The sequence below is a fragment of the Thermobia domestica genome, chromosome 3 (genome assembly GCF_964235325.1).
Source record: "Thermobia domestica chromosome 3, izTheDome1.hap1.1, whole genome shotgun sequence".
Taxonomy (NCBI): domain Eukaryota; kingdom Metazoa; phylum Arthropoda; class Insecta; order Zygentoma; family Lepismatidae; genus Thermobia; species Thermobia domestica.
Genome location: NC_137456.1, coordinates 85,569,995 through 85,642,083, shown reverse-complemented (window position 1 = coordinate 85,642,083; position 72,089 = coordinate 85,569,995). Strand labels below are relative to the sequence as shown.

Sequence of the window (72,089 nt, the reverse complement as noted above, 5' to 3'; positions counted from 1 at the left end):
TAATGGGTGCCCACCTTCACTACTTGTAAGATATGCATAAATAACAACGTTTCGTAATCTGTTTATATTTTTTAACAGATCCAACACCACTGGTTCCCAAACTGGGGAAGCTACCCCTGAGACGCATGAAAGAAAATCAAGACGGCACAGATTATTGAAATACTATGAATTGCAAAATTGTTTTTACATTATAAAGGCGTCAGATTTTTCTTTTCAAGCACGATTAGCTAATCCTTGTATTAATCAAACTTCCAGTTAAATATTGAGATTTTGTTTTACTGATTCCAATATGTACTCTATGGGCAGAAACATTGACATTACGCAAAAGTGATTTAAAAAATTGCAGGCTTTCGATACATGGGCATGGAGAAAAAAAGAAGAGAATTAGCTATATTGAACGGACAACGAATGAAAAGGTGTTAAAAAAATAGCAGTATGGAAAAAAGGAAGAATTTTAGATATTGTTAAGAAGAGGAAGAGGAACTGGTTATTACATTGGCTGAGGAGAAACTGTATTACGAGGGAATTGCTGGAGGGTATTGTGGAAGGAAAGAGAGAGAGGGAGCGAAGGAGACTAGTTGAAGGAAGGTATTAAAACAGAAAATTGCTACGTCAAGACGTAGAAACTAGCTGAGGACCACCGAACGTCGAAGCTTCTCAGTTGCAGCAAGTAACCTGCCAATAATGGCAAAATAGCTATTATGAAGATGATGATATATTTAGCAATATTGACTAAAAAAGAGAGAGAAAATTAAAGTAATAATTATTATAATCAAACCTCTTAATATTTTAGAATAATTTGAGTGAAAACTGAAAATGATTCAACTGTCTGTGTCTTTTGTGTAAATTCAATCTATATAAATACTTTTGACCTGTATTGGAAATACAAAATAACGGCATCCAACTCCAAGTTATTTGAAGTCTCACTTTTGAATATGGATTACTAGCATCAATTACCAACTTCGTTGGGTTAAACTTTAAAATAATAATAATAATAATATATTTCGTTAGTCAGTCACTTTTTACTATTAGTAAAGCGCTCTCTTCGGTCATCGGTCATTTTCGATTATTTTTATATTTCTCTCCCCTCCTCCTCCCTAAGTTGCGGGGCTGAATTTGAATTTAAACGGTATCAGGAGTGTCACTGTTCATCTCAGAGACCCCAAAAACTATGGATTCGGCACTAATATCGGTCATTTTCAATAAACTTATATATCTTCTTCACCCCTATGTTTGCGAACTACTGCATCGGAAGTGTCATTGTTCATCTCAATGACCTCGAAAACCATGACTTCGACATGGATAATGGTAATTTTTGATAATTTTATATACTGTATCTTATTCCTCCCCCAGGTTGCGGTGCTGAATTTGCATTTAAACGGGATCGGAAGTACAACTGTTTACCTTAGCGACGCCGAAAACTATGGCTTCGACACTAATATTTGGTCATTTTTGATCATTATGTATCTCTCTCTCTCTAAGTTACGAGGCTGAATTTGGTCGTAAACGGTATTGGAAGTATCAGTATTCAACTCAGCGAACTGAAAAACTATGGATTCGACAATAATATGTGTCATTTTCGATCGTTTTTATATATCTTCTCTTAGCTCCGCCAAGCTACGGGGCTGAACTAGGTTTAAATAGCATTGAAAGTGTTGTTTATCTCAGCGACCCCTAAAACTATAGACTCCATTTGAATATCGGTCATTTTCGATCATTTTTAAAGATCTTTCATTCCCCCACCCCTAAATTGCACCGTCAAAGTGATATGACAGAAACCACCTCGGGTACGATCCTCCTCTATGTTGAAAATTTGATCAAGATCGGTCGGGTGTTTCAAAAGTTATTAAGTTTTATTTATATATCCCCCTCCCTTCCTCCTCCCCTAGGTTCTACCATCAAAGTGAAACAAACTCTAAAAAACTTTCCAGAACCGAACCTCATACATGTTAAAAATTTGATTGAGATCGGTTCAAGAGTTATTAAGTCACAAACTTAGTCATTTTTATTTTTATTTATATTGATTTTTGTACATTTCCCCCTCCTCCTCCTCCCCTACATTGTTCCGTCAAAGTGAACTGACAGATAACATTCCAGGCTTAAACCTCATCTATGTTAAAAATTTGATCGAGATTGGTCGTTTGGTTCAAGAGTTATTAAGTTTTATTTATTATTTTATAACTCCCCCTCTTCCTTTCCCTAATTTTTACCGTCAAAGGGAAATGATGAAAACTCTCCCAGGCCCAAACCCCATCTATGTTGAAAATTTGATCGAGATCGGTTGGCTGGCTCAAGAGATTAGGATTCACAAAAGTAGTCACTTTCAATTTTATAATATAAATGTATTGTTATATAATGTTATATCGTTCAGTCCTCGATGTGCCGTATACCTAAGGAAGCTAAAAGTTATATTAATAAACAATTATTCAATGTATAAGCATCCACCCATGAAATCAAACTTGTGGTCACATGGACTACGTTTTTGTCAATATCATGAAAATGTTATTTCGATATTAGTTTTAAGAGCACAAATTGAAAATTTCCAACGGATGCTTGAGTCTCGGAACCAGGCCATACCCATGTAGTCGACACCTATGGTGTACGGTATTACCGATGTTCAATACTACATTTCTCTTTAGTTTTGGAAGAAGAACACCACTAATATGCTTTGGAATGAAATGAAATATCTAGTTTAACGTCCCACGATTGTGCACCAAGGCTAAGAGAGCCAGTGATGATGAGAAATGACTGAAATGGTGGAATGAAGAAAGTAGGAAGAAACGAAAAAATACCTAGAAAACCCACGTACACGGTGTTTATCCACCAAAAAAAGCTCACAAGGTTCTTGATGACACCTGTGTGGCTTGAAAACGAATAATATCTACAGAAAACGCGAACAACCAATTCAGAAAACGACATATTGTTGCTATAAGCTACAGGGGCAGATCGACTCACACGGATTGCATAAACTACTGGGAACACATTCACTCCAGCAGCATTTTTACTGAAGCCAAGAAATCCATCTCCTTCTTTTTTACATTATATAAAAAAAATCAAGTAGTGCCGGTACTTGTGCAAGACGCTTGCGCAAGAGTCTTGGTCTTGGTCTTGGTCTTGCACCCCTTGGTCTTGGTCTTGGTCTTGCATTGGAACTTCTGGTCTTGGTCTTGGTCTTGGTCTTGCATGCAAGACTCTTGCAAAAACTGCAAGACCAAGACTCTTGCGCTCATCACTAGTTCTTACGAAAAATGAGGCGCATAAACAGTTCCTTTTGCTTATAGTAAAGGCCCATAGACAATCTTTTCCTAGATGTGACAAAAGTGAGCTGTGTAGCAATACCATTGAAATCTTATTGAAAACTTACCATAAAGCTACTACGTAAATAAGGGATATTTCAATTTCTTTCAAGTTATAATTTTTCTTTTCCCTCATAATGATCTATGAATCATCTTGATGGGAAACCTTATTTGTAGTTTATGGGGAAACAAAGAATTAAACTTTCTCTAGTAGTTTGTTTCCAATTTATGTAAAATACTTTCAAAATGCTTAGAAATCAGTGGTCCATAACTACAATAAAATAACATTACATGGAAGGATTTCGTTTTTCACACGTAATAACTCTTACATGATTATAGGCAACGTGAAAATAATACCAGATTTGTGCTTCTGGGAAAATGCTACCTCAAAACGATATGTCACATGACCCTCTTCGTATTTAAAAATTTTCACCTGAATTTAAGATGGCGGACTTCAATATGGCCGCCATGATAATGCTATACAGGATTAGGCTGGTCTCTTCCTTTAGTTCCATTATCCACGGTATCATCCCATTCCCCTAAGCCGTTTCTAAATTACAAGGCTTTATTCCAGATTTTCCGCATATACTATGCATTGTAAACGAATTCAAAACTTTGGGTCGCTTGAGGCACCATTTAAAATTATTCAATCGTTCTAATTTTTCTCCTGGCTTAATTTGGTCCCATATGGAACCATTTTAGGGGGTTCGTCCAAGGAAATTCCTAAATTTATTTTTTCACATATAAATAAGGAATATCCTAATATATATACACATTGAGAAAAGCACTTTTGTACGGATTGAACATAAGTTTATATAAAATCTTCAAAATATTACCGTCGCTCTTGCTGTATGATAAAATATTTACTTTAACGACTCCAATTTCTAACTTGAAAGCTTGATTATTGCAGACTATGGGGGCCGCAGTGGCTCAGTAGTAGAGCGTTCACTTGTGGTCATGTGGTCTTTGGTTCGATGCCAGCTCGCGCGAAGTTAGCTTTGTAGTGGACAAACACCGTGTGCATGGGGTTTCTCGGGGTTCTCCCGTTTCCTCCCACTTTCTTCATTCCACCATTTCATCCATATCTAATCATCACCGCCTCCTTTAGCTTAGCCGTTATAATCGTGGGACGTAAAACTTAAAGATTTTATTGCAGCCTAGGAGATCCAATAGTGGTGGTGGCACTACTTCCGAACTGTTCAAATATGATTCTGACTGTGACAAAACAATCAAGAGATTTCAAATACTGTTCATTATTCTCTGCAAATCTCTCTTTAGTTTCTAATATTGTATGGTCAAATGCCTCATTAAAAATTTGGTTTAGGTGAATTATTGCTTCAGATTCTTCAACAACAAAATCTTTTAAGGACAGCAAAATTTTCAAAATTTGTTTGAACGAAGAAAATTTAGGATCTGACACTTTAGTGCAAATCTTCTTTGTCTTTGGCTGTAGAAAGTACATTGTCAAATCCAGACTGTCTTTTCTGTTTCAAAACTGACAGACAAGACCTCACAACAACTTTGTCTGCTTTTCCGAGATGCATTTCTCTGTCTTGCAATGCTTTGTTAGTTGGTTCAAAATGTTGATAGAATTTGAAACATTAAAGCGGTAATGAAACAAAAATTTCGTGTGCAACACTTCCTTAAAAGCCCTGTAGCTTTAATAGTAACTCAGTGTATACATGACCCAATTCCCCTTGAGAAAAACTTTAGAACAGACGTATCATGAAAATTCTCTTGAATAGTCCTTACTGTTTCCAAGTAGCCAGTCCACCGTTGAACCTTCAACTTAAGCGTTTACTTTTGTACATCTGTGACACTCGATGTTTTATGAGCAACCTGTACAGCAACTTGGCTAATTCAACTTGGCCCAATACTGTTTCACAATAGGGATCTCTGAATAAGTATGAATTATTACAATATGAAGTTGATGATTATAGCAATGAACAGGAAGGAACTGGCCTTTGAAGTTCTTCTTGTAATTGTTTTTGAACACCTCCCTTGCATCCTGCCATCTAACACTCTCATAATAATGACAAATAATTTCTTCTTTTCGAAATTATGCTTTGGAAAGAGCTTCAAAGATTATTTCTGTTGTCTTTAGATTATAAATCCGATAATTAAAAAAGACCCACTGAATGTTCATGCACTTTTCCTTTTTGGATCAAAAAGATCCAGTATATTTCAATCAAAAATTTAATTGTAGGCCTTATATCTGGAGAACTACACATAGTGTAGCCAAACCCAAACTATCACTTAACTCAGTTTGATGTGCTTATTCCGTACAAAATACGAAAACTCGATTTAGGGGCTATTCAAAAATCTTGTGATCCCTAATCCAAAAACTACTGTAATTATTGTCCAAGATCGCAATCTTTTGATTTTTTTTGAACATTCCTAAAATTCTTGTTTCATAAATCTCACAACCACTGCCAAATTTTTCACACTAGAAGAGTCTCGTATTCATATTCATTTTTATCATATTCTGTTCCTATTTTGTCCAATTCAATCGCTGCCAAACAGTTATTTCGTTTCGAACTTCAGCTGACATATATTGAACATTCTGAGGAATATGGATAACTATGGACTTCAGTTTCGAATATTTTTTTCTATTCTGTACTTGAACAGAGCTGTAAAAAGTCCAGTAGAACTTGATTCATAAGGAATTAATTCGTCCACATCCTCAATTTCCACGATATTGTGACTCATTCACTACGAGAAACTGCACTATCTCAGCTACACACTTAGCATAGTACCTGTTTCATGCTATGTGTTTCACCTAGAATTATATTAACATCTTTCCCCCTGAACTGTCTTAATTTAAGTTTTTCCCAAATTTGAATTGCTTCTATATGGCTTTTCGAGGAAGTCAATCCAATCCTTTCCCCGCTCCAATATTGACTTCCAATCTCAAAATCGTATCACAGTAAAAGTCTGGTCCCGTGGACTGTTCCTTAAAAAGTTTCAAAGATAGGAGAATGCGTGGTCCCTTAAACTGGAATATTCTAACCACGGTCTTGTGTGATACTCTGACTTTAAAACTACGTTTTTTTTTTGTTTTTTTTTTTTAAATACCGAACTTTGTTTAGAGGTATTCACGTAAATTGGAGCAAGTCTTTTGTTTTCAAAATCTGTTGCTTGTGTAATGCAATTCGAGATTATAGGATTTGCATTTGACTACTTGCTTTAAAATATTATCTACTGAATCTTCAACGCCAGGTAGACCTATTTCACTATGATTGTTTATGCACTTGTGGATCGTTGATTTGAGCATTTGGTTTTCTCGCTCAGCGAATAACAAACTTATCCCATACTATCTTGAACAGATGTTTACTAGAATCACCACTAGTTCCAAGTCACAATATTTTATTTTTTTATAACATGCACACTCTCGATGAGCAACATAAACACCGATATAAAATAATATACAGTACCTTAAGAATTTGAAAGAATTATTTTTTAGACAAGGTTAGTTTGTTCGAAATTAAAAACTTTCTACATTGAATCACAAGTCTATTGTGAGTAATATTTCTTAATTAAAAAGAAAAGAATGTTTTAAAGTTTTATAATCCCCTTACTTTTGAATTCAAAGTTCAAATATACTGTTTCCCCTAAGTTTCTCCAATGAAATTATTTAACAGAAACTCTTTATAATATGATGTTAATCACATTACTTTTACGCAGAAACAAATGTGGAGTATCGATTTAAAAATGAAAAAAAAAAAAAAAAGTTGTAAGCATGAATCCAAGTATAGTTTTAAGGGTGGTTATGAAACGTATTTTGTTAATTAGTATGATCGCTTTCACCAAAATAATGTTTTTACATGTTCAGAGTAACATACTAAGATTTGAACGGACAGTTGAAAAAATATATTATGATTTAATTTAGAAAATATACTATTGAGATATAATACATCATATAATTTATTCTAAAAGCTTTTATCAGTCAAACCACGCCTAGTGTAAATCCCAGTGAATACAGTTGAAATTAGGATAAAATTACTTATTATTTAGGTTTTGGTCCTTTTGTGCCTTCTACTACCCCGTTTCTTCAACTTTTGCGCTATTTGAGCCCCGAAATCACAAAAACTAACACCGATCGATGAACGATAATTATTTCTACACTAGTAAATTGATATAAAATACATCAGGTAATTTATGTTGATCTTTTACTTCTTTGCTACAGGTATGTCCCAGATGTGTTGTAATATAGATTAAGTAATATAAACCTATGCATTATTTTCGGTATACAAAAAATAGCTGCTCCCCAAAAATGTCTATGCCCTTCCGCTTGAACCCCCTTATCCAAGAAATTAAAGCAGTGTCGTCACTGTTTCGTAGTATTTTCTTGATCTCATGATAGCAAGTTGAATCATTCAGCGCAGGTAATATAAGAAGGAGAAGAATCAACAAATTATATGTTCCGAACCTTGGTCAACTATAAATCTTCCTCAACTAATGATCTAATTTTTATGTTCTTTTGGGACACTGAAGCTGCATGAAATTCAAACATGGAATTACTCCTGACCTCTCTTAGCAACGGTAACAACTAAGTTGTTCTTCCTTCTTTTAGTTGCCGCTGGCATCTGGTGGCAAACGTATGAACTAACTGAACAGTGTTACTGTTTTAAGGAGTAACTTTTTCACGAGGAGAGCCAGATTTACATGCTTTTCAACCACACTCTTCTCAAAGTAAATAAACAAAAAATTACATAAAGTAACTAAAGTATATGTGTTTTTAAAAGATAAAAGGTACAAAAGCATTTTTATATGTAAGATGTGAAGGAACATTCAAAATGTTAGAATTTAAATTTCTTTGGTCAGTTTCACTTGGTTTATTCATAATGATCATCATCAGTAGAGGCTTTTAAATAGGGCGTGCCGGGCAATCGTCTTGACTGGAACCCACACTTCAGAGTTCTACTCTTGATTTTTCAAAAACATATATGGACAAGAATTATGAGTCGTTCAATAAAATTCTGAAGATTAAAAAAAAAAATCTCAAAACAGTCAAGCCAATTACAGTTGGGAGTTCCGTTGTCCTCAGGGGTGTGCCCAAGGATCTTATAAAATAGACGATATGCCCTTACAACAAAATCTTGAAGCCATACATCACAGTTTCGCCACCCCTACTCTGCCCACTCCGCCCAATAGGATCACAATGTTTTGAGCCAACAATCGATGGCGGAAACGAAAGTAGCCAATCAGACGATGGCAGAAACGAAAGTAGCCAATCAGACGATGGCAGAAACGAAAGTAGCCAATCACACGTGCCGATGCTCGGTTGTTTTTTTGGCTTCATCGATTTAATAGGATAAAGATACATATGGGCAGATCCTCTATTTATAACATCCTTGGGTGTGCCCAGGAAGCTCTTCTTGGTGGGCCCAAAGTTTTTTCAGGGGGTCTGTAATTTTACATCTTAAAAGCGAATCGGAACTCTTGCTTCAGAACGTAAAAGCATTAATAACTCACCATGAACAAACTATACACATATTTATTATTATTATTATTATTATTATTATTATTATTATTATTATTATTATTATTATTATTATTATTATTATTATTATTATTATTATTATTATTATTATTATTATTATTGGCAGTTGAAACATGGGTTCTGACACAGAGCATAATTAGAATCACAAATTGTGGGGAATGTGCCAATAAACTACTCATAAGAAAAAAACTATTTTACGAACCCCATCTGTTTGATTTCGCCTTTATTTGTGTAAATAAGAGATACAAACCACTACGCTGAACTTTTCTTTTAATTTCTTAAACTAAATCAAGCTATGCTGCAGTCATTACTGAAACATTTATTTATGAAATACGAACTGAATTATGTTTTCGAAAAGCTTCGTTGGAAGGAAACTCGCCCTCAAAAGTAAACTGTCGTTTGTGGACTTCTTAAATGACAAATGACTATCATGTATTAGCGTTATTTATGAAACATTTGTTTATGAGATATCAACAAAATCGCATGACTCGTATTTGAGAATATATTGAAAGTATTAATAAACATTTTCGTTACATGTGATTCGCGCAACATGAACAAAATCGTCTCAATCATTTTTGCGAGGAGAAACTTACCTCTAGGAATGCGCACAAGACAAGATTTGATGCTGTCTCGTCTTGAAAATGTGCTGTAAAAGTCATGTTTCGACTCGAAAAATGTATATTTCTCTATTGAAAGGGCTATGTCTCAATTTCTACTCGTATTTTGTCAGGAAAATGCTGTCTTGTGTCTCGTCTCGTGTGCATCTCTACCCAATAATAAGCTACTCCTTGCATTTTTTTTTCAGGGCAAATGAGTTATGATATATTGTTAGGTTATTAATAAAACACCTATCAATGAAATATGAACAAAGTCATCTCAGTCATTTTTGAGAAAATTGTCTGGGAAAAATTGACTCTCAAGAAAAACTACCCATTGTGGATTTTTTTAAAGAAATGAGTTATACCATATTCTTTGGTTATTAAATAAACATTTGTTTACGAAATATGAACAAAATCACCTCTGTCGTTTTCGAGAAAATAGTCCGCAAAACTTACCCCCAAGAATAGACTACCCCTTCTGGGTTTTTCCTAGAAAATCTACTGGAGCATTTTTTTTTTTTTTTTTATGAAATATGAACGAAATCGTTAGTGCAGTTCTTGAGAAATTCGCAAATTTTTATTTTTATCCTTGAGTAAACCACCATTATTTTTAAGGAGTAGAAAGAAAATTCCAAAAACGCCAGTAGGGAATCTTATAAAAATTTTGTTTTAAATTTGGTGTCGATACTTTGACTAGTATGGCCTCTAAGTAAACGAATATCTTTACATCGGTATGAACGTACAGGCATTCAAAATACGTTTTTCGACACGTAGAGACTATGAAATGAATCAACAGAAATATAGAATTAGATTTTTTTGTAATCACTATAGTTTCCTCCCCCTATCGTGATTCGAAAGTAAAAATTGTAAAAATACAGAAAAATCGAAGTGAAAAAGAGATTACTATCAGCCAGTAGTTATGAAATAGTAATCACGAGCGCTCGAAGAAAATTGTCTAGGGGGGCTCAAATCCTGGTATCTATATTACGTTTGGTATTTTTTTTTTATTTGTATTAAGAAAATCTTAAGAAATTTGATACATTTTTGTGAGCCAGGGGGAAGCTCGACCCCCTGCTTCCCCTTCGGGCGTCTATGATAGTAATTATAGTAAACTAATAAAATAATTACTGTGTACATCCAGTTAGGTAAATGAGAGTAACAAATTGGTGACTAATCAATATCAATGCTTCATGTAGTATGTTCCATTTGATTCTTTTACATAGACATATTACGACTCTATTATGTAATTAAGTCACGAAAAACAAACTTTACAAAGACATATTAAAAGATAAACAAACTTCCCATAAGCTCTATTCTTAACTTCGTACAGAAGATTTTAGCAGATTAGTTATATTGTATTCTTAATCTTCATCAACTCTGTTTCGCTAAATTATGCATCAAAATTTATCATCTGTGGGTGCCAGTGGCGTATTTACGATTTTGTTTCGGGGAGGGCTTTGCTAACTTTCGGGTGGGGGAAGCTTTGCCTGAAAATGTGAAAATTCTGCAAGATATTTCATATACTTTACTATAGTAAGTAAGATTTCGGGGGGAGCTTAATTCGGGAATCCCCCCTAAATACGCCACTGGTGGGTGCAAATACACCCTTAAAAATATCCTTGCTCAGAAATGAGAAAAATGCATGTTCAAAACAAATTAGTAATTTTTACTCATATTTGAGAGGAAAAAAAAAGTCTCATTATTTTGCAATGTGTTTTTATTTGTGAGCTCAAGACAAATTTTCAGGTTCCCATTTAAGAGATTTGCTCGTTTCTTAAAAATGAGAATGGAATAGTGCGTGATTTGCAATATCATAGACTATTAAAAAGTAACAGTAACAATCTTATCGAAATAATATTACTATGCACCCTCAGCAATGAGACATAATCCCTCGCATTTGAGTCATTAATTCCCAAAATGATTTGAGAAAATCGAAATAGGGGCCACGGTGGCTCAGTGGTTGAGCGTTCACCTCTGGTGCTAGGGGTCTCGGGTTCAAACCCTCCCCCCGCCAAGTGAACTTTGTGGTGGACAAACATCGTGTGCGTGGGTTTTCTCGGGGTTCTCCCGTTTCCTCCCACTTTCTTCATTCCACCATTTCATTCATTTCTCATAATCACCGTCTCCTTTAGCCTAACCGGCATAACCGTGGGACGTTAAACTCAAAGATTTCATTTTGAGAAAATCGAAATCTCACTTTTAAGAATGAATACTCGGTGTACAGGTAAGAAACGGATGTTCTCACCGAATATATCCCGGGTGATTCAATAAGAACGTACCAGGCCTATATCGCAGCTAATACTGCACGTAGAGCCTTCAAACAAAAAAATGCATTACCAAATCTATGTGTAGAATGCAATAAAAATAGTAGCGAGACCAGTGGCGTCTCGTGAATACCTCCAATGGGGAGCAACTTCAAAATTTGCAATGAAAGGGGTATTACTGTTGGAATATTTCGAAAGGACATTAAAGGTCATGCAACTTTTAGAGGACAAACTTTGTCATATCCTTTCCCATTTAGCCGCTAGAGGTGTTGTTACAAACTTGTATCTGACTACCCGTAGCAAGCCGTTATCTCAGGTAATAATGCACATAGAGCCGTCAAACAAACAATTGAACTACCAAATCGTATGTGTAGAATGCAATAAAAATAGTAGCGACACCAATCGCGTATCGTGAATATCTCCAACGGGGTCATGTGCAAAATTTGACACAGAAATAGGGGTTGGTTGTGCCTCCATTGAAACAAGAGCACAATGGGAGAAATGTCGAGAGGAAGCACCCTCGAACCATGGTGTCAACGAGGAAGAAATATGCCAAGGTGTTTCCTCTCGACGTTTCTCCTATTGTGCGCTTGTTTCAATGCAGGCACAACCAACCCCTGTTTTCATCAAATTTTGCAGATGACCCCCGTTGGAGATGTTCACGATACGCCACTGGTGTCGCTACTATTTTTATTGCATTCCACATATACGATTTGGTAGTTCAATTGTTTGTTTGACGGCTTTATGTGCATTATAGAGGCCTGCTATGGGTAGTCAGATACAAGTCTGCAACAATGCCTCAAGCGGCTAAACGGGAAAGGATATGACAAAGTTTGTACTCTAAAAGTTGCATGACATTTAATGTCCTTTCGAAATATTCCAACAGTTATACCACTTTCCATTACAAATTTTGAAGTTGTCCCCCATTGGAGGTATTCACGAGACGCCACTGGTTTCCCTACTATTTTTATTGCATTCTACACATAGATTTGGTAATGCAATTTTTTTGTTCGAAGGCTCTTCGTGCAACATTAGCTGCGATATAGGCCTGGTACGTTCTTATTGAATCACCCGGTATACACAGGGTGTTAATAAACTAGGAATGCAATGGATGTACCCGATTGCAATGAAATGAGCTGAGCGAGCTTAAACTACGTAATCATTCCTGGCCATTATGCAATAATAAATGTCATTTTTAATTATTGACAAAAAAATCGCGTGAAAACTTTTTCCCCATGTTAAGTCTATGCAAGCGTTTTTCGGTGATTATTCCTCGATGGTACATCGGATTTTTGATTTCGACCTATGTTGTCACTCAGCACGACATACTCTATCAGCGTGCTAAGTTTTCTTGAGATCGGCCAAACGGTCTAGGAGGAAGCGTTTTTCGGTCATTATTCCTCGATGGTACATCGGATTTTTGATTTCGACCTATGTTGTCACTCAGCACGACATACTCTATCAGCGTGCTAAGTTTGGTTGAGATCGGCCAAACGGTCTAGGAGGAGTTCGCGGACAACCAAACGGCTAACCCGAGTATAAGAGCTTCGCTTCGCTCAGCTCAACTATACTGACAAATGGTGAGAGGTGATTCCTCACATCAAAATAAGAGAAAATGTTTATATGGACTTATGTCGAAAAGTGCATAGTTTCAGAACTAGGGCTATCCAAAATCGCGAAAAAGCGAAATTTCAACATGCCCTATTTCGAATTCCAGAAACTGTCTATGGTGGTCCTTATCAGCGTATAGGAAGCCACGCATACACAATCCAAAAGTGCATATTTCATCAATTTTCAATAAATGTACAGGATGTAATTCTCAGATATGCTCTCAATAGAATTTTCAGATATACTCTGATTTCAAGAAGGATTCAAAGCAGGCAGGATATAAGCCTTGACAACAATGGACAACCAATGCTTCGGAGGGGAGTCGGAAGTGTTAAGAACCGGCAGCTATATTTGTGTGTGTGTGTGTGTATTTATGTTCGGAATTACGTGTAATGCGATGTATTTCGTCATGGTATAATTTACGTTTTCTCCACCTATAAGCGGAAAAGGAAACATCGCAGCATGCGTTTTCCCAAGTACGAGAGACCGTGCTGCTGACGATCCTCAACACTTCCAACATTGCGCCAAATGATTTCGGGTTCACTGCTATCAAAGTTTATCATTTGCCTACTTTACACCAATCATAAAGTCAGAGCATATCTCAAAATTCGGTTGATGGCATATCTGGGAATTTCAGACTGCAGAGAATACTCTGTGCACACATTGAACATTAATGAAATATGCATTTTTGGATTGCGTATGCGTGACTTCTTTTACGTTGATAAGGACCACCATCCACAGTCTCCCAAATTCGAAATAGGGTCTCTTGAAATTTTGCTTTTTTGCGCTTTTGGACAGCCCTAACTCTGAAACTATGCACTTTTCCCCATAGGTCCAAAAGAACTACTTATGCCTTAAAACACTCTTCACCTCTTGGCCTTCTGTTTGCCTGTGTGCGAAGCTTGTGCATAGTAGTTCGTATGCTGGACGAGAGAGAGAAAATTATAAATTCCTCTACTATACAACTAAACTTTTAAAATACCGAGTACATACATATACGTATTACAGATCTTAAAGCAGTTGTCTGTAACCTAAGATCAAGATATTTCCGCATTTTCTTTTCTGTCCTGAACAGTTTTAGGGCCCGAAAAGTAGGACACGTCTGGTAAAATAGGATGTCTGGTAGATCTAACCCTAGGTTTCAATATTGATCAACATATTTTAAAACGAAGACGACAAAAACGTAGCGAGAAACGTTTCTTAAAAATCACGTTAGTATTCTAAAAATAGATGCCAACTTCTCTCTTAACCCTCCATTCAAACCTTAAATGACAGAAATCAACAACTTTTGGTTTTAACGTTGATCGCTATAGACTGAAAACGGTAATAGATGTGAAGAAGCTTCTTTTTTTTTCTCAATTAATTAAGCATCCCAAGAACATATTCTATCTTCACTGTAATGTCTCTACAAACCCAATTTCCAGTTTCAATATTAATTGAGAAAATATCACGCCATACAAACCAAACTCCTTCAAGTGGTGTACACGTGACACTTATTTTTATGGTTTTGGAAAGGTGTAGCTTAGACACACGAACGATAAGAACTTGTGCATCAAGAACACACACAAGAAGCACTTACTGGGATACATGTGTACTTGAAGTATTAGTCATTATTGTTGTTGAGTTAACATTGCTTGGGATTTAACTACGAAATAAATAGTTCATATGATTGTTATTCCTTTTAAGGAGGACCTGTTTGTGCTGAAAGTACATTTAGTGCAAGGAAAGAAACAGTGCTTTCATTTTCAGCTGTTTTTACGTAGTTAAGATTTAAAATTAATTTACGAGGACTGTTCAATAAGTTTTGCCACAACCTTTAATTTTTTTTAAAATGTATTAATTGTTATAAGTGAATAATTTTACCTTCAAACAAAAGCTTGAATCTTCTGCTTTCTGCTTGATCATTGTTTCTCTGTTCAACATGGTCCCCACCAGCGTCGACGCACTTGGTCCAGATGGTGCACTACCGATTGCATGACGCCGATGGCTGATGACACCAAAAAATACACTGCCTTGATGACCTTCATGTCGTGTGCGAAATGCTGGTCTTTCAGGTGTTATTTAAGTGCAACAACCAAAAGTCACAGGGGTTCAGGTCAGGGCAGTAAGATGGGTGCGGCAAAACATCCCCGCATTGGAGCTCATGCAATGCGGTGGTGATCTCCTGATTTGTGTGCGGTCTTGTGATGTTATGTTGAAGGATGGCATTTTTGTGAGGACGAACTCTACGCAAGCGTGCATGTAACTTCATTAAGTGCTTGCATGTAGCGCCTGGGATTGACAGTGAAGCCACGTTTCAAAATAATAATAATAATAATAATAATAATAATAATAATAATAATAATAATAATAATAATACACCATATGCTTACTATCCCAAAGATGTTGGCCGTGACTTTCACTGCTATATATATCCGCGTTTTAACTTTTTTAGGATGAGGAGAGAATGAACATCTGTACTCCATGCACTGGCGTTTAGTCTCGGGTTCGAGTGATGAGCCCAGCACTCGTTTCCAAATACGAGACGCAGGGAAAAGACATCTGCTTCGCTGTTGAAATGCACCGCGTTTTCGCAGTCTCCTTTTATTTCTACTGTAACTCTACGCTACTCTTCAGTTGATATGCCAGTGATGTCTGCATCACCCTTTGCTAAATACACAAATCACAGCGAACCATTGCATTAATCTGTCCCACTTTCTTTGAAGCAGGTGCAGTAATTGGGCATCCAATACAACCCTTATCACGTAGATGCGATGTGACTGGGTTCTCTGAGCGCACAGTTCGAATCCACCTTCTTCCTGTGCTAATGTTCACACATGCTTGCCCATACACAGCACACATACGACTGTGGATGTTGATAAGTGTCACACCTTCCACAGTCAGGAATTCGACGACCGCATGCTAATTTAACCGGATATTCATGTAGAACATCGCAATCCTGCAACTGCATCGTTGTCAGTGGAGTGACCTGAAGAAAACAAAACACATTTGTAAAGCAGAAGAGGGTACAGTTATGCACGTACAACAATTAATAAAATAAAGAGGCCTGAACACAAAACTTGTTGAAGAATCCTCGCACATGTTAGTTGTAGGTTATTTAGGAAATGTTTCCGAAATTGTAGAAGACGTTAAAATCTCGGCAAGAATACCGAGCACTTAAAAGCTTGAATCTGTGATGTTGTTATTTTCTATCAATGTTTATTGTTATTCTTTCAATGGAATAACCATATTATAAAAATAAATGATTATCGACAGATAACAAATTCTTGACTTGATACGAAGGGATAAGGAGTGGTCTAGGAAATTTCCTCATATAAGAGGAGTGACCAACCGGTTTAGAAATCACTGCGGATGTACTTTTCTGTTTACTAACCCGCTAGAGATAATAATAAAACAAGGGCGTAGTTTGGGAATGGCAGGAGGACAATCTCGCCTTGATTTGAGGAAACTTGCTTTTTAATAAATTGTGTACTGATATACTAATAAAAACAAGTAGAACTCGTGTCGGTGGACAATCTTGCTCCCCTGGAAAAATCTAAAATGAAGCTATTGTAAAAAAAAAAATAATAAAATAAATAAAATAAATAAATAAAAATAAAAATAAAAAACATTAGGTTTGCTAGACACTAAAAAAATCACTTCTAGAAGTTTCAATGTCGTCCGGTAGATGTCAACCGCTGGAGAATGTTCGCTGCTGACTTCTAGCATTCTATAATTATGCACCTTTGTTTCAATAGTAGCAAATGGGATATTTACAGTCAACGTTAAAATAACCGATACTTTCAGGCCCGTATCCAGGGGAGTCTAGTGGGGCCGGGCCTTTCCTAAATTTTTGCTGCCCCCTAAAATTTTTATGGTAGGCTTGCAAATAAACTATAATATGATGATGAACTATAATATGGTTGGATCGGGCCCCCCTAACTTCAGCCGCCCCCCTACATTTTTGGGCTCGCTACCGGCCTGGTAACTTGTGAAGATGTTATCAAATTGACTCCATTAACAAACTGCCGAAAAAATTGCTCTAGTTATCTATAGCAAAAAAAAAAAAAAAGAATCGCTTTCGTTCCAGAGTTATCGTCTGAAGTAACGGACGTACGTACTACTATTACATATCACACTAGAGTGATAGTAATAATAATGATCGATACATACAGTTATGGCATAGGCCAATGAAGGAGAGGGGCTATCTCTCGTTACTTGCCAGCCGACTGGTAAAGTTGACAACGATAATAGAGTGCTGCCTTAGAGCACCACTTTTAAACTCTGGAGTAAGTAACTGAGGTTATGTGCATTATACAAGTGGATGGTGGTTGTAGATAGGTACTGCGGTCTGGATTATATCGGTCTATGACATCATAGCCTTTATATATAGCTAGAAGATGATCGAATGGTGGGTAGTAGAACATGGTAAAGCTGGAACTTGGCCGAGGAGCTCATGTACAATTGGATGTGCCAGATGGATACATGTTGTGACATAGCGTTGGCGTAGATGGCAAAGGTGCATCAAAAGGGCTGGAAATCGCGCACGATGATATATTTCAGCAGTGGTGGGAGAATCAAAAACAAGTGAGTACATCAGACGTAAGGTATGTCTTTCGAAAACTTTTAGGCGCTCATAGAAATTCGGGGCTGCTGATATCCAGGGGAGATGACCGAATGCGATTACTGGGCACACGAAGACTTTATTGGTATTTAGACCTCACGGCTCTTATGCAGAATCATTCTGACGCGTAATTAATGCCATACTAAAGAGTTCGACTAACATATGTTTCCTGCAGTAGTCAGACCTTTAGTACGACGCTAATCATACGTCGAAACGACTCTGCATAAGGCGGCACGTGTTTTCGGAAAAGATTCAAATAGCAGCAGATATTAGCTTCCAGTTGTGTGAGGTGAGGTTTCCAGGTAAGATGTTTATCAAAGGTTAAACCCACGTATTTGAAGCTATTGTAAAGTGGTATTGAAGAGTAAAAAAGAGTGAAATGTAAACGTTCCGAATTGCGACTGTTACAGTATTTGTGGCGTTTATCCAGGCCCGTATCCAGGGGGTGTCTAGGGGGGCCGGGCCCCCCTAAATTTTCGCTGGCCCCCGTAAAATTTTCACGGTAGGCTTGCAAATGCACTATAATATGGTGATGAACTATAAATGGTTGGATCGGCCCCCCCTAACTTCAGCCGGCCCCCCCTACATTTTTGGGCTGGCTACCGGCCTGCGTTTAGGCCTATCTCAAAGGGAGTCAATTGAGTCTTGTTTGAATTTAGCTTGAGCTTTCATTTCAGACGCCATGTAATAAGTTTGTGCAAAGCTGGTTGTAGGATTTGATTAATGCGGTCAACAGAAGAACCCAACGCTAGGTAAGCAATATCAACGAAGTCAAATTGTGTGTGTGTGTTTTTTACGATCGTTTTATGGCTACTTTTTGGTGAGTTTTTTTTTTTAAATATATATATTTATTTGTACATTTTCCTGGTCGGAAAACAAGCTGATGCATTCCGTAATCATTTCTAACCTTATAATCATTATAATATTTTCTATTAGGATAGATTACTTGTGTATTTACATCTCTGTATTTATTTAAACCAATATATTTTTTTAAACATTTTAAACATCCAAAGTATGCATATGTATCGGTTATCGACATATCAGAGCAAAAGCAGTGAGCAGTGACAGCAACCTGGAACATTATAAAATCCCATCTCGAGAGGCAGAAATTCTCATTTTGCTCTTGAATTTCTCACATTCATTGTTTTTTTCTCTCAGACGCGCCTCTTTAAGTTTTGACACCTAAAGACTTTATACCGAGACGGGCTATCATCATCGCAAAATTTATTTTCTTGTAGCCTATTCATCATTCTTTATTTCCCACATTATACTAATTAAAAAGAAAGAAAAGAAAGAAAGAAAGAAAGAAATATGAAAGTACTAACCATATTGTACGCTACACATTTTCTTCAATATATGAATAAGCTACCCGTAATTTTTCATCATATAGGTTTATCAAGTAGTTAATGAATATTTCTTCTTAATTGAAAGAGGTAGTTGAAAATGTTAGCTAAAAAAAAAAAAAATACATTTTGTCCTCAGGACTTAGCATTTATATTCTTTTGTGTAATCATATTGAAATAAACGTAAACATAGTAGAAGAACTTAATTCTCTAGTGGTTTTGTGTAGAACGTTTTCGAAGTTGGTTGCTTTGTCATTAAGCTTTTACTTTTTCCCGTTAATTATACAATAGTATTTATATTTTAAAAATACCAGAACATAGTTTACACTTTTTGGAGCATGTGTTTTGAGAATCACAAGTTACTTCTGCGCTGGCATGTAGTTTCTAGTATCAAAATTTGACAATTAACATTGAATTCAAAAATTATTGAAGAGTCATTGATCATCTTTCCGCCCATATCTTGTTGCTGTCGATGAAAAATCCCATATTTGCTGTCAGTTGTGATAAAAATCCCTTTATCCCTTTTCAATCCCTTTATCCCTGTTAAAATATCTTACAAAATGGGATTTTTCCCAAGGATCGGCATCACTGGCAGCAGGCACGTAGCCAAGGGGTGGGTCCGGGGGGTCCGGACCCCCCCTTCGAGACCAGAAATAAAAAAAAATAAGGAAGAACGAAACAAAAAGAAACAAGAAATAGGAAGAATCAACGTTAAAAATAAAGTATAGAGATAAAAATATAAAGATAAAATATAAAGATAAAAAAGTTAAAAATAAAAATTTTTCGTCATCGCATCCTTGCAGTATCAAAGATGTTATTTCAGAAAAGGTTTTCTACTGCTCCTTATTCTTTTATTCGAGATTTCTTCATAGTTTGTTACTAAAATACTTACTAACATGCATGGGCGCCGATCCTGGGGGCCAAGGGGGCCCGTCCTCCCAAAGGTTATGTGGGACCCCTTGTTGTATTTATGAATATACAATATATTGACATAATTTGAATGCAATTTGTCTTAAAATCCTCATATACGCCTTCTGCATCTCAATGGACCCCCCAAATTTACAGAGAAATCGTCGCCCTTAGTAACAAGTCATAATTTTAAAGTCTTAACATACCAATATATGTTGCTAGTAAAATGTTTAAATTGATCAGGCCCTTGGTGTGATAACCACAATATTTCATATCATCCTCCCTCCCCCGAACCAATATATATTACTAGTAAATTAGTTTAGTTTAATCGAACTCTGGTGTGATAACCATAGTATTTCATGTCTCGGACCCCCCCCCCCCTATTACGAAATCCTGGCTACGTGCCTGCTGGCAGTGAGACATAGTTAGCGCAAAGCAGTTCTTTGATGTGGATTCAGTGCTGCAAGAATAACTTCGATCTCTGACCTCTTCCCTCAATTGAAAACGAAAGTCATAGATTACTACTCCCTGTTTTAATATTAGTTAATGTAGTTACCGTAGCTCCACAATGTGCAACGGTATCTACTTGTTCTTAGCTACTTCGATATCTATTACTTTTTATGTATGTGTTTGTTGAACTTATATTGTAATATTTATTAAAGGTTACGAAGCTCTTATTCATTTACTCTGATTACGATCACTACATCATTTGATTACCACTGACACATGGATTGTCACATTTTTACGTATAGGCCATCATGCCGTACACGAAAGTTCTGTTGGATTGCATAACAGGGTGAGAAAAATGATACCAATGCTTCTTAAGTACTCTGTTAGCGAAAGTACTGCTCGTGAAGTTAACTCGCCCACTACCCATCAAGAAGCGTGTAGGTACAGTACATGCAGTCTTGTTTAAAAAAAAATCCTCCTACCCACCTCTATTTAAAAAGCCCTGTACCCTTATCTACAGTATATTTGGAATACAATCAAACGAACTTGGACTTTCTTCGGCCAATTAGGATCTTGATTTAGAGCCAAAAAATTAGAATTTCCTACGTACGGCTGCCACAATATGATGTTCTAAAACAAGGTTGGTGGCCAAGATTTTTTTTGAACAAAACTCTACGTACAGCTTCGATAGTTTTACAACCATTCTGGTATGAAACTTGCTTGTTTCCTTTCTCTGCTCAGTTCAATATTGCATCTCAGCTTTCATTATACCTAACTTTTATTGCTGTGATTTGTTCTTTTGGAAATATACGTGAAGGTACACTGAGAGACAGGGGTACCTACAGGCGGGTTTTAAGCACAGGTCGCGTCTATGAGACTATTTGGATACGACATAATTTTTCATTGAAAAATGTACAATCTAACTGAAGATTGGTAAATTTGGAGGGAAGAATCGTAATGTTGTGGGGCAAAATGATAAATTTTATGGAGAATAATGGTAAATTTGTGGGCAGAATGGTAAATTTGAGGAGCAGAATGGTAATTTTGTGGGGCAGAATGGCAAATTTTATGGAAAAAAATGGTAATTTTGTGGTGCAGAATGGTAAATTTTGTGAAGAAGGATGGTATTTTTGTGGACCAGAATGGTAAATTTAGGAAAGAATAGTAGATTTGGGAAAAGATTGGGGGATTGTGTCCAAGCTCTTGGTGGGATGGGTACCGCTGTTGAGAAAGTCAATGTGCCTGTAAGTAATGCGTAAACTTAAATCGTTTTCCATACAAAAGTCTATCAGCGATTTAGGAATTAGTACGGAAAAAATAAAGCTAACTTCAGTTTTGTTAGCCGATGATTTATCCTCTTTTCAAAATAAATTATTCAATTCAGGGCTTCCCATTCCTGATTTTTTTTCTTCTTCTGAATTTGCTAATATAATCAAGCCCTCAGAATCATCCGAACACGAGCAAAGGCTTTAACTACATGGTTATTAACACATAAACGTGACACTTGTTAAGTAATAATGAATTTATTTTCTAGTAACAGTTATAAAAAATTATGTGAAATAATTATTTGTAGAAGAGAAATATGAGCACTATTTACATAATGTAATTTTGTTTCTGAAGTAAACCTCCTATACTCAGTTCTTCGCTTTTCGAATACAGAATATATATTTCCCAACATTTCTAAAAATATTTCCCACCCTGCCTGTGCTATTACTCTCTTTGGTGTTGGCTTCTTTGTGGAATTCAGGAGCCGCATTCGTTTGTCGAACTCTTTTCATGGTTCTTGGAAGACGCCACGATAGCGTCTTACGTCGCTTTTCAGATTGTAGAGTATCAGCATTTGAGGAGGCAAATTGTTTTTTCTCAACCGTGGAAGGTGCACAGATATTTAGTTCGTTTCTAGTAGAAATGGTTTCGTAGAACTTTTGACTGACCAATTGTTCTTCAACGGGCGTTTGAGATGGGGAAACAACATTGGAATCTCCACTACTTAATGTGTCAATGGAATTACCCGATTCCACGCTTTCCTCTTCTTCGTCTCCTGCGTCTTGTTCCATGTCAAAGCACTCTTCTTGCTGCTGATCTTCTACCTCAACTTGATCAGAAGACATTGAGCAAAGCGTATCTTCACTTGGACCTTTACTCTCCTCACTGTCATTTAAATCGCTATTTGATTCTGATGTTACATTGTTAAGATCAAGATCTGAATTTCGTACCGTATCCCCACCTTGTAAATATTCTTTAACACATTCTGGTCTTGTAAATTCTTCTGTCTTCCTTTCTGGTGCAAGTACATTCTTGTCGCTTAGCACAATCTCTTCAGCACTAACAGTGCGTGTACCCTTGCATTTTTCTGCTTCATGAATAACTTCACAGTACGTGCCGGCGACAGCTGATAAAACTTTTGAATTCGTGTGTACTTTTGTGATTCCTTCGTCAGTTAGGTTAACAGAACTCATCTTGTTGCTGGCGAGACTCGTATCAGAGCTTCGTATAGAACACTGAGGGCTTGCGTTCAAACACAAGTCATGTTCGCATTTGGGATGTAAATTCACGTTTCCTCGCGCTGCATTAGATTTTATTAGTTCCTGAGATATACTTCTTCCGAAACACTTACAAGTGAACTCCACCTCGGTATTTTGAACAATTACGTTTGGTTCCGTGTGGTAAATATATTCACTGTCGATAATGCAACTTCCTTTTTCGTTTTCTAGCATATCTTTGTTTGAATTTTTGACAGGTACAACTACATGTTCCGGAAATGATCCAGATAGTGGGACCGAGATATTTTGAGAACTTTCTGCATCTACATTGTCTACTGATCTTGAACGAGTGCGATTCACAGCACTCTTTGGCTCATTAAAATTGTGACGATGTGTAGTAAGCTGCCTGGAGATATGATCTGACGCACTTTTTGGGGCTGCATTAGTATTACATGTTAGGCATTCTTTAGTAGTACTGTCCACTAGCGTACCACTTCCCGCCCAAGAGCGAAGGTCTTCGAGATCGCTGTCTGTCTCCTGATATTCTTCGGTTTCTGATTGAGTATTGGCTTCACAATTGCAATCACATAAACTAGCAACAGGAAGTTCATCGCTTGTCAAAGGTGATAAATGTTCTAATTGTTGAACATCAGCTTCACTGCCTCTTACGCTTATGGAGGAAGAAATACTTTCAGTTACTTTACCAGCATTCAAATTCATTGATGGAGACTCACTTTCGTCCATGGATAATTCACTTGGTGGTTCTGAATGTGCACTAACACATTGCATGCTACAATTTCTAATCTGCTTTTCGATTTCTGCTGAGGTAAAAATTTTGTTTCTTTCTTCTTCTAGAATGTCTTGAGTAATGTTAGAAGGTGTTTCAATAACGGAGGATGTATTGTCTTCAAGTGACATCTCACTTATTTTAAAATCATTGTCGTCAATAATCTCCTCTGTACTTTTATTATTTATTTCAGGTATGTTTTCTTCTATGACAGAATGTGTATCCGGCGAATAAGCTTCAATATTTTTAGTCGTCTTCCCCTGTTCAATGACTAATGTCTCACAAGATACTTTCCTCTCTGCAGGACGTTCTTCTACTATACATGAGGAACTAAAAGGTTCTGTCGCATCATTCAAGAAGGGATTTTCACGAGAACGTTTAGCTTGTTCATACACAATATCCAATGTTTCGTAATCTAATTTCTTTTCTGTATTCAAAGTACTGAGAAGGGCATCAACAAACGATGTGTCAATAGTAGTTGTCTGTGTTTCATTTATCTTATTTTCTTTCGGTTCACCCAATGTGGATGCAATTTCAGCTTCATTTGAATTTCCTGATTCTTGGATCTGGTTGACAATATCTTGTTTGCTATTTTCTGTTTCCTTCTTACTTTGTGATGGTTTGTTACAAACATTATGTTCACTGCTTGTATCAGCAAACTGGGCTTGCCCAGAACCTATCTCATCAAGTAGCCCGTAAATAGTACCTTGCTCCAGTGTATGTATTTCTTTAAGTTTACTTTCTTGGAGAAAACGCTCAAAAATTCCTAATTGTTTATCATCTGCACTTGTGTCACTTGGTAACTGCTTTCCTTCTGTTGGAACAGATTCCCCTTCGCACTCAGATTCAAGCCCTTCGTCACCATATTCTTTAACTTTCTCTCCATGCTGGTGGAATTTTCCACTTTTCTGACTTTTATCAGTTCCACAATCTCCGCTCTTCAGTTCATACTCTTTCATCGACTCATACACTTTGTAAACTATGCTCTCTATTTTGCAAGTCAACTTAGCTGCCTCTGATTCCATAGCAACTACTTCTTCATCCGTTTCATCTTCCTTCTCATAAGTTTCAGTAAATGTGTCTGGAATATTATGCAACAATTCCGTTGAGTTAGATTCTGTTCCGTCATCCGAACTGCCTTCTACAGATTCTTTCTTGGTGTTCTCGTATTCTAAACTTTCTTCTCCAGAAAAATTTTGCAAAGAGCAGTCAGTTTCATCATTTACCAACCCCAACTTCGTACTAGTTTCCTCAATTACCTCTTTGGTATTCATGTTTACTTGTTGGTCATTGAAGCCTAGATTTTCATTAATTTGGAGTTTGTCTGCATTTTCAGTAAATGAATTATCCTTAGTAATTTTTTCATTATTTGTAACTTCGTCTTTTACACTATCTGCTCCACTATTATTGTCATTCACAATATCTAGATCTTTTTCCATTTCAAATTCTAGAAGATTTGAAAAATCGTTTAGTGACTCTGTTGCTGTACTTTGTTCAACATTCCCAAGATTTTCATTTTCTATTATTGGAAGTTGTGATGTAGTTTTAGTGTGTTCATCTGCTTCTGCGTTACTTCCTTCCTTATATATCATTTCAGATTTCCCTTGCTCCCGTAACTTTTCATTCTGGATTCCTTTGCACACTTTACATTCAAGTGCTTCATCTCGGCTGATCACTTCAAGCACACAGATTGGTTTCTGTTCCTGTAATTTTGATTTTAGCATTTGGATAGTTTCATTATCGCCTACATCTTCTGATTTTTTATTTTCGGCACACGTGTTTTCTTCATGACTATTGTTACCTTCCGAATGCTCTTGATAAAATTGGTTTGATTCCCTCTTATTTGCCTTGGGTTCTCGATTTTCCTCTTCAATTTTCTCCATCGTTGTACAAGGCAATGCATCGATTTGTTTTCTTTCTTCCTCATTCAATTCATAATAATCCATTTCTGAGTTACTTCTTATATTTTTGTCGGAAACGGAATTTTCATCTAGTTTTACTTGCTTCTTTAGGGATATCTCATTAATTAAATCTTTATCCTCTTCAGTTTGGTCGAACCTTTCATCATTACTTGAATCCTCTGCATAAGCCTTTGTACTTGCTTTCTCGTTTTCAACAATTACATCTCTATTGCAAGCATACACTTCGTTAGTTCTTTCAAATATTTTATCCAATGCCAAATCTTTACCTAAGTTCTCCTGAGCAAGAAATTCTTTATACTTTTCGCTTTCCTTTGTACTATGAATGCTATTTTGTATACTTTCAATTTCAGATTGATTATCACAAAATACCTGTGAAGGATATACATTACCTATATCCAGTAAGCCTAATATTTCTTTGTGAGGCATAATTTCTCCCGAAGAGCTCTCACGTAAGTCAACAGGAATAGTATTCGGATACACATGTGGAAAAAATGTGTTACTCTCTGCATTTTCAGTCTCTACTTCACACGTGTTGTTTTCATTTTCTTCTGAAGTGTGTTTTTCCACATCATATTTTAGGAGACGTTCTTGATTGGCATTCTGCAGTAATTCCTCCTCCGGGATGTCTTCTTTGACTAATTGCTTATCACAAATTACTTTCGCAGGATACACATTCGATTCCTTTAGGAACTGTAGTATTTCAATGTGTGGAATGATTTCACCCGATAAACTTTCACGTATTCTCAAAGATTCAATTACGTCTAGTCCTTCAGAAATATTTTCTTGTAGTGAATTTTCCATTACATACTCTTTTTCAGATTCTGCAAATATGCCATGGATATTCTTCTGTTGTAAAAAACATTCTTCTTCTTTTATTGAATTTAGTTTATTGTTTATTTGTTCATTGGAATTTATCTTTGATGGATATATATTCCTTTCTTCTAAATTATGCAATATTTCTTTCTGTGGCATAAACTCACCTTGAAAGCTACCATATATTTCCAAAGGAACAACATTTAGACCCTCATGTGGAACATAATCGAATTCTCCCTCTTCTTTTTCAGTTCTGTAATCTGTACTGCGATTGTGCACTGGTTTAGATATATTATCTGTTGCAGATAGAGAACGTTCTGTGTCTAGAGTGCAATTCTGCATCACATCTACTTCTGATGGTGTGTTTGGAAGAAACTGTGATGGATATGTATTTCCTTCCTTCAATAAGAGCATTATGTCTGCATATGCCAGGTGTTCACCAGAAATATTTTCACGTAAACCCAATCCCTTTAGACAATCAGTCTGTAAATCATCTTCACAACTGGTAGTGGTACATTCTTTGTCTGTCGTTGCATCTTTCATTTGTTGATCATTGGGTACATTTTCTGCCAATTGTATTGAGTGTTCACTTTCTAATGTTACCTCTGAAGGCTTTGCTTCATTGTGATTATTATACATTGTACTTCCATTTTCAAACATATAATCACTGTTGTCTTTGTCTTCAAGTTTACTTTTTCTCAAGAATTGCAAAGCTTCCGTGCAAGGTACACCTACACTTCTTGAACTGCTGTTGTCAATTATATTTAATTCCTCTTCGTCTGATGTATCATTTTGCAAATGTTCCTGTTTCAATTTCGGGTCAAGTATCCTTTCTTTCATACACTGCTCAAAAGTCTGATCTTCATCTATATCTTCAGTAGAAAAATTGGCAGCAAAAATCTGCGACGGATACATGCTCTGACTTTCTAATATTTCGAATATTTCGATCTGAGGTATTCCAATTCCTGAGGAGCTTTCACGTATCTCTACAGGAACAGTATTAGGATAAAAACCATATTGCCAGCTACCCTTTTCATGTTCACTCTCGTTTGAAATGCTTAAATTTTCTTCCAAATGATGGTTTTCAGAGTTATCGAACTCCTGGATGCTATTTTTCGTGTCAGCAGCTGAAGCCGTTGGCTGCTGGATTACCTTTTGACATTCGTCAACATTTAAATCACACTTCTTTATTTGATTTTGTTGACAATTATTAAATGATTGACATAATTTATTTCCATCCATGAGTTCTTTTTCTGATGAATTGACGATATTTACAGGCTCAGAGCAATAGTTCTCAACTTTCTCCATGTCATTTTGATCATTGTGTTGCACTTTCCTAGAATTAATTGTATAACTTAAACTGAATTGTATTCTATTCACGATTTCATTATAGTCTGAGAATCTATTCCTTTGAACTGACTCCTCGGCATTTTCTATAAGATTTTTCAACTTTTCTTCCACTGCACTAATCTGAATTCCTCTTGAGCTTGTTATGTGTGTAGCTGGATATCTGGATCTAGATTCGTATGTATCATCTGACGATTCTTTTGTTTTCATGATATTTTCTAGCATTCGTTCCATACAGTTGGTAAAATCTTTTTTCCTGCCTTCCCCGAATTTGGTAGGGGATGGCGGCCTTGAATTTGGCGCTGAGTTGCTTTCCCTACGAGCAGAAAGACCATTGAATTTATCTGTAACATTCTTGACTATCGAGTTCCTACTCATCTGCTGAAGGAGCTCGTCCATCTGATTGCAGATGGAATCTCTGCTGTGAGCTCTGCGGCCTTCGTCTAAATATGAAGCCGAAGATCTTGGTCTTTTGATTGGAGAACCAGAATCATTTATTGTTATCTGATCTTTAGATGCCCATTTCCCCATTGATTCAGAGCACACGGGTGAAACTGGTCTTGATTTTGACTTTCTGTTCCATATTGTTGATCTATGATTTATTGTCTCGCCAAGTATTTCTTTACCGCATGCAGCAACGCCTTCGTTTTGAAACGATGTGGCATAATTAGTGAAGGAGCCTGATCTTGATTGTTCTTTATTGAAAGTGCTATTACTTAGTGACTGCTGTGTAATTCTTGTGTGCATCAAAACTGGTTCCTGAACACTGTCGATATTCACTGGTACATTATCCTTAGGACTACTGTTCTGTGTGTTTTTTCTGGTCTCCTCTTCTTTCTGTGCGGGTGACCTTAACTTCAAGACAGGTAGATTATTATATCTATACATATCAAATTTATCTGTTCTCAAACTTGGACCTGAATCTTCATATAGATTATGGTTTCTAATAAAATTGTTCGTAATTTTCCCTGATTTATCCATCTCCCTGTAATTAAGTTCATCCATACTAGACGTATCAACTTCAGTTCTATTTCTTTCCTGACTTTCATTATCCGGAGTTCTAGGTCTTAACACGGAAGGTACACTGTTGCGTGGTGAACATTCTCTTGAATTCTTGACCACCGTATGTCCATTTTCTATGTTAATCTTATCAGTCGATGTGTCATGAATTCCAAACGAACTTCTAGCCATAATGCCACTTTCACAACGAGAAGAAGAAGGTCTTGGTGACTTTGGGAGTTCAGTAGTAGATTTCTGTTGATTGCTCGTTAAGTTCTCTATCATCAATTTCACACGCCCCTTCGGAGCACCGAGAATAGTATCTTCACTATTTATTTGTTTATTATTCACTGAGTCTAGGAAATTTTGGTTCTCTGAGAATTCAATTTGTACGTTATCATCGCTTTTGGACTCTCTAGATGTTTTCTCGTCAATGCTCTTTGATGAATACAAATACTGAGTAATATCTTCGTCTCCAAATTCTTCAATATCTATTAACTTTTGCATGCTACCTGAAGCTAGGTTTGCATTATCTTCTCCACCACCTATCATGACTGGTGTACTGTCTGTTCGAACATGACTCAATGATCTTGATCTGGATGGCACAACACCAAGAATTTCGTCGCTAACCACTGCCGTTGGGAAGTTTTCATTATGTGTTGGTATTGGCCAAGCTACAATAAATAGAATAGTAAAAATATTGCATACATAGAAATAGAATACGTATACGTTACGAGTTCTAGTTAATTACAAAAGTAACATGAAATAATGTGCATGATTTCTTAACTACATTTGAACTTCAAATAGTTTTACAAATAATTGATTTTCTGGTACCCTTAAAATTGTAACAAAAATGTAAGTGAATAAAATTAAAGTATAAAAATTTGTGTATGTTTTAAAAAAAAATACAAAAGCATAATATTTTAGCAGCGAAAATTCAGCGAGATGCTTTCACTACATCTTTCCACAACGTGCTATACGACAAAGCATATGGTGAGTGGGTTAATGTTCGGAAAACTTCATGTTTATGGTCCTCCATCTTAGACTTCCATATTTTAAAATTAAATAAGTAGAAAAGAAAGACCTAAAATAATAGAACAGTGGTTCCCAATAAGTTCAGAGTTGTGGACTATTGTTTTATTTTTAAGGGTCGTACGTGCTTTACTTCCTTAAATTTTAATATCTGCATAGTAATAGTAGTTGAGAAGTACGTAGCAATCTTAACAATCATTAAATTACAAACCTTTATTTATGTTATAAACACAAACTGGGAGGCTGTGACATATTTATATCTTTTTATAAATTACGAGATGTAAGTAATCCCACGGACCACTTAGCTTTGTTCATGAACCCCTAAGAGTCCGCGGACCACAAATTGGGAAATACTGTAACAGAACATAAAGATGTTAAAAGTCTCAATCAAACGTTAGGAGTGAAAGTCCCACGATATTTTCTATCCGTTTTAAAATATTCCCATCTTTTACAAGAAAACTTTAGACTTACATTTAAAGCTGCTCTTTGTATCCTGATTATCTTAAGACTCATAGTTTATAAATTAGTGTTTTTAGAATAAACTAGGCTTTCGAATAATGCCATATACATAACTCCCGGGTAAAATTCGCGAATTTTCAAGAAAATATTTTCCTCGTAATTTTATTTGTTCACATTAATTAATCTGTCAGTGAGGACTTCTTTTAAATAGAGAGAAGATTGCCTCTAAAATCCGAACGCCCCAGAAGTTTTCCCCCAGCTCTTAGGCCACTCACCATACGCTTTGTCGTATAGCACGTTGTGGAAAGATGTAGTGAAAGCATCTCGCTGAATTTTCGCTGCTAAAATATTATGCTTTTGTATTCTTTTTTAAAACATACACAAATTTTTATACTTTTAATTTTATTCACTTACATTTTTGTTACAATTTTAAGGGTACCAGAAAATCAATTATTTGTAAAACTATTTGAAGTTCAAATGTAGTTAAGAAATCATGCACATTATTTCATATGACATGATCGTCATCGTTAATTAGAACCTCCTTCCAATGATCTACTTATTTAGATTGCCTTGTTTAAAGAAAAAAATGTTCTTCGGAGGAAAATATGAACTAACCGCCTTTGGACATCATCTTGCGGACGGAAGGTTTTATGTCTTCTGTTGAGTAAAGGACCTTAATCTACATGTATAAAAATGAAAGTCACTACGTTTGTGACTTAACTCTTGAATCACCCGACCAATCTCGATCAAAATTTTCAACATAAATGTGGTTCGGGCCTGGGGTGGCTTTTATCATTTCATTTTGACGGTGCAACTTAGGAGAGAGGGTGGGATATATATATATATATATATATATATATATATATATATATATATATATATATATATATATATATATATATATATATTCGAAAATGACCGATATTAGTGCCGAAACCATAGTTCTCGGGGTCGCTGAGATAAACAGTGACACGATGCCGTTTAAATCCAAATTCAGACCCGTAACTTGGGGAAATGGAAGGGGGAGATATATAAAAATGATCGAAAATGACCGATATTAATGTCGAATCCATAGTTTTCAGGATCGCTGAAACAAACAATGACACTTCCGATGTCCTTTAAATCAAATTCAGCCCGCATTAGTACTCTTAGGGGGCGGGTGACGTAAAAATAATTGGAAATGACCGATATTAGTGTTGAATTCATAATTTTTGGAATCTCTAAGTTGATTGGTGACAGTTCTGGTGCCCTTTATGTTCAAAATGAAACTTATTGTCCCCATGCGAAGAACGGGTATTCTGCTAGTAAGTGATGGTAGAACAACATCCAGCGAATATGGAAGATGTGGTAGATCTTCCCATCCTAACTGCATATTTTTTCCCTAGGCCAGTCTTGCAGAAAATGGTTTTGCATTATTGTGCTCCACCATTACCCCTTTTCTTTGACAAGCGCAGGACGTTTGCGTAACAATGCTTAATGACTCGCTCTAACTGTTCACATTAGATGGCTGTTATGGTAGCCACTAGATCTTCTTCCACTAGTTTGTAATGATGAATCCCATAAATATCCCATCAAATGCACAACAGACAGTTTATGGATGAAGTATATTTTCAGATAGGAATTGGACGTTGATTAGACGAAACAAAACATTGCTTGCATTTAATATTGTTCTACAGCACTCATTTTTCGTCACTAGTCACGACACGTTCTAAAAATAGATCATTTTGTTGTCTGGTCAACAGTGAATTTCAAATTGCCCACTATTGTGTTTTGTTGTTTTTTGGCAGTTCGTGCAGTACCCATACACCCTGTTTTTGACTTTACCAAGCTTCGGTTAAGTGCTGTTGAACAGTTGACCATTGAATTCTGCCAATTGTATGGTTTGTGTTGGATCTGATTCAACAAGTCTTGAGAGCATCGTGAAGTAGGTTTGAAGTTTCAAGATCGAGGACAAACCGAGAGAACAAAATTTTTTACTGTAAGCCTAAATCATTACTGACATTCGTTAACCATTAAATACGTCATTTTGATATCCTAATAGCATCTTTTTTTTTTTTTTTTTTTTTTTGACGATGAAACAAAAACACTTTGGAACCAATAGTCCGAACTTAAAACCAAAGAATTTTCCAAGTGCAACAGGATGCTTGCATGTTAAAGAACAATCATACTGAGTCATGTCTGTTTATGCACATATGCAATAATAAAAATATATTATTATTTGTTAATAATTTACCTTAAATTCCGGTATATTTACTGTCAAACTCATTTTGAAAATTCAAGTTTGTGGGACACAAGATTGGCAAAACTGAATTAATCTGGTTTCTATCATTTTAAAGAATAAAATTTATATTGGTACTCGAATAGGATTCTGAAACGGTTTCAAGGTATCGTTGTATTTTTTTTAAAAAAGCCTGAGAAGTACGCTCGGCACAGTATGAACCTGCGTTCATGAACTCCGAAAGTAAGCATTCAGTCATGACCTACAGGATAAACCATACCATATCATAATTGTACATTAAACGTACCCAGCGGTGACGTGGCCATAAAAGGGTCCACTGAATATTGTAGTGATAGATACAGGATTTAAGAGAGCCAAGCAATGACATGTATGTTATGCTAACAAATATTCATGAATATTCAAGGTATGCCTATTCATATGTCACTAGGCTTATTATTGTATGTATATTACTGATGTTAGCGGCGATTGGTGTGCAAAATTAAGAAATTTCGTTCTAAATATTTGGGGGAGTGTTTTGGTTTGGTTGGTCAGGACGGCGTTAAGTCGAGTTCTTACCCCAGCGACAACTAACGTATTTACGCCGCTGTGCAGACATTGTAAAAATCCATCTACTGTGAAGCTTACGAGACATGTCAGATCTGTGACAGCAGCGAACTCGGAATCCAGTTGACATACAGATAAGGTATTTTGGTACTTGATAGTTATGGTTAGAAATGGGACATCTTGTGGATTTGTGTCCCTTACACGATCTTGTCTACACCTCCGTGACACATCACTTGTTAGTTGAAATTTACTTCACAAGCAAGATCCAATAATTTTCAGAATATTTATGGTTCTGGATACTTTTTAACTTACGCCCATTTGATCAATCGTTCTATTTCAGAGAAAGCTCTAAATATCGTGACTGCGTCAAACGAGAACTACTCATACAGACAATACAAGACCACAACTCATAAACACTTTCCCTCTTGTCATACAGATCAAGATATATTTTGACAACATTACATTATCATTGTGGTTTCACTCGTTTTGCACTGACGTTCGTGTGTCCCTAGCATCAAGTTACACCCTTCCAGGAATTGTACTTTTTGGAAAACAAAAATCTGTGTCCCTTTAATTTGCACACACGAATGTACCCTAAAACCGTTACTGTTTAACGCTTAACACACGATTAGTTAAATTTTCAAATCTATTATATATTCAAGAAACTATACGCAATATTCAAAGTGATACAATAAAATGGGATGTTAAACCACAAACCTTTACGGTCCGCCATGCTTCTGATGTTTGCGCAGTGAATCTTTCCTCGGCAGGCAGGCAGAAGATCTTCAAATGGATTTACATGTTTGTTCTAATAAAGAGTGTTTTTGTTTAAAGAAAGATTTAAAAAAAAAAATGTATACTACAATCAAACCTTGGAAACCAAAATAACAATGGATTTTCTCTAATTCTTTCACACACAAGGATGATGTGACATCAGTAAATATTGAAGTAAATGGTTTATAAAAAATGTAGTGATCATTCTATGACTGATCTTGCTTGGTATTTTAAGTAATGAACTATACAACTGGTAAAGCAAGTTAAGCATAGCTGCAGTTTGTTTAAGGCACATAGAACTGTCTTAGGTTTCCACTTTCACCCAAGTAAGCTAAATGTTTGCGAAAGACATGATCATCCAGTTTTAAAGTTCTCTGCATGCTTCAGATAATATCAAGATAATACAAATTATGTGCGAGATCTGTCCGGAAAGAGAACTTTCTAAATATATTGCCAAACGTGTTTGGTACACTGGTATATGGCATATATAGTGATGGGCAGTGGGAATATTCCCGGTGGGAAGGAAAATAAAAAATGTGAATATTCCCGGGTTTTTTCCCTGGCATATAAATTCCCGGGAAGGAATTTATTTCCATTTCTTTATTTTATCTTCCAAATTATAAGAACCGTATGACTAATTACTTTATTTTCATTTATTATGATTTACTTCTAGGCTTTAAAGAATTTGGAGAATTAAAAAAATAAAATTCGTTGACTACTTTATATAACTAATCATATGATTTATTAGTTCCATTTCCATTTGGACTAAAAAGTAGCAAAGTACTAATTTACAAATGATGAAAAGGAACCAGTTTGTACAGTAATGTAGAAATTATGTAGAAATAGAGATGAAATACTGGTAATACACCACGAATTACCGTTAATAATAGTCGTTGGCCTGTCTCCTGTCTCTGAAGAGGTGCTCGGGCTTCTTTTACATGTGAATTACGCATGAAATTTCGAGAAATAGGTAGCAAGAAAGGTCGTGTATGGCAATGTTACGTGGTAAATTATAAAGATAAGTCAGTATCTTGCAAATTTTGTGAACATAAATAATTATGCGCAAATGTTGATAAATTGGTGAGACATGTAGCTTCTGGAGTTACCCAATCTAATTTGTTTATAACATTTAACAATTTAATATGTTTATAATATCAGTATTAGAGTGAAGTTTAGAAAATCCACTTACTTAAATTTAAACTGTTTAGCGGTGTAAACATATGTGGACTTACTATACCATTTTTTCAACGTATTTACTTTCATAGAACATATTGTAAGTAAATAGACATTTATGCGTACTCTCTAAATAAAATAAAATATTAATAAAGTAACATAGTACCGTTCAGAATATACATTTTAAAGAATCCTCTGGAGACAGCTGTAATAATATACTGTGATAAAAAACGAATTTAACTTTGAAATCATAATATAGTAATATAATGCAATTTTCTTTGTGATTGTACATAAATTCCCGGAAAAAATCCTATTTTGGGAATCTTCCCGGGAATATTCCCAGGGAATATTCCCGAAAAATATCTTCCCGGGAGTTTATCCATCACTAGGCATGTAGCATTATATAAAAGTATTTTGAAAAGGCGTGAATGCAAACTTTAACACACTGAGGAAGGATAGAATCACACACACACAGATCACAAGAAGATGATATGTGACAAAGAACGTCCCTTACATAAGAGTGACATATAATACCAATTTATCGTTGATCCGAAAGGGAGAGGGGACAGGGGGCAATTTCTCCCGAAAGTATGCCTGGAAGAAATAGTGAAACACTGCCACCAACGAGAGCTACTATAAGTTCATTACGATCAGAAAACCGCTCTCAGTTTTGCAGAATGGTTCCATCTACATAACTTGTAAGATAAACCTATATTTCAGAAACTAAGAGAAAGTAAAAGATTGATTATAGGAATTTACATACACACATATATTTAAAAGCAAGACCTTCAATGGTCACAAAAATTATAGAGGAACACGGGTACAGATACAACTTTTGTTTTTCTTTTCCTGAAAATTGCTTTGACCCTTTTCCCATACGACACAGTTCGCGAACTGGAATAAGTAAATTGAACAGAAAAGAAAGATAAATTTAAAATTGCTAAGACATTTTACGCCAGATAGAAAGTAGACCTAAACCGAAACTGACAGTCTAACCTACAGACTAAAATTAATATTTGCCTTTCCAGGAACTGAACTTTTCGCTACACTGATTTATTATTCATGACCTGTTTTTCCGGTTGTATTGTATTCTTTACTTTGTCGTAAGATACAACAAGAAAGTTTACTAACGCTTCGTTGTGGAGTCTACGCATCATGTTAGCCAAGTGCTATAGCAGTGGTGACACCATTGCTATAATATATTTAAAACCAGCCATTTGTCACTCAATGTTTATATACAGTGGGATCTCGATAACTCGAAGCTGATAGGAATACATAAAATCTCGAGTTTTTCGAGTAATCAAGGTTCGAGTTATCAACGTGGCTACAACAAAAATTTGAGGTACCAACGTTCTGCGTTCTTAATGAAAAGTGACTATATAATCTCTATAACTCGAAGGTTTATTCGTTCAGCCTCTATAATTCAAAGTTGTGAAAGTTCCCAGGAAGAAGAGTAATTAACCAAGAAATAGGTGGAGGGGGGACTTTCATGTCAAGACATGGCCAAAACACAACCACATTACACATTAGCAACAATAAAAATTACGTAAAAGCATAGAATTATAGCTTCGCGTTATCGAGGTCATACGAACAGAAATTCGACTTATAGAGGTAAACTTCAACTTGTAGAAGTTTGCAGATAAAAAGTTCGAGTTCCCAAGGTTTAAAATATGATTATGGAACCATTAAAATTCGACTTATACAGGCTGTAGTATTTAAACATTCAAGTTACATAGGTTATTTTAACTTTGAGTGTCACTGAGGTTCAAGGGAATGTGAAAAAAATTCGAGATATCACGGAATTCGAGTTATCGGGGTACAACTCTATAGTTTGTTTATCTCGCTAGAGCAGACGCAGAGACACATGAAATAGACGAGAAACCTGATGTTGGTAAAAGCAGTCTTTACAGGAAGACAAGAACTTGTCTGATGAAGTCGGTGGATTTGCAACAGCAGACCCGGTCTCGATTCCCGGCTGGAGCGCAAGTAGTTCAGATCCCACGTTACGTTATGGATCAACGTTCCATGTAATCAAACTGCTAAAAAGGGCGCTAAATTCAAATTCTTAATCCTCGATAGATTTGCAGATACACCACTCGTCGATCCATAACTACTCGTATACTGTTACTGCAAACACTTCTCTACACTGTCCTTCCCCCTTGATTCCTAGCGGGAGCTCACGTGGTTCGGATTCCACGTTAATCAGTAGGTCCACGTATCATATAGCCTCGCTGCTGAAAGGAACGCTAAACTAAAATCCACTCCACTCCTTCCCCCTTGATCCCTTCCCCCTTTGTATTTTGCTGTTGTGTTGCTGTTCAATGCCTAGAGGCGTATAGTGTGTCTAGTCCAATGAACGATGGCCATACTAAATCAAGCTTCACGTTAATAATCTCAATAGGCCTCGCCTTTTTCGGGCCCACTATCATCAACAGGGATGCAAATTGAGGGACGGAGGGAGATGGCGTCTGCTCAGTAAAATTACAAGAAAGAAGCAAAAGAAAGAAGGAAGGAAAAAAGATGGGCCGAAGTGGTTCAGTGGTAGAGCGTTCACCTCTGGTTCATGGGGTCCTTGGTTCGATTCCAGCTCGCGCCAAGTGAGCTTTGTGGTGGACAAACATAAGGTGCGTGGGTTTCTCGCGGTTCTCCCGTTTCCTCCCACTTTCTTCATTTCTCATCATCACCGTCTCCTTTAGCCTAACCGGCACAATCGTGGGACGTAAAACTTAAAAAGATTTCATTTCATTTCATTTCAGAAAGGAAAAAAAGATGAGAAGATCGCATTTTGTCGACCTTTACTCTAGATCTTCATATTGGGGTTTGATAGAAAGAATTTATGTTTTTTCTATCTTAGGTTTTTCTCAACGTACTTATATTAAAGAATGTTTCAGATGTTGTATTGCAATAAAGAGTGATCATGATTTTGATTGTTCCTTGTCTTGTACGGAACGCTAGCACTTTATTCGCTCCCCCACGAAAGTCTTCTTGCGACCCCGCCACCTGGAATCGTGTGCTGGCGGCGTAGCTCGATCAAACTTTTATCTATTAAACCCTTTGCTAAGCTCACCCATATTTTCTAAAATTTTTGATGAAACATAAGGAAATATATAGAAAGTAAGGCAGGGTAGTTTTTACAAAATGCTATTATATAAACTAATAACCGTTTCAAGATTTTTTTTGATAAACCAGAAATTTGGGTGCCCAGTTTATGACGTCATAATTGTTGGACATCTAATTTTAGATTAGGGATGGCAAATTTCGGAATTTTTACTTTCCGTAATCCGGAAAGGTCCAGTATTCGGAAAAATTTTGCAATTTGGAGAATTCAAGAATTCACAAAATTTCCGGAATTCGGAAGAAATCCAGATTTCGGATTTAGACACTATAAGGAGGCCTTGATTATTAGCCTAGTTCATGCGCGCCGACTACGTGGGTGTTCCGGGGCTCCAGCACCTACACAAATGATCTTGTGGGTGCGCCGCACATACAAGACTTTTAGTTCTATAGAAACAAAATGAAACAAGTATTTCTTACTTACCATTATCAAAAAATAATAAGCAATTAAAACATTGGAATGAGAATTAAAATTTCTAACCTCTAAAACATAATTGTTTGTCTCAAATGTGTTTGTGCAAAGGCAACTAAGCAACACAATTAAGTTAACCATTTTGTAGTTTATGCTCAAAACAAACTACTTGCAAATTCTTTCTGCAATACCATTAAAATGATTTGCTTTTATGAAGACTTTTTCATTTTAATTTGTATGAATGTAGTATTTTGTTTTAGTAACGTGTTGATAATATCATTGCCTCTTGCAATCATTGTACATCGTGTAAGTTGCTTAAAGTGTACACGATTACATGTTACGATCACATGTTGAGAATATTCATTACAGTAACTTATCCCTAACATTGGACCCGGGTTTGAACCCATTTCTCTTGCGTTTAAGTCAGCCGTGTTACCAACTGAGCTAGGGCAGCCTCAACTCATCCTTATAGTACCGGTATATTTAACTTTATCACAGCACAACCGGGTGTTCATAAAAGATTTTTAACTAAAATGAAATCAATCAAAAAATATCGAGACTCCCCTGTAAACATATAGCACGTCCCGCCATTGATATGCACCCACATAAATTTTGGAAATTCGGCGCCATTGGCCTAGTCCATATAATAGCCTTTTGTAGTTGCTACCTTGCTCAATTTCTACATTTTTCATATTCTTCATTGTCCGTAAGTTATTCACTAAAATTCAAAAAATTCGGGTTTGCTATTCTCAATGGAAATCAAGCTCAAGCTCATGAACATAATTGGCACTTACCCTCTTGTTCGGGTTCAACACAGATATGTCCAAACTCACTCTCAAGCTCACGAGGAAATCGATTCAAGTGTGACACGAAATTGTGGATGAGGTTATGCGCAAATGAAGTGTTTTTTGCGTACAATTAAACCCATTAAAGGGAAAAACCCTCGATCTCAACCGTTCCGCAGATATAGAGGAATAAGGGTAAGGCTGATGCTCCTATATTTTGCGAATTTTTTGAATATATTGCAATAATACAAACAAAAGAGACTTTTTAAAATGAAAAATTTCTTAATCCACGAAACTTTAATAATACATCGCCTTAGACATGAGGGTTCAAAACCAAAGAATCCATAAAAAATACTAGAGGAAGAAGGTTTTGGAGGGGGGAGGCGAAATTAACGGAGTTCATTGTTGCCTGAAATAGGCGTGTAAGGTGTCTATGTATAGGTTTATTGATACGCTGAATCGAATAAGAACATCATCAGGTCAAATAAGATGAAAAATATAAAAATAGTGGCTGTCTGAACTTTCCATTGATCTAGCGTTTACAAATTTGTATCGTTTCACAAGGTATGTTCTTACGTAGGACGGTATGAGAATACTTACTCAGCAGTGGCGGATCCAAGGGGGGGCTATAGTCCCCCCTTGACGCTCAGGTATACACTGGATGAAATGGGCTTCAATTCTACTTTACACTGGATAAAACGGCAAAATATGGTTTAGCCCCTCCCTTGATCATATCTTGGATCCGCTCCTGTTACTCATATCCTGGCTTATATGCAACAACTTTATGTGATATACAGTATATCAGGCGTAAAGGTCTTAGTTTTTTAAGTGGGGGATACTACTTTTGTTTATTGATTCATACTTTGCGTTTTAATATATGTCTCACAACTACACACTGCCATACTTACGTTTGCAACGATATGTGTTTATGTTTCATATTATTTGATTTGTTTATCTAAAGTGCTTTTGCACAGAATATGACCTTGTATTTTTGTTCGTATAATAACGTCTCAGATCCTTTGGCAATATAATTAATCTATTTTGATATCACTTTTTTCATTTTCTACGAACTAAAGACATGATATATTAGCAAGAAATACCATACAACTTGGTTCTTCGTGTTAATGGCGTTTGCCATTTCTCATAGCCCCTTCTTTTTCCCGGCCCCGGGTGAAAGCTATACCACTCACCTCAACATTCAACACCACTTTTATTCGCTCTGGTGCATCTTTCTTAACGTTTAAATATAATTTTCAAACATATTCACTCGAACACAGCAAAATCCACAAAATATCAGAGCACCAGCTTTTCTCTCACCCCCTATATCTCCGGAATGGTTGAGATCAAGGGTTTCTCCCTCTAATGGAAATCATTGTGTACAGAAACACTTCGATTGCGCATAAACTCGTCCACAATTTCGTGTCACACTTGAATCGGTTTCCTCGTCAGTAATTGAGCCTGAATTTGAGTTAGCGTGAAGTAGATAGCGAACCTGAGCCCATAACGACACGTAACTGGCTGTTACAGATTCTCTCTCTCTCTCTCTCTCTCTCGTTGCAATTCTTTCCTTGTTCGTTGGCTTGTTTGTGCACAGCGTCCGTGTAATATAACCGTATTTTGTTTTGCTTATTCTTAATAATCATACCGTTGTTTGTGTTTATTCTTATGTTTATTTAATAGTAATGGTATTTTTGATGTTGAAATTAGTTGGCGCTATGGACATGAATTTTAATATTTTACTCTTTCTTTTTGATATATCATACACAGAGCCGGATCCAGGATTCTCTGAGGGGGTGCACCAATAACTAACAGTACATTTTAATTAAATTTGTTTTTTTTTTTTTTTAAATGCCTTTAGGCATCTGTGAAGTGAATGAGGAATTCCTTTGGAAATGCTAAGTGTTTGCTGTCGATGAACTCTTTTTCTTCAACCTTCAGAAAATTAACTTAAACTATTGATTTTGCAAAACTCACTGCTAGCTTCTCAGCTTAAGTAGTGTATATTTACAACGAAGGGCGGGGGTGCACGTGAACCTTTGCACTCCCCTAAATCCGGCCCTGATCATACATATTACTAATGTGCTGTAATAGAATAGGAAAAAGGTGTTTTTCAGTCCAAAACAGCGGAATTTTCCAATTGCAGCAACCATTTGAGCTTTACATACTCCGTGTCAGCGGAATTAGCGTTCAGCATCAGCCAATAAGCTCGCAATGCGCTGTTTCTACACCTCCAGAAAGGAATCTAATCATTCATAATTGATTTTGTTCGTATTTGTGGACAATTATGAATCATTAGATTCCTTCCTGAAGGTTTAGTAACAGCGCACTGCGAGCTTATTGCCTGACTCCATACGCTAATTCGGGTGACGCGGAGTATAGTAAGGTGCCCTATATTAAATGAAAAAGTATCGTTTTTAATTCAACAGGCTGTTCGAACGGAATTTGAGTACACACGAAAATGAAACTGTGAACCTCTACGCTGTTATGCGAGGTAACCTAGAGCATCTGAAAAATGTTTCCGGACAATGCTGTATTGTTGGTATGGTGAGGGTTCAAGGGAAGAACTGCCTGTTGAACTGACAACATTGCCTTTTCATTTAACATAAGGTGCCTTATGAATGTAGAACCAAAACAAGTAGGGCAATTGGAAAAATTCCATTATTTCAGATTGAAAACCACCAATTTCCAACAACTTTCCTCTCTTTCCATTTATTCGTATCTACACTAATAACGCAGTTAATCTATAGCCCTGGACTTTTGATACACCATGTATATGGTACCATTCTGCTTTCATGTGTGGTTTACGTAGAAATTGACGTGATGTTAGTAAATAGAGCATGTCAAAGTCAGAGACATCTTTCAAGCCCAAGCTTTTAGCAAGGGCGAACGCAAGAAGCTTATTGAGCGCGAGCCTCGTTCAGACTAGCAAACTTGAGCTCAGTTAGTTCAAGCCTGAAATAGCGTGAGCCCCACTGAGACAACTGAGCACAAGTGAGCCACCTAGCACAAGTTGATTTGTGTATTTGTCATATCTGCACACGCTGTAGTTATACATATTTAGCCCTCTTAAAAACAATCTGCACCCATTAATGCAACTCTTCCATTAAGAAACACTTTCTAAGCAGAAAGAGTGGATTTCCTGCTGAGCAAAGTTCATATTTCATGAATATAAATATCCCCTTGTGTGTCAACCTAATACAGGATAGAATTATTTTCGTATGCGTTTTGTAATTTTTCATGTACTTGATAGGGGGCTTTGCCCCTAATCCCCATTCTAAATATTTATTTATATAATGTGTGGTAGGTTGTTATTTAAAGTGCTAGTTGGAAACATAAGAACGTAAGGACTTATTGTTTTCGTTATTTCTGAATAGTGCGTAGCAGACCCGCAACTAGAGGGGGGCTAGGGAAGCCGGGTCCCCCTAAAGTTTTCGTGGCCCCCGGACTTCAATCCAAAATGACATCATTAATAGACCCTACAAAAAACCATAATTCAGACATTTCTAAGAGATTTTTTAATGACTTAACCACCCCTAACTTATTCATGCCCCCCCTCAAACCTCTGTGGCGGGTTGCGGGCCTGGTGCGTAGTTCGCAACTCTTAGAGTTGGAAGGTACTAACAGTGATGCCAACCTGTGGGGAAAATCCCATATCATTTGGAGTTTTTGACCGTATTTTCTAGGAAAGGGATAATACGCAGTATATATGGGATTTTTCGAGATCGAAATTTAAGGCTTATTCATTTAGATATTGCAAAAAGTGACTAACACAAAGAAATTTAATTTTTAATAATACAGCATACTTTTAATTAGTATAATGTGGGAAATTCACACGTAAAATGGATTTTTTGCCTCTCGACATGGGATTTCATATTATTTCAGGTTGACATCACTGAGTACTAATTTTGCGCAGTAATGCAATACAGATGAATGGGTATCTAGTAAAGGATAAAGAAACCATGAAAATAAGAAATATTTTTGATTAGCAGTTAAGGGTGAACGACGGAAATGAAAGAGATTGTAATTATAGGAAAGATATAATAAAATAACAACAAGCAATACAACGTTGGAAACAGGTTGATGTGGGTCTAATTGGGCACAGCCATCTGCGGAAGATTAGCCCATCCAGGCACGTAGCCAAGGGGGGGGTCCGGACCCCCCTTCGAGACCAGAAATAAAAAAAATAAGAAAGGATAAAACAAAATGAAATGACAAAAAGAAGGATCAGCGTTAAAAATTAAAAAGAAAACTACATGAAGCTTTTTCTTACTCTTTCTTATGAGAAGATTTGTATTACTTGCAATATGATGGCGAGGTAAGCGAGGTATTCTGGAAGAGTCAGGGAATTTGAAATTTCAAGAAAAGTTATGGAATTCTCAGAATTCCTGCTACTAGTCAGGGAGATTTCAAGCTTTCGAAAGCATAAGTGCCGTTGTGTAACAGCGTGGACGTTTTTAATCATAACTTTTCGTCATCGCATCCTTGCAGTATCAAACATGTTATTTCAAGGACAATTTTCTGTTGCTCCTTTAACCTGTCATTTGGAACCGACAGTAGTTGACGGAATAATAAAAACAAAAAAATATGTTGAAAGAAAGTTCTGTTAGCATTTGATTCAACAGAGAAAGGAACGCATATATTGTAAAACTAGTTGAATATACACATGCTTCGCACATGGGCTGTATTTGAAAGTCAACGCCTGTGGGAGTATCACCATTGATCTCAGCGACCGCGAAAACTATGGATTTGATACTAATATCGGTCATTTTGGGTTATTTTTTTACATGTCTCGGTATCCACCCCCGCTGACTCCCGGCCCGCATTCTTGCAAGTCATCGCTAATGGAAGTGTCACAATTGATTTCAGCGACCGCAAAACTATGGATTTGACACTAATATCGGTCATTTTGGATTACTTTTATATGTCTTGGTATCTCACCCCCCCCCCTCCGGTGACTCGCGGCCCGAAGCCGAATAGCGTGAATTTGGAAGTTAATGCGATTAGAGTTTCACCATTGATTTCAGCGACCGCGAAAATATGAATTCGACACTACTAGCTCAAGTGATAGAGCGTTGGCTTCGCATTCGGGAGGTCGTGGCTTCGAATCCCGCTGCCTACCATCCTGACTGCGGTTTTCCAGGGTTTCCCTCAGTCCTACCAGGCAAATGCCTGGATGATACCTACTAAACAGGCCCTGGCCGATGCCTTCTCAAATTCTTTCCATTGTTAATGTTTAGGGATGCGCACGGGACGAGTCGAGACAGGATTTTCCTGGCAAAATACGAGTCGAGACACGGCTCTTCCAATAGAGAAATATACATTTTTCGAGTCGAGACATCACTTTTACAGCACATTTTCGAGACGAGACAGCCACAAATCTTGTCTCGTGCTCATCCCTAATAATGTTGTTGGATATCCAATGTAAAATGGCGTCTGAGCCGTATCTGGTGATGGTTAAATAAATAAATAAATAAATATCGGTCATTTTCTACTACTTTTACATGTCCCGGTAAATGCTCCCCTGAGACCCCCCTGGTTCGGATTTCGACAAAAACGTTTAACTCTGGTCTGGAGCCTGGACCAAGGTATTCGTGACTAAAATTTGGTAACTCTCGGTCAATTTGTCTGGTTCCCAAGCCGGTTCCAGTAAACACCCCCCTGAGACCCCACTGTTTCGAATTTAAAAAGAAAACGCTTCGTCTTGACTGGGGCCTGAGCCAAGGTACCCCTGACCAAATTTGGTAACTCTCGGTCCACTCATCTGGTCCCCAGGCCGCATACAGACAGACAGACAGACAAACACACAAACAAACTCTTTATTTTATTTATATTAGAAGATAGTTTCCAAGACAGTATTCAGTATGTACTTTTTAGAATAATTGAGGTCATAACGAAAGGAAAATTGTTATATTTGAATAAACAGGAGAAGGACGTAAATATTGCAAAATCTTTTTTAATACTTTTTTTATTATTTTGCTCGAAATTTCTTCATAGTTTATTAAAATACTTGCCAGCATATCCTCATTTTATTGTCCTGTTGATAGTGAAGTAGTTTAGATTGATCGAGCTCCTGTGCCTTCAGAATTTCATGTCACTCCCCCCTCCCCGTTACGAAATACTGGCTAAACAAACTAATATATGTTCCAGTGATCGAGACCCTTTTGTGATGACCACAGAAGTTCATGTCACAGACCCCCCCCTTCACGAAATCCTGGCTACGTGCCTGTCCCATCGTTCTTCTTCCCGAAACACTAGTGTTCATTTCCGACTCATTTCAGTTATACATTTTCCAAATTTGAGACTCCTGCTGTAAATTGTTATATTCAATTTTACTGATACGTCTATTATATTTTTTTTAACACATGATAGTTAGTAAGGGAAAGTATTCGCAGTATCCTCCCTTTCCATTTCTGTGCCAGCACTACGCATTATTGGCAAATAAACTTTATAGCAATATGTAACCTAGTACTAGATACCACAGTTAAAAAAAAAAATAAATAAAGAATACCTTGCAGAGAGTCATTTTTCCTTAATCAAACTTTTTCTAGTATTAAGTTACATTTCAAATATGAGCATAATTAATTTCTTTTGGATATTTGCAAATTTAACCTACCTCACATCTACAAAAGAATGAAATATGTTATCGTAAAATTACGTATGCATTGTAGCCAGTTATCTTTTTTTTCTTCCACTTCATTTGTAGTAGAATTCATCAGGCGCAGACTATAATTCTTATCACCTACATACAATACGTTCTTCATTCTTCTTCTTCTTCTTCTTCTTCTTCTTCTTATTATTATTATTATTATTATTATTATTATTATTATTATTATTATTATTATTATTGTTGTTGTTGTTGTTGTGTTACATATTGTCAAATGAAATTGTGTCAAATTTGATATCGAAGTTGAGCAGTGTTGCCACACTTGGTACAATTGTACCAATTCAGCCCTTTTTGTCACTTATTGGCCCGTTGGTACCACATTGGCATTTGCAGCCCCTTTTGTGAAAAAGTTGGTATAATTCTACGCAATTCAGTACTATGTAACAAATACTTGTCACATTTTCAAAAGTGTCAATAAGGCTTTTCCTACATCAAACGTTACTCATACTGTGTGTTGAACTCTTAAAACATGCTGTTAAACATTCATTCTATGACGTTGTACCGCATAAAAAATTCGTAATTCAAACTATGCCGGGAAACAAATGACGCTAGATAAGCTCAATAATTTATATTTTAATATTTTAGTATAACGTACTGTTTACACACAAACTCGGAGATGATCGATTTGTTCCCTGTTTTATACACATTTTTTTTTTCAGACATGGCCATAATACCGTTTTAGTTTATTGGTCATTTTGAAATAGAGGCGCGTTTGGTTTTCTTACTGATAACTGTTTTCCTTTTTAAGTTGCGACCTCTGTCATACTTCCTACGTGCAAGAAAAGTTTCATCTACTTCCAAAGTTCTTCGGAGCCCTATTTGGATGTTTCTAAAAAGTAATTTTTAAATAGAGCACTTTCTTGATTTGGACTCTTGGAAGAGGGGGGAGGAGTGTTGTAGAACTTTATCTCTTTTAGTTTCGTGTTATATAGCCATGTATCACACCGGTATAAAATAACGAATTCAGCCCTTTTTGTTGCAATTGGGTACTATTTTTCACCCCACTCCAGATCTAGGACTGTGGCAACACTGAAGTTGAGTTAACTCTAGACAGTTAGTGCACTATATAATGATGCTTCAATGTGTTTTCGTTTCAAAAATACAGCAGTGCATGCTTGCTTAATACACTTCAAAAAAGAACTGTTAACCACACGTAAGATATGAACTATTCTATTAATTGAATGTTTACTGTGTAACACATGCAAACAAGAAAAAAAAGTCTAAAAATGAAAACGAGAACGCATACAAATTTCAAGTATCTAAGGAGAAAGAAACATTTATCTAAAATACAACTTCCGCTATAATTCATGACTTATCCTTAAATGGTTTTCGAGTGATCGATAGCAAATTTGGTCCAGTTGGTGCAGATTTACTTCAGTGGAGCATAATTATAGCGACTTTAGTGACAATAGAATATGTCGTTTCTTTAGGTAAAAATCATTTCCCAATGCCTAAAGAACTCTTAAAGGTAGTTTTATTAGGTATTCTTGCACAAGGAGATAGTTTTCGTAAAGTGTATAGCTCATTGGGTTATGGGTGGGAATTAACTAATGACATTGATGAATGCAGGATTATACAAATTGCAGGATTATTGTATTTGCCAAATTCCTGTTCCATGTTTCCAATATCCACCTTAATCGTTCCTGTCTACTCGTGATATGTTCTCAATATATCCTCCACCAAGTCGCTCACGAGCATGAGCACGACGCAGCAATGACTGACGAACATTATCGAGTACTTCGGGTGTATCACGAATCGGCTGGAAAGTAGCCTGGATACGTAGTTTCAGATCGTCTATATCATGAATTTCCCTTGCGTAAACTACTTCCTTAACATGTTCCCACAAATGAAAATCCAATGGATTTAAATCGGAAGAATGAGTAGGGTATGCATATCGACTACCCCTTCTTATCCATCTGTTTGGAAATGCAACATCAAGATGTTCGCGAACTTGCCTTTGAAAATGAGGAGGAGCCCCATCGTGCATGAACCACATGGAATGTCTTACTTCCAGAGGTACATCCCCTAGAAGTTGTAGAAATTCCTGCTATAGAAAATTGAGATACAGCTCGCCAGTTAAACACCCTGGAAAGAAATATGGCCCTAAACGTTGGTTTTCGATTATGCCTGCCCACACGTTTACGCTAAATTCTCTGGTGGCGGCCTACGACAATTTGATGCGGATTTTCCTCGGCGAGGCTTACGACGGCATCTCTCGTAAAGCCAGCTTCATCTGTGAAAAGAATGAAGGTTGGAAACATTGGGTTGCGTGTGCACTTCCTCAGTATTCACCGACAAAACTTTCGTCGTGGGGAATAGTTTCTCATTTCAAGAGTATGTACACGTTGTAAGTGTCATGGATATAACAGCTGTTCACGAAAGAAACGCCAAATAATATTGTGGGATACGCCTTGTGTTGTAGCTGTTTGACGTGTGCTGATTTCTGTCCGCCATGCTACTTGGTTAAGAATCCTTTCCTCGTCGGCAGGTCGAAGCACTTCACGTGGTCTTCCACGATCCGCGTTTCCACGGAAACTACGTGTTTCCCTGAGACGTCTATCAATGGAAACAAATGGAAATGTATGTTGTTTTGGGAACGTCTCACGGTATAAGCGTTGTGCTGCCAACGAATTACCTTCAGCACGTCCATAAATTAGGTGCATATCGGCTAGCTCACTAAACGAGTACTCATTCATCTTGTAGCACTGAATACGTCAGTACCCTTTTGTTCGAGTCACAAAATTTAAATAGTACACCACTCACGCAATGAAAACCACAGCACTGCACTGTAAATGTTACTTATTATAGGAGCACATGATTTAATTAGTGTCAGACACATTTTGTGTTTCGTGTCGTTAAAGATAACCTATTTCACTAATGTCTTGCAGACACACAGAGCTTCTGTTTGGGCGCGTGTAACAACAGTATACGGCGATTGCAATCTGTTTCTTTCAGAACAAATTCTGCCACCTCGGTGTTCTTGTAAGTTGCACGTCACAGGTTAACTGCTTGTGTACTTGAATCCAACAAAAGTGAAAAGAGGTTTAAGACACTACCCCAATTAAACACAACTACACATTTGTGAGACTCCCAACTGGTTGAGTATTAGTCTGTGTGACTGGAAGGTTTACGTCACTAGACTTCTAATCACATAGGCCCGTATTGGAATCTTGGCTGGAACAGACACTCTCTCTGTGTGTATAAGGTTGTGTGTAATGGTAGTAAGCAAAAAGAAGCTGGAATTATTATTATTATTATTATTATTATTATTATTATTATTATTATTATTATTATTATTATTATTAATATTATTTCACGATTTCGTTAGTTTCGTTGCCTTTTCCAGCAAGTTTTTTTTTCAGAACCACCTATAACTACATTCTGAGCAAATGAGTGTTTTAGGAACGGTGTTGTCATATCAATGCTTGCTTTCCTTGCTTTTTTTTCTTCGAATGAAATCAATTGGTATTTCGGTGCCACTATCTTCTGGGTTGCCTGGACGAGTTCTCTCTCCCCATACAAAGAAAGCAAGCTTCCTTTTTATTTACATCCACACATTAGTCACATTAACCACAATTTAACGTTATTTTGGTTCATCTGTACAACAACCATATGCGACCCGCCTAACTCTGTCTTCTGGTCAGTTATTGAAAACAATAACACTAGTCAACAAAGTTTTTGCCACATGAAAGAAGAATGCTGATCTTTAAGGAACTTTGGCCGTTGAATTCGAATCTGCAATTCGTTTTTCTCTATCACGCACAGTTTTCCCGTGACAGAGGGATTTTCGGGAAATTTCCCCCAAAATTTCCCTTTTTCTTCATTTTTGTGCCTCTAGCTCGGATACCCTTAGGCATATAAACATACAAATTATATTCTAGGTTAGCTTGATTTATACTTAGTAAACCCTGTAAGTTTCATCTGAGTCGCATCATTCTTCATTGAGAAATAAATATATTTCTATAAATATATGCTATGTGTACTGTCCATTTTACCATATACAATAGGTGCAGAAAAATCACATGTAACTTCCACGGGAATTACAATATAAGCAAAGTTTATACTTCATTGGATTTGTAATGAAACATACTTTACAATGATGTATACACCATGTCCGCCATTTTTATAAGAGGGAAATTCTAGATGGATTTTTTGGGAAATTCCCTAAAAAAGTAGATTTTTTGTCTCATATCACTGTCCATATAGTGATACAGAAACGGGAATTGCGCCAGATTAATCCTATTGAAAAACTGATCTTTAACTCCAAAAGTATACAACAAAATTCTTAGTTTCCACGCCTTTTAAACGTTATTCAAGATAGTAAACAAAAAATTAATATTGACCTACAAAAACAAATATCAATAACTCACAATGGATCAAATGCACAACTGCTTTACAAAGTATGAAAATAAAACATTTGTACTTACAATTAATTCTTCCTTTTGTAGTGCCAGTCACTTTCTCTAACTAAAAACCAGCAGTAGTCGCCCATCATATGAGGATCCCATTTACCTTGATAGCGTTGCTCCTTTTTTTGAATGTCCTGATGGAATCGTTCCCCTTGTTCGTCACTTACAGCTCCTAAATTCTAAGGGAAAAATTCCAAGTGGGAATGAAGAAAGTGAATTTTCAGGAACATTCCACATCCTAACCTTTGATAGCTATCCAAAAGCTCTTGAACCAATTGACGGTAATTTTCTGCCTTATGATTTCCCAAAAATCCATACACCACTTTACTGAAAGCTCTCCAGGCGGATAGTTCATCATTATTTAACTTTGTCTCAAAGATGTTGTCCTTTAATAGTTTCCGAATTATGTGGGGCCCGAGTTATGTGGGGCCGACATATATATTCCCTCTTTTACTTTCGCGTCACTAAGTTTTGGAAACTTACTTCTAAGGTACGCAAAACCTTCTCCATTCTTGTCCATGACCTTAACAAAGTTTTTCATTAAGCCTAATTTTTTATGTAAAGGCGGCAGCAGAATTTTTTCTGAATTAACTAAGGGAGAATACTTAACATTGTGTTTCCCTGGCATATATGTTTCTCTTGCAGACCATTCTTTTTGAATGTAGTGTGATTCAGTTGCCCTACTGTCCCACAAGCAAAGAAAACAACAGTATTTTGTAAATCCTACCTGAAGCCCCAGTAATATAGCAATGACATTTAAATAACCACAAATTTGCCAACAGTACTTGTTATAATGTATCACAGCTAACAACACAGACAAACTTTCATAAGTTTCCTTCATCTCTACGGAATATGCCATTGGAATTGATGGTTTAGTGTTCCCATTATGTAGCAAAACTGCCTTAAGGCTTGTTTTAGAGGAGTCGATAAACAACCTCCATTCTTCAGGGATGTGATGGAAACCTAGTGCATCCATTAAACCATCTATATTTGTACATGCACAGAGGGAATTTTGCATTATATAGTAACCTGAAAATTGTTCATGTCGGTTTCTGAAAATTGAAATTCTGGTGATAGGAGCCAGTAAATTCCATTCTTGAAGTCTCGATCCGAGCAACTCAGCTTGTTGCTTACTCAGATTTAGATCCCTCACTAAGTCATTCAGTATGGACTGGTTAACAAGAAGAGGTGTGTTTTTGGTTGGGCTATAGTTTGGATCAAAGGAAGTTGATGGTTCGGGCAACTCATCTACTTGCTCTTCTGCTGGAGAAGATTCTTCTAACTGTGCGTATGGATCAGGGATTGGGAGTTCAGGTCCATGTGGTATGGGTTTTAGAGCGGATGGAACATTTGGGTACTCAATATTAGATTTTGATCGTTTAGAATGACCCCAAATTTTTGTTAGACAGAAATAACAGTCTTCAGCATGACTGGTTGGTTCTCGCCAGACCATTGGCACCGCAAAAGGCATAGCTCGAGTTTTATCGCCACTTTTCCACTTAATAAGACTAGAATAGCATGTTACACAGCACACAGGGGGAGCCCACACTTTGTCTTGATCACCCACATGACACCTAAAATAGCTATAATAAGCTTGTTTTAACGTTTCTGTTAATGCACGGCGCTGACTTTTCACAGTTTATTTTCCACACACGTAACAGAAAGTGTTCGGTGAGTTTATACACGCACGCCGCGATCTCTTTATAGCGGAGAAAGAAAACAAACACGCACACGCACTTACGACCACTTGTCACAGGTAAATCCAAATTAAAACTAAACCTACAATATGCATGCAGTTATACAACACTTCCTTATCTATTTGCCATGGACCTGACAATTTATCAGTAGAATCCGATTTTGCGCAGCTTTATTGCATCAGCTAAACACGTGTTGTTGCACAGCTGTATCAATGCAATCACATGCCAGGTGGTAGAAAACCACAGACCTCTTACTCCATGTCGTATACTCTCATTTTTCGTATTTGTGCCTGTATGGGTAAATGAAATTGTTTTTTTTTCTTTCGGTGCAAAGAACGCAACATCACGTCTTAAAATAAGTAGTACAAACAACATACATGCAGCTATATTTATTTCTCTAGAAATAATTATGCCATTGTTCTGAAACTTGCGAGGTTTCTTAGGTATAAATCAAAGTTTTATATGGTGTCATTTTTGTATTTATATTTCAAGGGCCAGTGGTACGAAAATTTGAAAAAAAAGGTATATTTTGAGGGAATTTCTCAGCCCCCTCCCCTTGTCGCGTAAAAAACTGTGGGTGATGGAGAAAAACGGATTGCACTTACCAATTCTGCGACCAAAGTTCCTTTAGGATCAGATGTTTTCTTTCATGTGGCAAAAACCTTGTTTACTAGTGAGCTATTGATTTATTGAATTGATATAAATCTATATTCTGGCGCAATTCCCGCTTCTGTATCACTATATGAACAGTGACATGAGACAAAAAAATCTACTTTTTTATGGAATTTCCCGAAAAATCCCTCTAGAATTTCCCTCTTATAAAAATGGCGGACATGGTGTATACATCATTGTAAAGTATGTTTCATTACAAATCCAATGAAGTATAAACTTTGCTTATATTGTAATTCCCGTGGAAGTTACATGTATTTTTCTGCACCTATTGTATATGGTAAAATGGACAGCACACATAGCATATATTTATAGAAATATATTTATTTCGCAATGAAGAATGATGCGACTCAGATGAAACTTACAGGGTTTACTAAGTATAAATCAAGCTAACCTAGAATATAATTTGTATGTTTATATGCCTAAGGGTATCCGAGCTAGAGGCACAAAAATGAAGAAAAAGGGAAATTTTGGGGGAAATTTCCCGAAAATCCCTCTGTCACGGGAAAACTGTGCGTGATAGAGAAAAACGGATTGCAGATTCGAATTCAGCGGCCAAAGTTCCTTTGAGATCAGGTGTTTTCTCTCATGTGGCAGAAAAAAAGTTAAAATTTGTTGACTAGTGTAATTATTATAATTTTTCTTTTTTACAAAACCTGTTAAGAGTGAACTGGATATTTTCCATCGATCACACAGTGCGAAACGTGGTAACGCTCTGAAGACAAGCACTTGGGAAGCGCAGGTACTTGGGGGAAATTTTCCTCGGTATAAGGATTGCTAGATGTATCGATAAAGTTTTAAATACATTATTCTGCTCCTCTTTAGTGAGAAAATATTTTGGTTACCAGAATAACAGTTGTTTTGTGTTATTGTGATGTAAATTACGGTGAACATGTTCCATCGTTTAATTGTCGGAATACTATTCAATACTACTATTCAATTGTCGGAAAAATGATATACCTACAGTGAGGCTCGCGACGCCATTTAGTGCTCTGTGATTGGCCCACCCACTGTTCCAAGTTGCACACCCCTGCTGTACAACTTGCATGCTGATTAGTATGCACTTTTCCTCATGTGCATGTTCTTTCTAGTAGATTCTCATATTACCTATACTTTTGGCTACTGCAGCCTCTTTTCATTCATGTTCCCACGCAAATTCCTATTGCAGGTATACACACACTGTGCTACTGCTATTCACCTTGAATGGCCCGTCTCTCTCATTTATGGTTGGTAACTAAAGCATATGTTTTTACCTCTTACTGATGTTGCAGTTATGCAACCCCACATATCAACTTACAAAATTCCCGCGCCATGTTGAATTCGCTGAAGATATCCCATTACCGACAACGAATTACTGTTTGCTGTTTTTATAGTCTTCGAACCACGCTAATGTAGACCTCTCTTTCGCAAGAGAATTAACGAGGATTCCCCACTTTCTTTGGGGAATCCCTTGCGCACGGGTTTCACGATTGCGGCATAAGCATTTTTGGATAGAGCACATTCGATGTTTGTGACTTGACCATATCGCCTTTGCTCTATCGTTTAGGATAGTGAAGATATAGATCTCTAAAGTTCATTTTCCCACACTTTCGGCACCCTATACCTCCGAAACTGGACTTTTGGCCGAAGTTGAAGAGGACTTTTTTCTTGGTTTGACATCAGTTATATTTTTTGTATGCATTAATAGGACAGCCTGTATATATATATAGTTCCTTCAAAAATGATTGGCACTTCCCTCTATAACTGGTGCCAAGTAGCAGTTTGAAATATGTTTGTTGATGTATGCATTAAGATAGACTATAGTACTATCAAATCCCACTAAATAGTTTTGTTTCTTTCCGTAGGTAGCACATTGTAGCAGCAGTTGTTCCAACTTGCCAGGACGTTGGTGGACAGCGAAAAGACAGCATGGAAGCAAACACACATGAGCAACGGTGGACAGTGTGGTCCTCTGGAGGGAAGGAGTGAATACTTCAGACATTCACAACAAATTATTAGCCGTATGTAGGGACACAGCACCAAGTCACAGATCCGTGTTAAGTTGGGTATCCGAATTCAAAGAAGGCAAAGACAGTGCTGCAAAAAACAAAAGCACTGGGCATCCTGCAACTGCACGCAGACCAAGCAATGCCGCGCGAGTGAATGATTTGATAATGGAGCACAGGAGAATCACGTTTGATGAACTAGGGAAAGAAACAGGACTATCACGGGGTTCCCTCTACACTGTCATTCATGAGAATTTGAAGCTGCACAAGGTGTGTGCAGAATGGGTGCCTCATGACCTCACCGTTGCACAGAAACAAAAGCATGTGGAAATTTGCCAGCAGTTGATGCAACAGTACAGTGAAAATCCGATCGAGTTCTTTGAGCGTTTGGTCATCGTCGACGAAACTTGGTTCCTCTAGGAGACTCCAGAAAATAAACGCCAGTCCATGGAATGGAGGCATACTGGAAGCCCTCGTCCCAAGAAGGCACGGATGGGACTATTCGTGCAGAAACAAATGGCGACCGCTTTCTGGGATCAGGAAGGGATGCTGCTGGTGGAATGGCTCCCTCCCAATACGTCCATCGACAGTGAGAGCTACTGCAGTTCACTGCATAGACTCCGCCGACGCATCCAACAACGCCGACAGGAAAAATGGGACTGTGGCGCTCTTCTCCAACACGACAATGCATGTACCCACCATATACTGCAGCATCCACCATATTCGCCGATGGCTCCTCTGGTATCCGTATATTATTTTCTGGTATTGTGCCGTTTACTGTGAGTACATACAAGTATAAAAAGACTCCGTTTTGTCATTTCATCAGCCAGCGTTTCGCCTCCCTCCTGCACAAAAACACACTTTACGATTTGTTCTTTTAACAGGTGGAAGCAACTTCATGCTGCTGTTCTAGCTACTCTACCAGTGGAGCGGGCGTTAGTTGAGTTGCCTAACTCACGGATTTTGTACCTGAAGAATTTATGTGGCCCACTGTACATCAGGACGAACGGATGAATAGACGGACAGATGTTGAAAAACCACTTTTTCGGTATCTATGGCCCATGAAACATATAAATCCGTTAAAATCTGGATTTTTTTCACTATCGTCAAAATTTCTTCTTTCCTTCAAGTAAAAATTGATAGTGTACGATGACCATTGCTATTTATTAAAAATTTCTAATGGCTATTTAGAACAAAACTATGGCACAGTCTGTTAAACGTTAGTGGAGGCGTCAGAAAGTGAATGAGGGACCGTTGAATAGCTATTGAAATCAGTGAAGATGGGAGGATATGTTTCTACAGTAGGAGAAAAATAGCACCTTAGTTAAACATATTTTCTAGAAATTACAATGAAATTTGAAAATCGTACATACTGTATCATAACATTTGAGGAGAATGTTAATTATTCTACCATTCACTGCGTTTCGTTCATGGAGTATGTTATTGTATGGATCGGAAAAAAATAAATACTTTGAAAAGAGTTATGAAAAACGATTGGAAGTATTGTAAAAGATAGATATAGCGAAGAGTGAAGAAGATGAAGTGGGTAGGATGAGACACTAATAAGGAAGCTTAGCAAAACTTAGTAAGATGAAGAACATTGGAAATATTGAAAAGGTGGAAAGAAACTCTTTAGAACATTATTTGATAAGATATTGAGATAGGTCAGAATCAGAATGAGATAGAAAGTTGGTTAGTTGATTTGTAGTTTAGTGTCCCTTTTAGCGCCGAGGCTATATTTGATGTGGATCTTGAGCTTAATATGTGGTATTCGAACCACATTAGCTTCCACGGAGAATCGAGCACAGGTCTCTCGCGTTGAAGGTCAGTATAGTAAGCATATATCTACGAGGGGGGGTTCAGAATGAGATAGAAACTATGATAGAAAGAAAAAAAACAGGAAAGGAAATAAGTTCAACTGATTCATAATATTGAAGAGGGCACACTAAAATGAAAAATTCGTTTGAAAGATTTTGTTTCCAAACGTTTACTTCGGAAACTTTTGCACTCCAATCACTAAATTTTTTCTTAGTTTGAAAATATTTGGATATATATTTTTTTAATTTCAAAAATCCTTTTAAATTTTTACTTTGAAATTTTTTGGCCCTGGAAAGCAATTTAAAATTTTTGTTTTAAAAATTTTAACCATGGATCATAAAAGGCGTGAAAGCTGCTTAATTTTCCGTAAGTGATACTTCAATAGTGGCCGAGTAGGGCCTGATCTGGGGATGATCATCTAAAACATTTTAATTGGAAATTATTAAAGACTAGCAGCGTTCACCCCGCTTCGCTGCGGTCACCCCGGAACGCAATAAACTTTGTTACTTAGATAATTTTTACTTTTTCGCTTTCAAGTGATATGATAAAAACCATAGAAGATTGCAGTAAATGTTAACATTATATCGCCTGTCATTTATGTTAACCCGCCCCGCTTCGCTGCGGTCACCCCGGAACGCAATAAACTTTGTTACTTAGATAATTTTTACTTTTTCGCTTTCAAGTGATATGATAAAAACCATAGTAGATTGCAGTAAATGTTAACATTATATCGCCTGTCATTTATGTTAACCCGCCGAGTGACACGGTCATGCGGGTTGCATATAAATACGTTTATTTTTATACCTATGATGAACTAACAAAGGATTTGTACGTTATGGACACTTGAATGGTCAATTATCTCAAGACACTGGTAATTAAAAATTAAAGTGATATGATAAAAACCATCTAGGGTCCAAATCCTAATAACCCCCCAAAAATAAAAGAAATTGGTTCAGCCGTATTAGCGTGATGAGGGAACAAAGGATTTGTACGTTCTCTTTTATAATATAGATTAACTCTTTCATTGCTCCGATTGCTGTCTCTAGCAGCGCACCTTGGACGTAAATTGGTTGAGTAGTGATCAGCGTAATTGCAAATTAGTAATTGTTAAAGAATAAAAATTGAAAAATACGTTGGTTCAAAGTAGTTTCAGGAGTATGTTGGCCAATCAACAAATTATCATCATTTATCCAACATTTCGACCTCCCACTTTCAAACACAAGTTTACTTTTCCCCACCTTCTACGTTAGGGTTAGGTTGGCAAATGCTCGGCACAATGGCCAATTACAAAATAGGGCCAATGTTGTCTGTTGTTGACTACCCTACCGTTTACATGACTGGACTGCTGTTGTCTAATCCTGTAGCCGAGAGACGGCTCTAAATGCCCACAAGGTGAGTGATCTAGATCCATCGATATGATCAAGATCATTCACTTCTTGGGTATATTTAGAGTCGTCTCTTGGTTACAGGAACAGTCGCCAGCAGTACAGTAATATAGTTGCGAAAACTGCTATTGTGACTAATTAATGTGATTTCATTGGTTGTTATGGATGGGGGGGGGGGGAGAATGACGCATATTATTGTGCAGCAAAGGAGTTTATGATGAACAACAAAAAATAAGCGAAAGAAAGAATGGAACTTGTAAGACGCGAAAACAAATCAAATATATTTGGGGAAAAAGAAGTAGTAGTAGTAGTAGTAGTAGTAGTAGTAGTAGTAGTAGTAGTAGTAGTAGTAGTAGTAGTAGTAGCAGAAGAAGAAGAAGAAGAAAGAAAATATTTTAATAAAATATATTGTTAATGTATAATTGGTTTCACTTAAGTTCCATAAAATAACTTTATGATGGAGCAATTTTAAAGAGCAGTCTTAACTTGGTGTTGTCTTAACAACAACAACTGAAAATAAAAAGCAGAAATTTAGGTCAAAAGATGGAAAAATTGTTATACATATTTTATTATTGGACTTAAATTAGAACATCTTCCGCTTTCATGATGCAGGTCTCTTCTTCTCTGACAAATGATGGCCTGGCTTGGTTGGATGGAATGACCTGCTTTTGAGGGCGAAAGTGGCTGCAACCGAATGTGACGAGCCACCTAATTATATAACAAGTTCCAAAAGACTTGACCGCGAATAAATTTACAGTTAATTATTATATGGTTTCTTCGTTTTCCATCTTGGATCTTTACAACGGGAAGTAGAAATGCTCCTCTTGTAGACATCCATTATTTTAGATCAGACGAAATATGATCAGTTACGGAAACTTGAATTTTACGAACTTGGTTTGCAATGCACTTTCTGATCATACTTAGCTAGTTACTGTCAGCTTCAACAAGTATAGTAACCACCATGTTATGTGTCTGATCAACTTCTTTTTTATTTACACAATTTACGACAACATTCTCGTATTTTCTTCCTCACACTACACTACAAAACACGAAAATATTGAATATTCGAATGTGGGATTATTCACGTTTTAACTATCATTATTTGCTAATATTTTGATATACCCATGGTCAAGTTGGTTAATTAACGCAGTATGTTCGATGTTATTTATGTCATAATGTTATTTCTCTGTCTTATTAAATACTTCTTTCTATACAACATAAACTTTTACTATACTTATGATATTTGATTTGTTTTGTTTATTTTGTAGTTATTTACTAGTGCGATTCCTTATGTTCGAGGGTAATCTCTTTTTCATACCAAATCTGCAGTTAGAAGAAGGAAGCCTACCTTATAGAATATACACAAAGCGTAATGCCTCGTCGTATGAGATGGTCGCACGGAACAAACAAGACAACAGGCTGTTAACAGCTTTCTTCGATAAAGCAAGGTTTCTTTAAATCGTGATATTCTCATAACCACTCGTAGAAAGATTCAAAACTCTGGATTCAAATAGAGATCTTAATTGCAAATTTGACATTTGACTGATAGAATCTGACAGTTTATTATATAATGTTATTCCTTTATAGTGTTAATCGGAAATTTTGTATGAATATGACTGAATGTTCTAGTGTTGCATTGGTGTTGATACGAATTTAATGAAAAATTTCGTTTACTCTATGTATGAATGGTGTTTTAAGAATGTATATACACGGTAATGGTAATATTCTAGCTTTGAATGCAGTGATCTTCTAGGTGCATGAAAGGGAACCGATAGCATTATTCTAAGGATCTTCTACATTGTAAATACCTTTGTTGCATGGCAGGTATTACCCTAGGAAATTATTCTGTATGATATAAATGACTTGTTTCCCGCAGCGAACTGTTTTCAAGGTTTCAAAAGTTAGAATCTTGCTGAATCTGTGTATAAGGAAAACTTCCGTACTTAGTTTCTACAACAAATAATTGACATGTTCATTCCAGGTTAACTTATAATCCATTCTTAGTCCTAAAAATGTATAGGGTCTAAGTATCATATACATGTATAAGTTCCCCCAATTACCGTAGATGCAATTGATGTATAATTAGATAATTCTGTTTTCTCTCACTGACATTTATTGTTGTTTTTCATTCTATTTATGTTGAGTTGGTTCACTTTTACTCATACTGTAAGTTTAGCTGGGCGCAAGGGCGCCCATCAGGGGGGCAAGGTGGGGCTAAGAGGAAATTGTACTTGGGAATATCAAAACCCAATAGAAGTTTTACATGACGTGTTATTAAATATCTTCAGAACAAATGTCTCCAAAAGATCCGAAAATTTGCGTATGTGACTTACAGCAACGTATCCTTTGTTTAAAAAAAAATGAACGTAAAAATTTATGATTGGAACCTCGTATTTAAAGCTTTTGATAGAGTGATAATAACATATTAACAGTTCTCAATCACGTACCAAAATCTAATCCCCTTATTCGTTCATTCGTTCAACTAGAAAGAATTAATTTCCGTACAAGTTTACAATAGGTTGACAAATTAAGAAAAATATTTTATCAACTTTTCTTACAATAGGTTGACAAATTAAGAACAAATATTTATCAACTTTTCTTACTTTACATGATTCCCCAAAACATTCTGCACTACTGTTTTCCTGGCACATACCCAAATAATTGCATACAAATTGACAGTGGCGTATTTACGATTTTGTTTCGGGAGGGGCTTTGCTAACTTTCGGGGGCCTTTGCCTGGAAATGTGAAAATTCTGCAAGATATTTCATTTACTTTACTGTACTAAGTAAGATTTCGGGGGGGGGGGCTTAAGCCCGGAAGCCACCCCCGTAAATACGCCACTGCAAATTGATAATATGCGTTCAAACTTATATACCATAAAAACATTATTCATGCCAAAGATACGCATTTTCCAACTGTCTGTCATACTGCTATTCTGTATCTAATAAATATTATCTTGCTGCCATTTAAGAAACTCATATTTCGTTTCTGGGAATTTAAGTTTCCTGTAGAGAGTCATTTTAGAATTTTAACCAATTTATTTCACTTGCCCCTGCTGGTGGGTATGATATTCTACGAGCAGGTCTGTCTCTATTAATAATAATAATAATAATAATAAAAACGTATTCAACTCACTCAAATATTTTGATCATACAGACAAAATTGTTTCTATTATTCTCGTCTTTTTTAAAATGTATATTTCTACTTTATTCAGGCTACTCGTATTGTTTTTCGAAAACACTACTTCTATACTTCCATAGGTGTTTCCAGCACTGAAAACTGGATCAATCAGGATGACACCTATTCCTACGGATTCGGATATTTAAGCATATTTTCGCATTGGGAGTTTTTTTGCATTAGCATGTTTTCGTCAGTCTTCGCAAATCGCATTTGGATCCACTGAAGGCTTCCCCTAAGACTCAGTCGAAGACCAAAAATGAAAATGAAGATTTCTCTGCTCCTTGGTGGTTATTCCAGGAAGTGAACAGCCACTGAGAAAGATATATTTTGCATCTGTGCTTAGTCATATTGTGCCAATAATGAAATTACTTAAAAATACGTATGTGTGACTGAAACCTAGATCTGCACCTGATAACATAGATCCTCAATTGGGATTTTGAAAAAAAGAAAGTTTTTTTTAATGCAGATTTTCTTTTTTTCTTAACCTAAATTGAGGTTTTATACCATGAGGTGGAGACTTGGGTTTCAGAAACCTATCACTGAGTTTTTACTTCATTAGTAAATTTTATTGCAACTTATTAATTTTAATATAAAAGTTATTTTAAAAAATATCACTAATAAAAGATGGCGAATGAATCTCGAGTTTCTATCACATAGACACTTCAAACTTTCATAAGAGGTGTGGCAATTAAATAACAAGACTGCCCACCTCCTGTCGTGCAGGATCGTGGAGGAGAGATAGCTAATAATGTGTTGTTGATCTTGAATACTTCATGAGCAGCCACTGTTTGTTTCGTGATTCTGAAAGCTTGTCTTTTCTTTACAGGCTTTACAGGCTTGCAATTAATAAATGAACAATAAGCTTTAACACGTAACAGTTTCGAGCAAGTTATCACACCACCCTCTCCGATTTGATAGCGAGCAAGCCTAGAGATTCACAACGCAGAGTTGCAGTTGTCCGTTAGCAATCAAGTGGATGTGCAATTTTTGATAAAGTGCATGAGCTGAGCTGTCGTTGATAATATACTATTACAAGTGAAGTATTCCAATTTTGTATCAACAAGAATGCCTAAATTGAAGTGTACTTTTTCTTCCAATTTGAAGAAGTACCCGATTTCTGAAAGCAACGAAGTTGAACGATGAAGTTTACTGCAAAATTTGTGTTACTTTTTCCATTGCACCTGGTGGAAATTCGGACACTCTCCAACACACACACACACACACACACACACAAAAAAAAAAAAAAAAAAAACATAAGATATCTTCGAGAGCTTCTACATCTACAAACACAGGGAAGATAAGTGACTTTTTTTTCCAGCAAGACATTAGATAAGCTAAAAAGAATTACAGTAGAGCGTCGATTATCCGAAGTAATTGGGGGACATGGGTGTTCGGAAAACTGGTTTGTTCGGATAATCGAACTGTACTGTACTGTACTGTACTGTACTTCTACAGCCAGTGCCAAACCGACAGAAGTGTGCTGATTGTTGAAACAGCGACTGGCGGCTTGGCTGGTCAGCAGCGCCTTATGAAGGCCCCATTAGAAACAATGTTCCGCCAGCGGTGGCTCAGTGCGGCGACTACTGTGGGAAACTTGGTTTGGGAGTGAGGGGGATGATGGACGGTAGGGTGGGAGAGTAACAGGTGCGAGCGAGTACACAGTTCAGTTAAGCGGTCGTTCGGTTGACCGACGTTCGGATAATCGAAGCTCTATTGTATAAATAATTTTTTGAGAGGCTAGAGGCACCGAGTTGTACTTTGCTCTAGGCCTTAGAAATACTGTATGTAAATCTGACCCCTGACAATTACACACGATGCAAGGAGAAAAATCAGCTAAAATTTCATCAGATTAAATTGACAAACGTAATTTCGACAAATCCAGCCATTTAAATAAATATTGCTAAACACGTGAAGAATATGAAGAGTAAATTGTATCACTGATTTAATAAAACGAGATTATTTGCATATTGTTTTCCCCGTAAAGCATTTTTATAAGACGTCAACTTGAGTTTTTAAGGCGATTCTTTTGTAGTTGGATTGTAAACATCTTCACTCCGTACAATCAATTGCAGAGAACGGAGAGAGAAAAGTAGCTGCAGCTTAGGGAACTTTTGCCTGTTATGCTCTTGTTCATAATCAGAACTACAGTTCATTGGATTGTGGTGGAAAGTTTAAAGGAGGGGGGAGGAGATCGAAGGTGTCCCGTATTCTCATGAAAAAAAAAATATGGCAGGCTTATGTATAGATAGGGGAGGGGAGTATATTAAAGGTGATAACATTCAATTGTAACTTTCTTTGCAATACGTCACATTTATCACACCAGTCTCGTTATTTAATTGTCATACCTCGTATAAGAAAAATATCGGTACATCATATGATGGAAAAGTATGATCACATCTAACTGGAGTAAAAGAAAAGAAGAAAAGTGTGTCATATTTTTTGTTGTGCCAAGTAACAAAAAATACTTATTTCATTTTTAATCATAAGAATGTATTATTTCCTACATTACATCTTAAAACCATAAAAAAAATTAGTATACGTGCGATGCAATATAAGAACATAAAATAACAATTGACAATCGTACATAAAGGGGTCTCTTTACAAATGAAACGATACAATGAAAATACGATTTTCTATATATAAGTCACTTATTAAAAGAACTTGTATACAAAAAAATACTGTATATTACAGGAAAGAAATGGTTCTATCTACAGAAGTGTCTCTCTACAATAGTCCCTTAGCTAATCTTAAAATGGCTCTGAGAAGAAAGAATGAGGAAAAATCTTTCCGTGAAACGCTTGCAACAAAAGTAATAGCCATGATAACAAAAGATACAACGGAAACAATGGCCAACGAGTGTGTGGCAAAAGAATAAGGCTTTTCAAGTTACTTGCCTCAGAAGGAAGAAGCGAAAATGAAAAGACTATAGAAGACAAGAAAGAAATGAAAGATACCAAAAAGTAAGTCTCAGTTGATGGATCCTGTTTTCTTTCAGATGGAACAATAAGATGGCTTTCATGACTTTAAATGGTTGGTTAACTTGCCATTTTCAGTCAGGCTTCTGCAATCAAAGAGATAGATAACTCATCATCACGTAATATGAGATGTCATTCAGACAGGTTACGTTTGCGAGAAACATAAAACCTAAATTTTGAAGAAAAGTTACCACCCCTTCCGGACAGTCCCGATTTAGGACAACTATCGCGAGTCTTGACGTGCCTCTGTCAGGACTTTATTACTATTATTACTATTTAGTGACTATTATTATTATTGTTATTATTATTATTATTATTATTATTATTATTAGTAGTAGTAGTAGTAGTAGTAGTAGTAGTAGTAGTAATAGTAGTAATAGTAGTAGTAGTAGCAGCAGCAGCAACAGCAGCAGGAGTAGTAGTAGTAATAATAGTGGTGGTATAAGGGTTAGGCTATTTGAGAATGCGTTTTCGAAGCGTTACCCCCCATAGCGAATGCGACCAAGGTGGCTATTCGGTAATTTTACTTTCTCCAGAGCTATAAATCATACTGCGAACCAGTCAGGGTTTCCAGGTCTTTGTTTGCCAGGTCCAGGTCTATAATAGCAGAGTTCCAATACTCTGCACAAAGCATCTTCCAAGCAGCTGTTTCTTGCTAAAATCCCCTTGCCTAGCAACATGTGTTTCCTTTTTTCCCTTCCTTTAGCCATCTTTTAAACAGCAGGCGGTCTATTGTTCCGAAACGCACCAAATACGCTCGAGTTGACGTTTTCTTCGCGTTTTTATTGCCTTCGCGTTTGTGATTAGCCATCCACATTTAAATACATGGTCAGTGTATTTCAAGCGTACGCATGAGTAATAAAAACGCGTGGCGAATGCTTATTAATAGTCATGGGCTAAGTGTTGGAAGTCTTATAGAAAGGATATATCCGTCCATTTGCATGTCTATCAACTGGTATCAGAGCAAAAACGGTAAGAGATATCGAGAAGCATTTTTCTTTCAATCGATTCAGCGTTCTAAGAATAGGTTCCATCTCCTCTGTTAGCCCTCTATTCAACTTAGAAGTGGTAAAAAAAATCAACAACTTTCAGTTTAAACATTTATCGCCATAAAAGAAAAACGGTAACAGATAGCGACAAGCGATTTTTTTTTTTTTTTTTTTTTTTTTTTTGCAATCAATTCAGTGTCCCAAGAGAACATAATACCATCACCACCTACAACACTACCAAAATTGGAAGTGATGAACATTTACTAGTACTTTCGGTTTCAATATTTATTTTCATAGAACAGGTAGGGTAAGAGATACCGAAAAGTAGTTTTTTTAAACATATATTCAGCGTCTTAAGAACTAATTTTCTCTAAATTTTTGTCTATCTGTCTTAAGTGATGAAGAATTCCGGTTATAATACTGATGATATAATGGGTAAAACAGTTCTAATATCAATATTAATCTCCATATATATATATATATATATATATATATATATATATACAGGGGCCGGATCCCGGTTTGTCTTAGGGAAGTGCACCAATAACTACCAAAATAACCAATCACACTGAAACTCTTAAAACTGACATGTGACAATGTCCTTTACTCCTGACAACACTGATACGCAGAACTGAGGAAAGTATTTTAAAGAGAGTCGCAAGTGTTATGCAGGAAAAAAATGTTCTTCTCTCCTTTTGGCTTGTTTTCTTCCCTACTTGACAATATATTGTTGAATCCTTTTCCTTCAACCTTTTGAAAATCGACTTAAACTATTACTTTCACAAAACTCTGCTTTTTTTTAGGCCACAAAGGAAACATGATGGCAGAAAGTTTCAGAAAGTGTTGGTATTTTCACTGCTGGCTTCTCATTTTAGATAGAGTATATTTACAACGAAGGGGGTGCACGTGCACCTTTGCACCCTCCTAAATCCGGCTATATATACATATGATAAATGCGTATTTGCATTTTGACGTAACCTAAAAAATCTAACCTCAATGCATATTTCCACGATTTCCAAGTATGGAATACAGGATACGGAATACGGATAAACATTGTTAAAATCACCGTTACCCATGAATAGGTTAACAGACTGGCTCGGCTATTAACGAAATCGGCTGATACATTCGCGCTTGCTGCCTATTGTAAAAAAAAAGAAAAAAAGAAAAAAAAGAAAAAAAAGAAAAAGAAATCGTTGAATAGTTATTGTGTGGAGTAACGAACGGACGGAAGTACTAACATTATAATATTATAAGGCCAACTAGCGTGATGGTAATACGAAAGCACAGCTCAGAGACATATTAGTTTATTTTTGTATGGGAATAGTAGTTGCTTCATCAATAAATCCGTTGTAATAATTGGAGCGTGCAATACTAGGAAATTGATATATATAAAATAACTGTCAAGTAATGTTCAAAAGCAGTGAAGATTGCATGAGAAAGGTGGAAGTTAGAAAGAGAAAATTCTCCACTGAAAAAGTGATGAGGTGAAAAATGATACTGGGAATTCCTCTGTCCAATATTCCCGTAGAATTCATAATTGTGTATTATACATATGCAACTCATCTTTCATAATACTGAGAAATATGTCCATGTTTATATTTTCTGAAAGTTATTCATGATTTCACCTCAATATAATGAGAAGAAAAAAAAGGAAAAGAAGTAAGGAAATCCACTTTATGCTTTTGGAAATGTCAGAGTTTAGGAAGATGAATCTGCTAAAGGTGTGTGGAATGACATTGATGCAACGCAACTTGTTTTATATATATATATATATATATATATATATATATATATATATATATATATATATATATATTACAAAAGATGTCACACAGTTTTCTCAAGATTAAAGAAAAAAATGATCGTATAAGTTTTCTGATAAGAATTCCATATACGTATATATTTAAAATTATATTTTCGTAGTAGCTACGTATCTTCAGTACTGCAGCCTTCGTATTAAATTACTGTGTAAGTTTGATTCTTTCTTAAATTTCTATCTGATTTTTGGCCATCTGGGTGTTTTGCAGGAATCATGAGTTACCCTATTCGTGTTATTTTGTAGTTTGTTTAGTACTGGTAATATGTTGTTGTAAAATGACAGAGGACAATGACGTACTCAACGATAGGTCCGGCTTTTAACCATCTTAAACAAGTAATTATGGTAAAATAAACATTTACCATATTAAGATAGGCTATGTCTGCCGAAAGTACTGGAACAGTAAGTACTTGGGTGCTTGAATCCACCCCTTAATGAAATTCCATGTTACTACTAGTAGAGAGCACTCACTGTCTTTAAAAATTATATAATTTTGTATAAAACCACTTAGGGTTACTCTTACGTTTCTGATATTTCAAAAATTCTTCCCCAGCAAATTCTAATGAGTAAATTCTTATTAAGGGTGTAAAAGCAGACAAGATTACTTTACATTGCATCTCTCGGGTTCACTATCTTCAATGGTATTCACACTCGCTCGTCAGAAATGTCCAAACTCGTGCTCAAGTGGGCTTGAAATCAATAATTTAAGTCTAATCAAGGAAAGTGAGCCTAAGCGCGAGTAAGCCCGAGCCCCAATTAAATAATTAAGCTCGAGCGCGAGTAAGCCTGTTCCCGATTGAGAGAAATAATCCCAAGAGCGTGCCCAATTAAGAGAAGTGAGCCCGAGTGCGAGCTTAATTGAGAGAAGTGGGCGCGAGCGAGCTCAATACAAAATTGCCATCTATGCCATACGGACATGGGTTTAGATGTAAATGCAGTGTAGAACCAAATACATACCCACCATGCCTGTTCCGTAATACTGTAAACTATGGATCCATTCAGTGGCGGCGTAAGGCAAACTGGGGCCCGGGGCGAGCAAAGTAGATCGGGGCCCTTCTCGAACAATCATGATTTAAACACTGCTATTTTTGACATTGATTTGCATAATCATTTTTCCTGTTTACTCCTCCTCTCCCCTTTCCCATTGGCGTGTGTGTTTAAACCATCTTAATTTGGGATATATTAAATAAATGGGGGTGAAATTCAACATTCCTGTATATTTTTATAATGTTCAGAATAGCCTTTAGGCTGGTATCTAAAAATAAAACCACACTTAATTTTTAAACAAAGGACACGATAGAAAAAAGATTAGAGATACAATTGTAATGAAAACTACAACCCACGCCAGAAATAACATAATCTTAACAACAAACAAAACGTAACAACAAAGAATCCAGAATTTATCCTACACCTATCCTGTACTGTCCTAGTTTAAACGTGTACCGGTAATGTAATTAGATGGAATAGTGGAAGTAATCTCCTAATTATACATTTAGAGACAAATTTACGCACAAAATGTAACAATGAGCTGACACTGAAAAAATTGCAAATAATTTAATCGATGCGATTTCTAAATGAAAGCTCTAAGTTTTCTAGAATTTTCTTGTTCGGTTCTCGCCTGTGGTGTGTTTCCTGTTCAATTTCTCATATGGTTAAGTTTTATTCATGGTTTCTCATCTGTCTGAGCTGCCAAATGGGTTTTATTTGATTAGATTTTTCTCCTACAATTAACCCCATTCACTTTAACATTCGGCTTCTCTCCAATGATCATACACTATACTTAAACACTTGTTTTTCCCGAACTATTAGTAAATAGTGACTAGAATACATTTCTCTCTTGCGTGTCTTTTTCATTTATCTTTTACTAGGTTTCTCTGCAGAGATAATATACGATCTATTTAGTCCCACTGCTTTAGCCGAAATATCAATGAACAGTTAAGCACTAGAATGTTTCTCTCCAGTTTGTCTTTATGGATCAAAAGATTCGATATATTTCAATCAAAAATTTTCTTGTACGCCTTATATCTGGCAAACTACATATAATGTATCCTAACCCAAACTATACTTAAACTCACAAGTAAACCTTACGTTTGGGTGAATCGAGTTGCTGACTGAGACACATATGAGAAAGTAGTACTAAATGTGGTCAGTATTTGAGTGAAGTTGTAGGTGCGAAGCTCCAGGGGTTTAGGAGATACAGCTACCAGAACATCACATGGAAATACAGAATAGTCTTCATACAGTTGGAGGTAAAAGCCTTGTAAGACCTCTTGTAACGACGAAAGGTGAATAACAAATATATGGGTACATATTAGGACTAGGGGGAAGTCATATATTTAATAGTAAGGTTATACCTGACGGCGGCCATCTTGAAATCCGCCATTTTGAATTAACGTTAAGTTTTTAAAATAGGAATAGGGTCATGTGATACATGATTTAAGGCGCAAAGTTAATCAGAAGAACAATGGTGACGTTAATTTTGATTTACGTGCAATTAGTAGAAAGTTACAGGGAAATGAAATATTGTTGCAGCATATGTATTAGTCCTTTACCCCACCTTGTAAATTTTGTGTTAATGATAATAATTAAATAAAAAGCAGGTGGATAAATATTAGGTCTATGGTAAGAGTTGCCTTGATGGCGGCCATGTTCAAATCCGCTATTTTGAATCAGTCAGGTGTGCTCACTGTGAGCAGAGCATTTGTGCAAGTCATGCACTCTTTTCTGAACTACATATTGATTGTACTAATTGAGGACTTTTCTGGAAGAAAGACGCAAGTTCAATTATGACTCAATTCCACTTTGGTCATTTTTCCTTAAATTAGCAACTTGTTTATGCGTTAACAAATGCTGTAACAAATGCTGGTTAATGATAAAGCAAAAATGGTTATACCTTTGGATTTATGGTAAAATTTGCTATTAATAAGGTATCAATGTTATGCGTTTTGTTTAAAACTTTTGTCTGATTCAAAATGGCAGATTTGAACATGGCCGCCATCAAGGCAACTCTTACCGTAGACCTAATATTTATCCACCTGCCTTTTTATTTAATTATTATCATTAACACAAAATTTACAAGGTGGGGTAAAGGACTAATACATATGCTGCAACAATATTTCATTTCCCTGTAACTTTTTACCAATTGCGCGTAAATCAAAATTAACGCCACCATTGTTCTTCTGATTAAATTTGCGCCTTAAATCATGTATCACATGTCCCTATTCCTATTTTAAAAACTTAACGTTAATTCAAAATGGCGGATTTCAATATGGCCGCCGCCAGGTATATTCTTACTATATGACTTCCCCCTAGTCCTAATATGTACCCATATATTTGTTATTCACCTTTCGTCGTTACAAGAGGTCTTACAGAGCTTTTACCTCCAACTGTATGAAAAATATTCTGTACTTCCATGTGATGTTCTGGTAGCTGTATCTCCTAAACCACTGGAGCTTCGCACCTACAACTTCACTGAAATACTGACCACATTTAGTACTACTTTCTCATATGTGTCTCAGTCAGCAACTCGATTCACCCAAACGTAAGGTTTACTTGTCAGTATGGTGTGCTTGTTCCGAAAAAAAAAAAAAAAAACTCAATTTAGATACCGTTCAAGATTTTGTGGTCCTTGATCTAAAAGTAATTATTGGCCAAGATCTCAATCTTTTCATGCATTTTTTGGAGCATTCCTAAAATTATTGTTTACTATTTTTTCCAGATTTCATACTTGATTTATGATTACATTACTTTGTATTTAATAATTCAATCATATTTATATTCTGTCACTTATGACTGTTTCCATTACCACTTACTAACACACTTAGTATTAGAAAATATTATAACAAGAAAACATGAATATATTGAATAATTGTGGATATATCATAGATTAAATATGTGAGCTCAGAATTCTACTACAAGTAGAATCTACTACGTACTTTTCATTACCACCCATCACCAGTCAATTGACAGATTTTGACGGCTTTCTATTATTCTTTTGGCACTTTTGTAATTATATTGTCTTAAGTTGAAACATGAAACTACTTGCGACGATAGTTCCACTACCTTATTAGCCTATTCCACCAGCATTCCGAATACTACCTTTCATGCTTTGGTAGCTGTGAAAGTTTCAACTATATTATAAAAATCCAAAGTAGATGCTATTTCATTTTCGATAGAAAGAATGGCCAGATTCGTGAGTCTTTCTTGATTCATTTTGAAGAGCAAGTATTATTGTATCAGCTTCATTTTGCTGGAAGATCTTTCACGTGATGCGACAGATAGGGGCAGTGTGATCAAAATCTGAAGAGCGGTTGCCAAACTTTTGTAAGCTTCAAGCCCCATTGAAGGCATATTTCAGTATGCCTTGTGGGGAAAAGTTAAGTTGTTCTTTAGCTTTCTGAGCACATCTTAGTGAACGGATTATATCCTTACAATTCTGAAATAATTCTACGGCATCCAGGTCATTTGAGTAGAACAAAGCCAAATAGAAGCAACATGCTTTTAGCCTTTTCTCGCTCTCAACATGTAGCTGCTGCACAAAGCTGGCAAAGTAAAAGAATAGTTCTATTTTATTTTCATCTAAATATAGTAGTATAACATATAATTTACGTAAATTATTTTTCTTTTGAATATTTGAACATTTGTTTTGTTATTGAACATTCTGAAGTGTAAATTCATACGCCAAAAAACAAAAGCAAAGAAGGGGAAACCAGCTAAGGAAAATGATTTCGCTCGCTGAAAATTAGACTTGTGAAGGACAAAAGAAACAAGACAGAAGTAAAACAAGTGAATCAGGACTATAGCGTCACCCTAATAAAGCATTATGTACATTGATCACTTCTTTGTGTCCTTCCCTTAAATTGATAAATAAATAAATACTCGTATATAAACAGTGATATTTTAGAAGCAGGCTAGCAAACGGGGCCCATTACTTGTATCATAAGACCTTAGAATGAAAACAGCACCATATACTTCGATTTTTCTTTTATTATATTTTAAACTATGCTCAGCTTTTTCCTTTAAATTTCTCTGAGGTTGTTGAACA

At 36.4% G+C, this 72,089-nt stretch overlaps 1 protein-coding gene across 2 annotated transcripts; it reads right to left on the bottom strand.

Annotated features, from left to right (window-relative positions):
- Positions 1 to 22,079: 22,079 nt before the first annotated feature.
- LOC145680573 (uncharacterized) lies at positions 22,080 to 46,147 on the bottom strand. Of its 2 annotated transcripts, none has more exons than XM_081751217.1 (2): positions 46,071 to 46,147; positions 22,080 to 29,600 (listed from the first exon to the last, which is right to left on the bottom strand). In XM_081751217.1, exon 2 carries the CDS (start codon positions 29,476 to 29,478, stop codon positions 22,210 to 22,212), a length of 7,269 nt encoding a protein of 2,422 aa, XP_081607343.1. In that variant the 5' UTR covers positions 29,479 to 29,600; positions 46,071 to 46,147; the 3' UTR covers positions 22,080 to 22,209. The 2 variants fall into 2 exon arrangements, with proteins under 2 accessions (XP_081607343.1, XP_081607342.1); XM_081751216.1 differs by lacking the exon at positions 46,071 to 46,147 and adding an exon at positions 33,917 to 34,046.
- Between the last annotated feature and the right edge of the window lie 25,942 nt (positions 46,148 to 72,089).